The sequence below is a fragment of the Rana temporaria genome, chromosome 1, assembly GCF_905171775.1.
Source record: "Rana temporaria chromosome 1, aRanTem1.1, whole genome shotgun sequence".
Lineage (NCBI taxonomy): Eukaryota > Metazoa > Chordata > Amphibia > Anura > Ranidae > Rana > Rana temporaria.
In genome coordinates, this window is record NC_053489.1 from 234,571,945 (window position 1) to 234,632,892 (window position 60,948).

Genomic DNA, 60,948 nt, shown 5'->3' on the forward strand with positions numbered 1-60,948 from the left:
TGAATGAATTCTCTCCCCTTAAGACTCCATAAGTTGACACACACCTTCAACCCCAAATATCGCACTAGTTTTATTTTGTCCTCTTTTACTTTTGTAAAAAAATATTACAAAAAAAATAAGTTTTATTACTCTAATAGGTACATTGGGCCAAATCCTCAAAAGTGATACGCAGGCGGAACGGTTCAGCCTGCGTATCCCTGTGCCTATCTTTGGAACTGATCCTCAGAAGCAGTTTTCCAAAGATAGGCAGAAGATCTGACATCTGTAAGACACTTACACTGTCAGATCTTAGGATGCAGTACTGCATCCGCCGCTGGGGGCATTTCGCATTGAAATGCCGCTTTGCGTATGCAAATGAGGACTTACGGAGATCCACAAAGCTTTTCAGCTTTGTTTTTTCTGCGTAAGTTTACGTTTGCATACGTAAAATTAGGGCTGCTTTTACAAGGTGTAAACTGTTTACGCCTTGTAAAAACAGACCTTTTTTTCGATCGCCGCGATTTTTTTTAAATTTTGAATTTTATTTTTTGGCGCGTAACTTTTTTTTTACCCGACGCAACTTTATTGTCCCGTCGCAATCCACAAAGCCCGGCGTAATGTAATTTCGCGCGCTGCCCGTCGGGAAAATGAGGTCACGAGCATGCGCAGTACGGCCGGCGCGGGAGCGCGCCTCATTTAAATTGTCATCGCCCCCTGGATAACAGGACCGCCTTGCGCCGGGAGAATTTAGGTTACACTGCGTGAAATTTCCAAGTGCTTTGTGGATCGGGCACTTAGGTAGAAATTTCCCGCCAGTGTAACTTAAATGGGAAAAATTAAGTTAGGCTACGATTTTGAGGATTTGGCCCATTATCTTTATTAGTGATTGTTAACCAATGATCTGCCTGACTTTTTCTGCTCATCAGCTATCCTTATTGTTAGGCCTCGTACACACGGGCAAGAATCTCGTCAGTAAAAAAACGTTGTTTTTCCTGACAAGATTCTTGGTAAGAATCTCTTGCCACTCGAGTGTACACACTGACCTTTTCAAAAGAACCACGGTTCTCTTGAAAGGCAAGAACGCGTTGACGTCATTGCGTACGACGGGCATGCGCTCATCACATTCGATGCCGTTGCGGCCATCTTGCTTCACCCTACCTATGCCGTGGAAGCTACCACGCATGCGTCAAAGTAATTTCGAGCATGTGCGGGTTTCCACCGCGACAGGTAAGTATACACACCCTCGGGTTTCTCGTCAGGAAACTCTCGTCGAGATTCTGGCCAGATTTCCAGGCGAGAAACCTGAAAGCCTCGTACACACGAACACAAGGTCTGCCAGCAGTTTTCTTGCTGGTTCTTGCCGAGAAAACTGGTCGTGTGTACGAGGCCTCAGTGTATTTTATGTGTGGCCCAAGAAAATTTTCCTCCAATGTGGCCCCTGGTATAAATTATCTGGTTCCTGGGCAGGCAGCTTCTACACCCCAGAGGATCTCTACCGTTTCCTTGACTAGTAATGTAATGGGAATTGATATTGAAGCACCACATCACTGCTAAGAGGTCCAGATACAACTTTATTCCATTAAACGTTAGTGGTGCAATTCAAAGAAGTTGTCAATGAGTTTTAAAGGTCCAAGCACTTCATCAGGGCTAGAAAGAAAATAAGACTATTTCCATGTCCATCTGATATTGATATAATACCCCATTTTTTGATGAGATACTCCCTAATGCCCCGTACACACGACCGGAAATTCAGACAGCAAAAGTCTGATGTGAGCTTTTGAAAGGAAATTCCGACCGTGTGTATGCTCCATCGGACTTTTGCTGTCGGAATTTCCGCCAACAAAAGTTTGAGAGCTAGTTCTCAAATTTTCAGACGAAAAAGATTCCTATTGAAAAATCCGATCGTGTGTACGCGGCATTAGGAAAAAACATAAACTCAATTTGGGAGATATCTTACATTCATGTAAAGTCTCTTTTTGAGGTTCCGCAAAGTACCAGTTTGGTTTTTATGATTTACACCCTACGATAGCTACGATAGCTCCCAACTTTGAGGGACTGTCCCTGATTTGGAACAAAGTCCCTATGCCCATGTTGGGAGGTACATGAATGCTTCATAAAATGTAGACTGTCTCTAATCAACAAAAAGTGGTAGCATAAACAATACAAGTATTATTCTTTTAAGAATAATATAAAACTTGTAAGCGATATTAAACCACAAACCATAAATAGAATATATTGTAGCTTACCAATCATTAGATGTTGTGGCAAACTCCAGCTTACACTTTATAAACAGTTACAGCAAAGTCCCTATGCCCATCTTGGGAGGTAAATGAATGCTTCATAAAATGTAGACTGTCTCTAATCAACAAAAAGTATTATTGCTATTATCCTTTTAAGAATAATATAAAGTCCCTGGCCCATATTCTGAGTAAATTTCCGCCAGCTGCGCTTAAGGCACTTACACTCCGCTGTCCCAACTTACAGGAGCAGGTGTTGTATTCCTCAAACACTTGCTCCATAAGTTGGGACAGCGGAGTGTAAGTGTCCCGGCGTAGCCTGGCGGATCTCCAAGGGGGCGGCTTCTATTCAAATGAAGCGCGCCCCCGATGCGAAAGAACTGGGCATGCGCCGGGCTTCAAAAAGCCCAGTGCGCATGCTCCAGTTCTCGGCGGAAAACGTCAATGACGCCGACGTGTGCGTCATTGACGTAAAGTCGTATTCAAGAACGACTTACGTAAACGACGTACCCGACGAAAAAACACGACGGGGACCCGACGCCATCCGTAACATGGCCTACGCGAGACTTGCGGAAACTTACCCCTCATATAGCAGAAGTAAGTTTCCGCTTACGCAAACGACGTTAGCGACGGTTACGCGACGCGAACTTGTTCGGGAATCGGCGTAGAAGGATCATTTGCATACGCAAATGACTCCTTCACTTAAATGCCATCTAGCGGCGGCCGGCGTCATTGCATTTAAGATCCACCAGTGTAAGTGACTTACAGATGGCGGATCTTAAGTGTATCTATGCAAAAATGATTCTAAGAATCAGGAGCATAGATACACGGGCCAAAAAAGTGAGTTACGATGGAGTATCCTGAGTTACTCCATCGTAACTTCACTGAGAATATGGGCCCCTATGCCCATCTTGGGAGGTAAATGAATGCTTCATAAAATGTAGACTGTCTCTAATCAACAAAAAGCATTATTGCTATTATCCTTTTAAGAATAATATAAAAAGTGTAAGCGATATTAAACCGCAAACCATAAATAGAATATATTGCAGCTTACCAATCATTAGATGTTGTGGCAAACTCCAGCTCACACTTTATAAACAGTTACAGCAAACAGTTTAAAGACGAGGTTCACCCTAAAACAATTGTATACCATCCCATCTAGCATACTTGCGTCAGCTACAGTATGCTGTTTTTTTTTTCGCTGTACTTACCGTTTAATCGTTCATTTTCTTTTCAGAATCCCGCAGGGAATAGGCGTTCCTATGAAGAGGCGTAGATGATTGACGTGCAGCTAAGGCTCGTCACGCGTTCCCGAAAATAGCCGGAATAGGACTCGGCTATATATGGCGCCTGCGCAGTCAGCTCCTAGTCTGTGCGCAGGCGCCGTATAGCGCCGTGAAAAGCCGAATCCTAGTCCGGCTATTTTCGGAACGTAAAAGAAAAGAAAAACCGCGCTAACACAGCAAGAGACTATAGCAGCAGCTAACATGTGATATACAAAAACAGATAAAAATATAAAAAAGCCGCGCCAAATAATTAATAAACAGATGGAGTGAGTCCAAATGATTGTCTATAGCACTCAACAGATAATACGGTTGGTTAGATCATATATGGCACTGTTCTTAGATTCGGATGGAGACTTCAAGTTGATTGGTACATTTAAGATAATGCTTGAAAAAATCCAAATCACCAGGTGACATGCATGCAGATAGTGCCAGCCCTCCACCGTAAATAGAAGCAGCTTACCAGATGGCAAGCCTTTAACACAATTGGCTATAGCCCAGCCACGGCCTTTAAATCCTCAGCACACTAGATTGGAACACTCCGTCACTCAAACAGGATCCCAGGCTCAGGTATTGTGATAAAGGATTGCAATTCAGCTCCAAATAAGCTCATCAGCGGAACAATCATCGCTCAAAACGATCCCCAATGCATGTATCAAAAGATAAAAGAGGGACGCAATAGCGTGATACCGCAAGGTAAAGAATTTAATAAAAGCAGTAATGTACTTACAGCATCGCAGTTAAAAACAGCATATAACAGACAAAGTTAGTAAAGCCGGCCGGCTTGAAGGAGCCCTCCTCCTTGGCGTGGTGACATCACCATCTTGTTCATGTGGGTGTGACAATAGAGAAGGGGCGGTGAAATCACGGAAAGCACGTCAGAAATTTGCGACGGGAAACTAGACTAGCGGCGACGTAGCGAACGGGAAAATCCGTTGTGAATCACCGTAACTCCTAAATTGCATACCCGACGCTGGTTTACGACGCAAACTTCCCCCAGCGGCGGCCGCGGTATTGCATCCTAAGATCCGACAGTGTAAAACAATTACACCTGTCGGATCTTCTGGCTATCTATGCGTAACTGATTCTATGAATCAGTCGCATAGATAGAAACAGAGATACGACGGCGTATCAGCAGATACACCGTCGTATCTCCACTGTGAATCTGGCCCAGTGTGCATACTTAGCACCACTGATAAATGTGGTATCTATGGCAAATGCAAGTAACAAAGCTGATATTGTTCTGCCTGCTGGCCACGCCTTCTAAAGTCAGCAAACGGCATTTAAGTTTTGACATTTGCATTACCACAACAAAGAAGTATCTTCTTTTGTAATATCTATAGATATGTGAGTCATTTAAACTCAGTGTGTAATGGAGACTACAAATTCTTAAAGAGAAAGTATATTGCGTTTTCAGGGAACATATATTTGAGTTATTTTTGCAGTATTAAAGTAGTATTAAACCCTCTATTAAACCCTCTACTTTTTTTTTTAGTTTAACACTTTGAGCACAATAAAATAACAACTTCTCAGTAAACTATTTGTTAAAATTCTTACCCAAGCACTTGCAGTGTACAATGTTCAATGCTGTTGGCTTCTGTGCTCTCAGTGCTGCTTCCTTGAACTTCCCATCATCGCAGGAAAGAGTTAACAGTGGACAGTGCAGTCTCCAGTCTGTCTGTTAGCTTAGGGCAGGGGTCTCCAAACTGCAGCCCAGGGGCCAGATGCGGCCCTTTGCTAGCTTTTATCCAGCCCTTGGGGCACTCTTCTTCCATATGATATGAGGTACTAGTTCTCCCACTGAAACCAACAATGGGGCATTATTTCTTCCACTGACACTAACAATGGGGCACTATTTATTTCACTGATACCAGGGATGGGGCACTATTCCTCCTCCTATTGATCACTAAGATTGAGGCCATGTTAACCCTTTATGATGTTGGGCCAAGGACATTTTCTTCCCCCAATAGTCACAATCCGGCCCCCTTAAAGTCTGAAGGACAGAACACTGTCCCTTTGTTTGAAAAGTTTGGAGACCCTTGGCTTACAGAATGGAGGAAGAAGGGGGAAGGGGAGGAGCAGAGAATGGCCTTGCCACCCTAGCCTATGGAGCTCTGTGTTTCGATTGCTGCACACAGTGCAATAAGATAAGGCTCTAGTCCCTGCTTGCTAGGGTGGATCCATAGGATGCTGCAAGAGAAAAGAGCCATCCTGAAACAGCAAACCTGAATGTGGGCAAGGATTAAATAATAAACTGACCTTTTGCCTTCAATACAAGTAAACTAATACAGGTCATCTGCATGCGTGTTCTAGGTCAGTGATTCAAAGCATGGGCGTCCGCTGAAATTTTTTCGGGGGGGGGGGGGTGCTTACGCAGCGGCAATACGCATTTAACCCTTTCTTCAAACGCTAGCAGGGGTTAAAAGCACAGTGGTATCGGCCAAATAGCACAGCTAAAATGATAGTAAAGTGGCGATTTACCAATAACGCAGCCAGCTGGCAGTGTGAAATAACTCTTTAGATAATTCATCTTCACTCCATGCCCATATAAATATAGCCTAGGGAATGTACAGGCCCCCCTTCAGCACAGATGGACCCCCCTTCAGCACAGACCCCCCCTTTAGCACAGACTCCCCCTTCAGTACAGTCCCCTCCATTCAGCACAGACCCCTCCATTCTGCACAGACCCCTCCATTCAGCACAGATGGACCCCCCTTCAGCACAGCCCCCCATTAAGCACAGATGCACCCCCATTCAGCACAAACCCCCCCCCTTCAGCAGAGATGGACCCCCCCCCCCCCCCATCCCATTCAGTACCTCAGATCAGCCATCAGCACGGCATGGGCACAGCAGGTTCCCTGTGTACACATAAACACTGGAGGGGGAGGTGGCTTCACTCTGCTCGCTGTGTCTGTGTGACATCCAGCCCGGGACTGCTCAGACAGCCCACAGCCGCGAGACTCTTCAACGCCTTCTTGATTTTCCAGAGGGGGGTCAATTGCCCACCCTTGCCCTATGGAGTGGACGCCCATGATTCAAAGTATTTTTTTCAGTAGTCAAATGTAATTTCAAAGTTGTCATCATTCTTTAATAAAACGTAATAAAACAGAATCTTAATAATAAAAAAAAGTTGTATAACAGTGCTTTTTTAACATTTACAAATAAATATGACTGATGTTAGGGTCCATTCACATGGACATCCAAGTTGCATGACAAGTCATCCCCCGTGTTTTACAATGATAACCATTCATATATGTGCAACTTTAAAGTAGTTCATGCACTACTTTGGTCCAACTTTCATGAAACTTAAGGGCCAAAGACTTCAATGATAACACACAAAAAATGCATTAAAGTCGTATCTGAATGTTATGCAATGCAACAGTTGTCCATTATTACTGGTCAAAGCCAAAGTGGTATCCAAGTTGCACCCATCCAAAGTTGGGTCAAAGTACCATCAAAGTTTCACTCCAAAGTCACAACTTTGGAGTCATACAAGTGTGAATAGAGCCTAATGGATGAAGTGAGGAAAGTATTTAGAGGTATGAGGGGGCTATACTGCTACCGGGAGAATTTTTCTACCTTAATGTAGGGAATGAATTACAGTATAGTAAAAAAAAATGTCTTGACTCCACAACCACTTTAAGATTTCCAACTCCTGACAAAAAAAAAAAAAAAAGACTATGAATAGTAGGTATAACACAGACAACAATGAATGAGTCTCCCACTTTGCCAAGGAAATGTCAGGGAAATGCAAACCAGATATTCCTTGCATACAGAACTGCTGCTGCCAATGTAAATAGTGTTATCAGTTATTCAGAATCTTTTCTGTTTTTTTTTTTTATTATTATTATTATTTTATAGGGCAGTGGGGAATAAATAGAAGTGCCAATGCAATGAATAGTTGAAAGGGTATTTAGTAGTATCTGAGAATACAATTGGAATACACTCATTTCTATAATCCCAAAACATTTAAAATATAATAGAAATGAAGGTCTGTGATAAAAAACAAACAAAAAAAACGGCTAATGTGTAAGGTAAAGTCTACAAGCTTGGAAATATCAGTTTGTAAATGGATAGAAAACTGGCTAAAAGACATGCCGCGTACAGACGGTCGTTTTTTATGATGAAAAAAAACATTGTTTTTAAAAAACGTCATTTAAAATGACCGTGTGGGGAAAACGTCTTCTGAAAAACGACAAAAAAAAAAAATTGAACATGCTTTTGTGTCATTTAAAACGATAGTGTGTGGGCAAAACGACGTTTAAAACTACGTTTTTAAACCCGCGCATGCTCAGAAGCAAGTTATGAAGCGAGCTTGAATGGAACAGAGTGCCGTCGTACGTGCTGAACGTAACCGCGCTTTGCTAGAGCATTTTGAAAAAACGATGGTGTGTATGCTACGTCGCTTTTAAAAATGAAGTTTCAAAAACGTCCTTTTTCTTTTCATCACATAAAACTTCGTTTTTTTCTATCACAAAAAACGACCGACTGTACGTGGCATCAGAATTCAGAGAGTCGTGGTTAATGATTCTTACTCTGAATGGTCTAAGGTTATCAGTGGTGTACCCCAAGGTTCAGTGTTGGGACCCTTACTTTTCAATATATTTATAAATGATATTGGGTCTGGGATCAAAAGTAACATTTCTGTCTTTGCAGATGACACCAAGCTATGCAATGGAATAACGTCCTTACAGGATGTCTCCAATTTACAAGCCAACCTCAATGCTCTGTCTAATTGGGCGACTATGTGGCAGATGATAAATGTAAAGTTATGCACTTGGGGGCTAAGAATATGCATGCATCATACATACTAGGAGGAGTAGAACTGGGGGGGATCCGTAGTGGAAAAGGATCTGGGGGTTTTGGTAGATCATAAGCTCAATAATGGCATGCAATGCCAAGCTGCGGTTTCCAAAGCGAGCAAAGTCCTTTCTTGTATTAAGAGAGGTATGGACTCCAGAGAGAGATATATAATTTTGCCCCTGTACAAATCATTAGTGAGACCTCATCTGGAATATGCAGTTCAGTTTTGGGCCCCAGTTCTCAAAAAGGATATCGGGGAACTGGAGAAAGTGCAGAAAAGGGCAACCAAACTGATAAGAGGCATGGAGGAGCTCAGCTATGAGGAAAGATTAGAGGAACTGAATTTATTCACTCTTGAGAAGAGGAGATTAAGGGGGGATATGATCAACATGTACAAATACATAAGGGGTCCATATAGTGAACTTGGTGTTGAGTTATTTACTTTACGGTCAACACTGAGGACAAGGGGGCACTCTTTGGGCCATATGCTCAAATAATTTACGCCGGCGTATAAGCAGATACGCCAACGTAAGTCCGATCCTATGTTTAAGTGTATTCTCAAACTGAGATACACTTAAACATGCCTAAGATACGACGGCCTGCGCTGTTGTACCTTAGGCTGCAATATTTACGCTGACCGCTAGGTGGCGGTCAGCGTAGAATATGCAAATGACTAGTCACGCCGATTCTCTAACGTACGCTTGCCCGCCGTAGTGTTTTAACGTTGTTTCCGTAAGCGATACGCGGCGTAAAGATAAACATGCCCCCTAGGTGGCGTACTCAATGTTAAGTATGGCCGTCGATCCCGCGTCGAAATTTGAAAATTTAACGTCGTTTGCGTAAGTCGTCCGTGAAAGGCGCTGGACGCCATTTACGTTACAGTCAAAACAAATGACGTCCGTGAGACGTCATTTAGCGCAATGCACGTCGGGTAATTTACCCGACGGAGCATGCGCATTACGATCGGCGCGGGAGCACGCCTAATTGAAATGATCCACGCCCCCTACCAGGATCATTAGGAGGGCTTGCGCGGGTGGACTTTACGCGACGCCGCCGCAAGTTTACAGGTAAGTGGTTTGGGAATCAGGCACTTGCCACTTAAACTTGCGGCGGCGTAACGTAAAGGACATACGTTCCGCCGCCTCAGATCTTTAAGAATATGCCCCAGTATGTCTAGAGGAAAAGAGATTTCATCTCCAAATACGGAAAGGTTTCTTCACAGTAAGGCCCTGTACACACGGCCGGGAATCCCGCCAGGAAAAAAACTTTGGTTTTCCTGACGTGATTCCTGGCAAGCTTGTCTTGCAAAGCCATGCATACAGACGACCATTCAAAAGAACCACCATTCTTTTGAATGGCAAGAACGCGGTGACATCATCAACTACGACGAGCCGGCGCTCGTCACATTGGATGTCGTCGCCGCCATCTTGCTACACACCACACTAAACTTGTATGCTACCACACATGTGTCAAACTCTTTTTTTGAGCATGCGCGGGTTTACCTGGGACAGGTAAGCATACAGACGACCAATTTTCTCATCAGGAAACACTCTGCCGGGAATCCCGACGGGAAAATAGAGAGCAGGGTTTTCTATTTTCCCGTCTGGATTCTCGGCTGTTTTCCTGATGGGAAAATTGCTAGGGAGCATACACATGGCTGGGATTCCCAGTCAAATGCTCTCCTGGCAGTTTTCCTGCCAGGAAAACCGGTCGTGTGTACAAGGCTTGAGAGCTGTGAAAATGCGGAATAGACTCCCTGCAGAGGTGGTTCTGGCCAGCTCAGTAGATTGCTCTAAGAAAAGCCTGGATTCTTTCCTAAATGTACATAATATAACTGGGTACTAAAATTTATAGGTACAGTTGATCCAGGGTAAATCCGATTGCCTCATGGGGGATCAGGAAATAATTTTTTCCCCTGCTGTAGCAAATTGGATCATGCTCTGCTGGGGTTTTTTGCCTTCCTCTGGATCAACTGTGGATATAGAATTGGGTTATATGGGATTGTATGATATTATATATATTTATTTGTATTTATTTTTTTATGGTTGAACTGGATGGACTTGTTTTTTTTTTTCCAACCTGACTAACTATGTAACTATATACAATACATTAACTAACTAACTAACTAATCCCAGTATTTGACTAGTCTCCATTCACTGGGACTACACAGTTATAGTAATTCTAATTATTTATTGACAAATTTAGTTTAACAGAGTGATGAAGAGTTCGAACTGATATTGTATTGCTCTCTGTACTGCCCAATTTCTTGCTTGGTGTCACAAAGACAGCAGGTGAGGGGAAATCACCAAAGTAGGGTCACAGTCAGAAATAAAAACTTGAAACAGGCTAAAAGAGAGAGGCCTAGAACACAAATATATGCAGAGCAATACAAAAACTAGGATAAAATTCAAAAACAGTTCTAGCTCTCACAAAGGTTAAAGTATACTTTATGACTTATACAATTAAAACACATTAACCACTTGATCACTGGACACGCAAACCCCCTTAATAACCAGACCAATTTTCAGCTTTCGGTGCTCTCACAATTTGAATGACAATTACTCAGTCATACAACACTGTACCCAAATGAAATTTCCGTCCTTTTTTTTTACACAAATAGAGCTTTCTTTTGGTGGAATTTAATCACTGTTGGTTTTTTTTTTTTTTTTGCGCTATAAGAGAAAAAAGACTGAAAATTCTGTAAAAAAAATGAATTTTTCTTTGTTTCTGTTATAAAATGTAGTATTTTTTCTTCATTATTTTGCATAAATGTGAAAGATGAAGTTACGCCGAGTAAATAGATACCCAACATGTCACCCTTCAAAATTGCACACGCTCGTGGAATGGCGCCAAACTTTGCTACTTAAAAATCCCCATAGGCGACGTTGCAGGGTATTGCAGAGTATTGTGGGGTATTGCAGAGTAGTGTGGGGTATTGCAGAGTAGTGTGGGGTATTGCAGAGTATTGCACAGTATAGGTGTGTAGTATTGCACAGTATGGGGCAGGGATGGCTGGCTGGATCTGTGACTGCATGTGTCACAAATCCAGCCCACAGCACTCGTGCTGCATCTGCTCTCTCCCCCCCTCTCCCCCCCCCCCCCTCTCCTCTCACACTTAAAATTCATTTTTTGCTGTGAAAATGACAATGGTCCCAAAAATGTGTCAAAATTGCTGCAGTCAAAATCGCTGATCGCCGCCATTAGTAGTAAAAAAAAAAAAAAATAATAAAACTATCCCCTATTTTGTAAACGCTATAAATTTTGCGCAAACCAATCGATAAACGCTTATTGCGATTTTTTTTTACCAAAAATAGGTAGAAGAATACGTATCGGCCTAAACTGAGGAAAAAAAATGTTTTATATATGTTTTTGGGGGATATTTATTACAGCAAAAATTAAAAAATATTGAATTTTTTTCAAAATTGTCGCTCTATTTTTATTTATAGCCCAAAAAATAAAAACCGCAGAGGTGATCAAATACCACCAAAAGAAAGCTCTATTTGTGGGGAAAAAAAGACGCCAATTTTGTTTGGGAGCCACGTCGCACGACCGCGCAATTGTCTGTTAAAGCGACGCAGTGCCGAATTGTAAAAACGCCTTTGGGCATTTAGCAGCATATTGGTCCGGGGCTTAGGTGGTTAAAGGGTCACTAAAGGAATTTTTTTTTTCTTTAAAATAACAAACATGTCATACTTACCTCCACTGTCCCTCGGCGGCTGTCTCTGGTCCTCCCCGCAAGAACTCATCACCTTCATGCGAGAGAGCTCGCATGGTGGTGAGTAATTGCGGGCACGCTCCCGTGATACAGCGCCCCGCCCCGCGGCGCGCTGCGTCACTGGATGTGATTGACAGCAGTGCCAGCCAATGGCTGCGCTGCTCTCAATCCATCCGCTCTAGCCAATCAGCGGCCAGGCTGAGCAGCGAAGAGGATCTCGGGACCGAGCATGGGACTTTCGTGGGGGTCAGGTAAGTAAAACGGGGGCTCTGGGGCAGCATCATCAGATGTTTTTTCACCTTAATGCATAGATTGCATTAAGGTGAAAAAATGTTTCCTTTACAACTCCTTTAATGCATTCTATGCATTAAGGTGAAAAAACGTCCAACTATACCGGCCCCCTGTTATACTTATCTGACCCCTCGAAAGTCCCGCGCTGGGCCCCGACATCCTCTTTGCCACTCAGCCTGGCCGTTGATTGGCTAGAGCAGGTGGATTGAAAGCAGCGCAGCCATTGGTTGGCGCTGCTGTCAATCACATCCAATGACGCGGCGCGCCGAGGGGCGGGGCTGAGTGATACAGCGAGTGGCTATGGCTGCTCGCTGTGTCACGGGAGCGTGCTAGCAAGGGCTCCACACAATGTGAGGGAGCTCGCATGAATGTGTGGAGTTCTTGCGGGGAGGACCAGAGACAGCCGCCGAGGGACCCCTGAAGATGTGGATCAGGGCCACTCTGTGCAAAACAAGCTGCACAGTGGAGGTAAGTATAACATGGTTGTTATTTAAAAAAATAAATGACATTTCTTTACAACCCCTTTAATAACAACAATCCCCCTTTACATCAGAGTCCACAGAGATTCCCTTTTACATCTGAACTCGCAGAATTCCCTTTCACTTTAAGGGGGGACTCTGCCGACTCTGATGTAAGGGAGAACTCTGGGGACTCTAACATAAGGGATGCTCTTGGAACCCGATTTAAGGAGGAACACTGAGAACTCTGATGTACGGAGAGGACTCTGATGCAAGGGGGAACACTGTGGCCTCTGGTGTAAAGGGGAAAACCCTGATGTAAGGGGTGCTCTGAAAACCCTGATTAACCTTAGTGTACTCGCTCAGAGTAAGGAGAGAGAAGGGGGGAGACTTCAGTCACAGACAGGGATGGATGGTGAGCTCACTCACCTCTTGGCAGTCAGCACCTCTCACCCAGATGTATCTGAAGCTGCTGGACTTCAAATTTCCAGCCCCAATTTGTGGACAGACACAGAGGGGTAGGAGTGGGAGGAAGAGGTACAGATCGAGCCCTCTCTCCTATCTGTGTGTTTGGGGGGGTTGTTAGTGTTGGCTTTGGGCAGCATGAGGGTAGCAGCCACTCTCAGCTTAGACAACTGCAGCATTCAACCCTTCTCGGAAGCCATAGTCCAGTCTGAATAATGTGTCTGGGTTTCAGGCAGTCTGAACCCCAGACACGTCATTCTAATCCCGAACTGTCCGGGTGAACCCCGGACAGGTGGCAACCCTACGCATAGGACAGTGCCTACGAGAGACATGCGATGTGGGAACCCGTACAGGAATGGCGCTGAGTCCCGCATTACGTATGTGTGAGCCCAGGCTAAATGAACGTTTCTCAGGAAATAATGTTATATGAAATGTAATGCATCTCTGTAAACGCACAGGCGTGAACCTAGAGGTAAAAATAACGCGCTTTTCTGTTCGCTGTGGAAACACACTAGCTTGCGTTCCTCTTAGCCTTGATACACTGTTATAAAAGATGGACTATGCCTTGAAGAAATGTGAACACAGACTGAGGTGAGAAGGAACCATCCAGCTGACTGAACTCGGGTCACTTCCAAGGACAAAGCCTTCCCAGTCCTCCTGTCACCTGCACACAGCTCAGTCTCTACCTTTCCAGTAATGAGCAGAAACCCCCGTGTACACAATAGCACTTTGTTTTCCCTCTGTGTAATGTGTGAGGCGCCTGCTGTCCCTCCCTTTCTCTATTCCCTGGTGCTGCCGCCATCTGAGCAGCCTTTTCCCGGGCTAGAACGCGGGTTGAGCGGCGGGCATGGACAGCGCGGGTCAGGCGGGCTCCCTGGCTGGCCAACGGCTGCTCACAGCTGCTGAGGAATCAGTGAGGAGTGAGCAGGACTCGGGGCTCACACCAGCACGGAGCTCCTCACCGCCACCGCCGGCCTGTACACCACACCGGCCCGTACATTACACCGGCCCGTCCGCTCAACTTTCAAACCTGCACCGGGCAACTACAGCTCAGCGAGGGGTGTTCTTCACCAGGGAAGCCAATGTATCCCCAGTGAGGGGCGCACAAGGGACAAGAAGACCGGCCTCTATGACACCCCGGTGATTCTTCTTCGCTCTGAGGCAGTGAGCAGCAGCAGGTGGCCTAATTCTGACGCCCGCCCGTGTGATTTTTATTTTTCTACTTCACAAAGTGCCGTGTCTCAGCAATTAGCCGTGTGAATAAAGTACAGACATTGAAATACAAGCGTCTCCGTGTACTTGTACGACACGGCGTCCCCTGGGACCGAGCCCCTGACACTGGGACACTAATGCAGCCCGGGAGCTCCGTGCTAGTAGGAACCGGCCACAGCAAGGAAGACATGAAGACAGCGCTGCCCTGCTACTGACCCAAAGAGGGGGGAGAGCACTGCGCATGCGCCGAGCTGGACAGCTCCTGAGAGGGAAATTTAAAAACGGTTTGGGAGCAGATAGACATCTCATTACAAAGAAGAGAGCAGTACCCAGGGAAGCTGATCAGCAGCTGCACATCCCCTGCCTCCTTCACCCAACGACACAGCAGCCTGCCTTACCAGTCTTAGGTATTCATATATCACCTCCATAGGAATAAAACACTGCAGTGTTCAATGCAACATGGAAATAGCCATACCACTGCTTATATGTCATTATGTTATGTCATCCATCCATCTATAGATCATCTACATCTATCTATCTATCTATCTATCTATCTGTCTGTCTGTCTGTCTGTCTGTCTGTCTTAGCTATCCATCTTTATCATAACATGATTTTATATCTAACCATCCTTTTTATGTCCCCATTGAAGGAAATGATAGACAGTGACATCTCAGGAATGATGTCTGGAATTATCAGGACAACGGAACATACCCACCCTACAAACCAGGATTACAGGTACGGCCCATTATTATTTGATTTATTTATGTTATTACAGCTACTATACATAGCGCTGTCAATTTACGTAGCACTTTACATATACTGGTATATTATACATTCACGTCAGTCCTCAAGGAGCTTACAATCTAAGGTCCCTAATGCCTGGTACACACAATGAGATTATCAGACAAATGAGTGTCCGTTTTTATTTTTTTGCATGCTAATTTTTAGATCGAACCTGAAGAGTTTACAAAGTCAAATTTTAAAGTCATGAAAATTCTCATACAACAGAATACAAATTTGGAAGTGATGTAATGTGTTGTATGTAATGTATTTGTATTGCATTTTCAACGACAACTGTACTGATGTGGCAACAGTGGCATCATACGTTTTTTGTTTCGTGTATGTCCGATCGGATGAACTGTCATGATCGGCTCTCGAAAGCTCTGTACTAACGATCCGATTATCATACGATCGCTTTGAAATCGGTATTTTTCGTACGATTTTCTGATCATGTGTATGGGGCTTAACTCGCATTCATACATGCATACACATACTAGGGCCAATTTCTTTATTTACTGTAACCCAAGTATTACAGAGCCTGCCTGCTTACTCTAAAGAGCGTTAGCAAGGTATTATAGTATATTCACAAGAATGATTATTTTTTCCTCTTTGTCTAATTAAGATGTCCATATCAGTGATGTTTTGAGCACATTGGCTTTATGCTGACAGTTACCTAGTTATGTGTGTGATTTTTGCATGTACATTTTTTTTAGCATAAAAAAAAAAACATAATTTCAGAATAAACGGTACACTAATAATGCAGGGTAATATTCTTTAATTGTGTTTTTTTCTCCCTATTTTTAGAATTCAGAATTTTAAGTTGTTAATTGCAGATGCATTGTCAAAAATCTAAAATAAATTGATCTATTAATACAGTGCAGACAATTTAGGCAGCAGTTTGCATATATAGTACATTCGCACTAGGGCTTGCTCTCAAGGAGCTTACAATCTATGGCCCCTATCTCACATACTAGGGCCAATTTATACCTACAAAGCAGCATGTATGTAATATGATTTAGAGAGAAATTCATAAACAACACAAAACATCCATATCTGTCTATATTATAGGTGTATAAAATATTAGTTGGTTATTTGTATTGGTGTGTGTATATCTACCCTTATTGCATACAGCGGATTTGATTTCTTGTAGATGGCACAGACTGATTTTATTTTATAAAATATTAGTGTTGATGTAAAGCTTTTTCCCATGCCAGCAGAATCCAAATACAGATTGGCAGTACCAATAATTATCTTTCCAGTATGTGATCTTCACGCACTTTTTCAGTATGTCAAAAATGTCATCTTCTCTTCACAATCCTACAAATAAGCTGATTTCCGAATGTATAGGAAAACAGGGCATTGACTATAGGAACTAGTAAATTCTTACCTGTCATGCTACCTCATGTTTTGGCTAAATGAAACAAGAAATCTCATTTGTTTCTGTGTACAAGATGTTGTTACAGTTCAGCAAACACTATATCCAGTACATCAGAGCTGATTATAACTTTAGCATTGTCATATTAGGAGACAACTTGCATAGGAAAGCATATGTACAACAACAAAAAAAGAAAAGCATACAACAGGGCAAACAGTAGCTTCATTGAATTAAGTGTATACATTTAGCAGTGCTTCTAAAGTAGCATTTGTAACTGTGATTTTGTTGCAAAGTAAATAAATGGGTACATAAATGTCTATTTAGAATGATCTTAAATAAACAGATTTTATCAGGTCCAGGGTGGCAAAAATTCATAGAGAGAAAGCATAGAAACATAGAAGAGCGACGTCAGAAAAAAAGACTAAGTAGTCCATCGAGTAGTTGGCCTAATTTTTTTACACTTTGATATATATATATATATATATATATATATATATATATATATATATATATATATATATATATATATATAAATAGATAGATAGATATGTTATTCTTTTTTTTGTTTGTTTTCAACTTTTTTTAGCCTGAGTATAGTTTGTCCCAAGTATGATTGAATTCACTTACCGACTGACTTACTCACTGAGGGCCAGATCCACGAAGCAGTCACGCTGGCGTATCTATTGATACGCCGCGTAATTGCTAGTTTGCTCTGGCGTATCTTTGTTTTGTATCCACAAAACAAGATACGCCTGAAGCTGGGCTAGATCCGACTGGCGTACGTCCTAGTACGCCGTCGGATCTAGGGTGCATATTTACGCTGGCCGCTAGGTGGCGTTTCCGTCGATTTCCGCATTGAGTATGCAAATTAGCTAGATACGACGATCCATGAACATCCGTCCGGCGCATTTTTTTATGTCGTTTTCGTAAGGCTTTTTTCGGCGTATAGTTACCCCTGCTATATGAGGCGTACTCAATGTTAAGTATGGCCGTCGTTCCCGCGCCAAATTTTGAAAATTTTACGATGTTTGCGTAAGTCGTTCGCGAATAGGGCTTTGCGTGGAATGACATTCACGTCGTAAGCATTGGCTTGTTGCGGGTTAATTTCGAGCATGCGCACTGGGATACCCCCACGGACGGCGAATGCGCCGTTCAGAAAAAATGTAATTTGCGTCGGGTCAAGACGTATTAACATAAAACACGCCCCCATCTCACCCATTTGAATTGCATGCCCTTACGCCGACACAGATACACTACGCCGCCATAACTTACAGCGCAAATTCTTTGAGAATACGGGAAATACGCTGTAAGTTACGGCGGCGTAGTGTATCTGAGATACACTATACCGGACGTAAAGAAGCGCCGCGCTTCGTGGATCTGGCCCTGACTGTCTACCTCTACTACTTCAATAAATCAATACTTTCTCAGATTACTTTTGAACTTTCCAAGTGTTTGAGCAATACATTGTAAAATATATCCCAGAAAATATATTTATGTAGAATTTTTTATGTGGAATATGATGACTCTAACTTTGGGAAATTTCCCAGTGTGACTTTATAAATAGGCTGTAATATTCACTTCGCTTTTTATACATTGTTCGGTAATAGTGTCTTTCTTGCTTCGTTATTTTTTACAAAAAATTATACGGGTTCAATATCATTTGTAAGAACTCCCTCACTGCAATACAGTGTTTGTGGCACTCCCTGGTCACGATGCTTTACCAGTACAGTACAATTATACATTTAATGCGAAGTCATTTTAAGGATTTGTACTCAGCTATATTGTTGTCATTAACCTAAAGGCAATTGATGTGAAACATCAAACCTCTGGTCAAATTGAATTTATTCCACCATTTCTTATTTCTATAAAATTTGAACTTCCCTTGGTATTCCCATAGTAGTAAACAGTAGCACCGGTAGTAGGCCTCTCTCACATTTATATATGGCATGCTTTATAAGTAGAGGATGGGCAGATGCCAAATTAAGTACATTGTGATTTACATGTTTCTTTTGTCAGAAACTTTGTGGACATCAAGGTTTGCATTCATTTCATTTTTGCTAGTATTACTATTGCAGCTGTAAGCCATGTTTTTGATTAATTGTCTGCTTCCCAATAAAGGTTTTATAAATTAAAAATATTTTTTCTGACCAAAAATTTGACATAATTGTATTTCAGTGCCTAGTTATACTTGGCTTTGATTAACTGTATATTGTTTCTATGGCATGATTTCATCACGCAATAACATGTGTATGAGATGTAATTGTTTTTTTTTAATTGATTAAACGAATGTTATAATTCAATTTCCTTGTTGGCGCTCCCAACCAGCATCTGATTGGAGGAGAACCACTTGGCCTTCAGAAGAAAGATCAAAACCTATCTCTTCTGAGGGCCCAGGGAATGGTTACCAAGCACCCAGAGGCGATTCAGTTTGCATGTGTTGCGCTATATAAGTTTCTCACTCACTCACTCACTTGCTACCAATAAACTGGGGAAATGTAATGCCTAGTACACACAATTGTTTTTCCCATCTGGAAAACTGTTGTGTTTTCCTTTGGCCGGGAAAAACAGCCATGTGTATGCTCCTTAGCAGTTTTCCAGACAGGAAAACTGCGGTTTAAAAAATTAGAACATGTTCTCTTTTTTCCTGCCGCGAATCGTGGCAGTTTTTTTCCTGCAGTTTTCCTATGGGAAACACTGCAAGGGAGCATACACACGGCCGGTTTTCCCGACCAAAGTTCTCCTGGCAGTTTTCTTGTCGGGAAAACCGGCCGTGTGTACAGGGGAAAAGGGACCGAGCCGGTTCTCGGTTTTCCCGGTGGTCTTTTGACCGTCGGGAAAACCGATCGTGTGTACTAGGCATAAGGCTTACAAAGCTTAAGTAAACCTAAATGCTCACTATAACAAGTTCTAGTGTGTCAGATGATTATTGGCATCGGTGGAAGTTCAGTTTTAGTTTAGGGTATGATTTTTCTTTTTACAAAGTTCCGTTCTGAAGATGTTAGTATCATTACTAAGTCATCACATTCTGTTATTGGTTCAAGGCACAATATCTTTGTGGAATTCAGTGTCATTTAACTTTTGCTTTCAAAAGTTTTTATTGAAATTTTAACAGAATACAAAACCGACAGTAGGGGAAACGTAGAATTTTATATGAAAAAAAAAAAATGTTAGATAACATAAAGTCGTACAAGGATACATATCCCAGTCTGCAAAAGTTCAGGGGACAAAAACAGCATGAGGTCACACAGGGGTAGAATTTATACCTATAACCATACCATGCAATTAAATCACATTGCAAACAACCAACAAGATAACAAATGAACAGTCATTGGAAAGCTTAGTCTTGGCATTTAACTTTTATACAAAACAAATATAGTGGGTGGACACCAGAAAACTGGACCTGTTTTTAGTCTATTATAGGTCTTGGTGAACATACAATCAGTAGCTAGTGTCTCCTTCCCTTTAGTTTAAATCAGTCTTTATTAATATTTTCAACAAGTGAACAATAGATACATTTGTTGCAACACAACAGATGTTCCGACTGGAGCACACTGAACAGGAGAGATGAAACATAAGCAAGAGAGAGTCTCCTTCCCTTTGTACTGGCCATAGTTTGCTTGATATGATATTTTACGGCATTACAAAGAATGGTTTAAGAGAACATGATACCCAGTAGTTGGCCCTGTAGAACTTGGAATTGACTTTTTTGATATCTTGCCACTGCAGTTCCCAGGTAATATAAGAAGTCATCAACATATTGAACTTGCCATCAACCATGTTAAACTATGATAGTGGATTGAGGTGGGGTTGACTTTTAAAGTGAACATCATATCGTTTCATATGTTTGTTTTCATGCGTCTAATAAAAATATTAAAACGTGGCATATTTTAAACCTGCAATTAACTTTGGTTATATTGGTACTTTTGTCTGGCACGGCCCATTAGTATTTAGCGCTTAGTTTCTGGGTGGTTTGCATTGTATGCATGATATGGAAGAAACTGCATAGTATGGTGTTTTCTTCTCTGTAAACCTGTACCCACATTGTATTTCTTCTGCAGTAGTTGTGATTGTTCCTGAGAGAGTGGCGTAAATAATGGCAAGTTTTTTTCATGGGGCCTGACAGAGAAAAGAATAGAGCTGTCACTTTGTATGAGTGCTGTTTACACTTGCCCTGTCACCATAGCACATAACGGGGCCCGAACATCGCTGCGGGGTTGCCGTGCAGTCCCACATTACATGGCCAAGAGAATGGCTCCCAATTAAAAGAGAAGGACTGTGTGAATTTGCCACTGTGTGGAGATCTCTGGGAGAACATCTCTTGCAGCAGTCAAAGCATATTTAGGGAATGGTTACTCAAGCTTTAAATGATGTCACGGCAGTTTCTGTTAATAACTGCTGTAACAAGCACAACATATCTTATGCTCCATGAAAAGGGATCTGGTCTTTGTCCAGCTTCATAAACTTCAGTGGAAGAATGCACTGTGATGAAATGCTCGTTCATTCTTATTTACTGATTTAGTCAGAAGCCAGTTAATTACAATAGGTCTGAATGATAATTACGTTTGCATGTGTGTGCTAGTGTATAAGCAAATAGAAACAGACCCTTTAGCTGAGCATTTGAATTACTAATTATACAACTGTGAAAGAGCCTATTTGTAATCTCTGCAACGGGGTTCTCTGCTTTCATCTTTTGCTCATAATTTTTTCATTTCAAATTGACTTATCAGGTAAAGAATTTTACAAGATAGTTTTACTTGGGACTGAAACTTCAGCATGAATAGAATTAAAGCACTATTAAACCAAAACAAAAATGTATTAAATTGCATTTTACCAAAGAGGTGGCTGCAGTAGTTTCTTCTGTAACCGGTTAACTGGCATTTGTGTATAGGCCGGGTGGAACATTTCGTCTTTCAGGATGGACACAGCCAATGACTGATCACTGTACTGGGCCACTGCCAGTATCATGTGATCACTGTGACCAATCACAGCAGATCACATGACAATTGTAAACAATGGATGGCTTCCATTCATGGTGTACAGTTGTGTTGCTAGCTGTGATTGGTCACAATAATCACATGGTACAGACAGGACCAATCATAGGACATCTGTGCCATGTGATTATCTGTGGCCAATCACAGCTAATCACAACAATACACACTGAATAAATCAATTTCATTCAATAAAAATGGTTGCTGATAACAGTGATTTTTGCTGGTATAAGTAATCATAATGTGCTTAAAAAAATCCTGACCTCTTCCCCGGAGTGCTACAATGTTCCTATGGTAACATTGTATTGCTTTGGTCACAGTGTGTTAAAAAATGTGAAACAATGTAATAAAAAAACAAAGATTATTAATTATCACCACCACATCAGTTATATGATGACACTGTACTGCATTGGTGATCGTATTTAACATTTCTTCATGTTCCAAAATAAATGTAAAAAGAAGTTACAACTGCAAAACACCTTGGACTGTCTACTTTCCAAAAAGGGGTAATTTAGGGGATTTTTGTACTGTCCTGGCATTTTCAGGCCTCAAGAAATGATATAGACTGTCAGTACAAGATTGATCAATTTTCAGATATATACCATAGTTTATGGGCTCTATAACTTTGAACAGACTAAAAAAATAAACAACAATTTGTGTTATTTTCATCAAAGAAATGTAGCAGAATACAGTTTGGCCCAAATGTATGAAGAAAGATTATGTTATAACAGAAACAAAGAAAAACACCCTTTTTTTTACATTGTTATTCTTTCTTTCATTTATTTATTTAGCAAAAAATTTAAAACGCAGTGGTGATTAAATACAACCAAAGGATAGCTCAATATGTGTGAAAAAAATTAGTTTGGGTACAGTGTTGCATGACTGCGCAATTGTCATTCAAAGTGCAACAGCGCTGAAAGTTGAAATTGGCCTTGGCAGGAAGGGGGTAAAAGTGCTCAGTACTGAAGTGGTTAAGCTTTTTTTTCTTTATTTTCATCTGGTGATCTAGTCAGTAAGTCTTTTTTATTTTTCAACTCACTTTAAAGCAGAATTTCACCTACAAAGGGAAAACACGCAACAAGCAAAATCACATTAATTTAAATAGCATCTGTTCACGTCTGAGCGCTCTGTCACCTGAAGTGAAACACTTGAAGATCAAATAAGTACATGAGCTTCTTTTTAGGCTTACAGGCGTTTTACTGATTTTTAGATTGGTGACCGTTGGACCTCAAAATGCCTCTACAAAAATGCTGCAAAAACGCCCTACAAAATGCCTAAAACCGATACACTGCAGTCCTCCTTCACTTACCTCATCCTTCGATTTTGCTTTTAAATGTCCTTATTTCTTCTGAGAAATCCTCACTTCCTGTTCTTCTGTCTGTAACTACACACTGTAATGCGCCTCTTTTTACCTGGTGTGGAGTGTCGTGCTCGCCCCCTCCCTTGGACTACAGGAGAGTCAGGACGCTCTCTACGTTGCAGATAAAGAAAGGAGCTGTGCGTTAGTGGGCGTCCTGACTCTCCGGTAGTCCAAGGGAGGGGGCGAGCACGACACTCCACACCAGGGAGAAATCATTGCATTACTGTGTGGAGTTACAGACAGAAGAACAGGAAGTGAGGATTTCTCAGAAGAAATTAGAACACTTAAAAGCAAAATCGAAGCATGAGGTAAGTGAAGGAGGACTGCACTAAGGTAAAGGAAGCTATTTAGGGAAAAAAAAGTGTACCTTTTCAACCCCTTTAAGTGGAACTTTAGTCAGAAAATTAAGTCCTAATAGCTCACTTCGGGCTGGCTCCTTTTTCAGGTATAGCTATGTAAAATGTTAAAAAAAAGGTGCCTATAATGTTTAAAATCCAGTATTACACTGTCTCACCCTGCTCTACATGTGCTCAGTTGCTCTCTATTTTTTGACACTGACAGCCTAAAGATTTACTGTTGCTCAGGGGTTCTGGGCTTCACCAAAATGACATCCTCCAGCAAGAAGAAACAGGAACAACGGTGGAGGCAATTTACAGCACACACTCATTTTGGTAGCAAAATTATTAATGTGGAATGTATGTTCCTTGCTAAAGAACATTCTTTTTTATTAAGTTGTTATGGGTAAAGTTTTTTTTTTAGCAGGTCACACTGGCATGCATATTAATAAAAAAAAAAAAAAAAAAAACATTACAGATTCAATTTAACATCTCCAGTTCTCTATTGTAATAATTACTTGAGATAGTAAAAAAAAGAGGGTAGTCACTTGTCTCTATCACATGCAGTATTGTTGGCAAAAGCAAAGAAGGCTATGAGCCTGCTTTATCAATTGTCTCATAAAGTGAATGTCAGCCTTTTTAAAGTTTTACTGCCTAAGCTATGCCAAAAACCTTTAAATGTAAAAAAAAAAAATTGAATGTTTGCTGTGACTAAGATCTATTATGTTTCCCCTGTAGGCAGGTTGCTTCTGAGTTAGCTAGCCAGCTCAGCTGCCCAAGTCAGAAGTCAGGGAGGAGGGGGTTAATGTTTTACCGCCTTCTCTGGGTTAGTTTGCAGGCTTTTTGAGGTCCGTCCTCCCATACTGTATATTATAAAAGGAAAGGGGTCCGGGTCTCTATGGCATGGAAACTATTGAAGAAGAGGGTTGCTGGGACCTGTTTTCCACTCCAGGAACGCCAACTTGTGGGGACACCGTAATTATGGACACTACCACTCTGGATCTCCCAATTATGGATTTTACCCAAAATCACTACACCTGTGCAGGTACACTGGGACACCCACAGTTATGGTTAGTTAGGAGAAGGATGTTTCATTAAAGTTGTATCAGTAAAGTGCTTTGAGCCTAGTCTGAAGTCATTCAAAGGGTGCAGGTTGGGTTCTAGCATATTCCAAAGAACCTGGGACTGTAAAAGCACTATGGGGTATGTGTAGCATCACTACGGAAGGTTAACTCTGCAAAGGCAAGGACGAGGAGGTGGTTGCCATGGATAACTGAAGAGTGCTACAGAAACCGTTGTTTTGTGCGGTACCTGGTTAGGTGATAGATCCTCTGGTAATGAGAGGGTCGGTGCTCTGGCTCCCTCCCTAGCTTTCTGTCTCTTCCGGTCATCGGGAGAAGACTAGCTGTTCAAGGCCTGATCACGAGGTAAGGAAGAAAAGATTTAATGAGCCCACATGGGGCCCTCTAGTTGCTCAGCAGGACTCCATTGTGTTACTGGGAGTGAGGTAACAGAGGGCGCTGGACTGGTGGAGTGGGCACAGGCTTTGCACATCCCTCCTAATGCAAACATCTCAGTTACCATTGTGTAGAGACATGGGACAAAACATCTCTCAGAAGAACTCTATTATTGCACAAAAGTGGCTCATCTCTGAGTCCGGGACTGCCTTAGGCTGGCCATACAATATACAATTTTCTTGTCCAATTTTCCTTTAGATTTAACAAAACCATATAATATGAGGTCAAACCTAAACACTTTTAATGTGTATGCAATCAGGCAGGCCCTTGCACTACATAGTTGAAGGTAAATCTAAAGGAAATTGAACAAGAAAATTGTATAATGTATGGCCAGCTTAAATGTTTGATTTCTCACATGACCGCAGCCTCCACCTGGTAACGGGCATTGGCGAGCACGCCTTTGGGCAAGGTGTTACCCTATGTACATGGGCGAGGTAAACCTGGACCACACCTCACAATCTTTTGATGGCCATAGGGGGTTCTCCAGTTTTTCCAGTATAAGGGCCACATTATATATGTTAGAACATTCAGCAAATAGGTCCATAACTGGACTAGAGACAAATGGATGTAACAGTGGTAGCTATGCAAAAACACAAATCCAGTATTTTCAAAGTTTTAAAAGTAAAAGTTCTGCCTAAGTTCAGGTGCCTGCTGTTACCTTTTATTAACCTGAAAGCCCTCACCCGTGCAGTCATTATCGCTCTGAAACAGGGGATTTCATGTCTCTGGCATCAGAGCAGTTTTCGTGTAAGAGCCCATTTACACCAAGGTGATTAACTGAGGTCCATTATGTGGCGCTTTAACGTGCGTTGCATTAAGCATTCATTTAAATAGGCTGCCAAATGCACCACAATGGATCGAAAATCCTACCTACCTCACTTTTGGTATGTTAGGATGCCATTTAGTATATTGCAAAGGCATGGTGTGAATGGGCCCTCTGTAAACGTAATAGAAGGCACCTTGTGGTACCTGATTCAATGCTGGCCAAGATTCAAATATTTGAAAATATCTTTCAATCAAAAAACATTGTTTGATACAAAAAAAAGATTGATTTTTCTCCGACTGGATTGGATTTTCAACCAGGGCCACTCATTACTTAAAAAAATAAATAATAAGCCCATCTTTTTGTGCAAGAACTTCTGAAAGAAACATGTCAGTTTTTTTCATGCATTCAAGTTCATCCCAATAGAAGGCATGTTTTGATGGAAAATCCTTTTCTGTGCACTCCTTTAGGCGGGTTGCTGTTTGCATTTTCCAAGTGCATTTTGCGTTTTTCAATATACATATTTTTGATCCATTGAAGTTCATGGAACCAAAACCAGAAAAAAGTCCATGGCCCTTTCCATAAAATGTACACATGTGAACTACATCCATAGGGAACCATGTTTAATAAACTGTAGTGTGTTTCTGCAAAACTGAAAATACCTAGGTGTGAACCAGACCTTAATCCTGCTTTCACTTTATTAACTAACTGACTAACAGTCACCGCTCTCTGCTCAGTGCTGACCAAGAACTGAACGATCAGTCATGTGATCACTCGGTTCTCAGGCTTAGAGCCGGCGGGATTATAGATGTTTGTTTTTTTGTGAACCCCAAACTTCTCTTTTAGGCAGGATTCACACCTATGCATTTTTAGTGCTTTTTGCATTTTGCAGATTTGCACTACAGAACGTGTTCCATAGGAAACCATGTTAAATGGACTGCAGTGCAAATCTGCAGAATGCAAAAAGCACTAAAAATGCATAGATGTGAATCAGGCCTTAATGTCAAACCTGGTCATGGTTGGCCTAATGCAAAAATCTAAATGCTCAGTAAAAATATTGTAATTGTTCAGGCTTACTTTTAAAATGTTTATTTGTCCCTGAAGAAGCTGTACCTACTCTCTTAGTCTAATAGTTCAGCTTGTGTCGGCGGTCAGAGCCCATCTAAAGTCTGGGGGCCCATTTAAATCTATGCACTGTGTTGTGGTGCATTAACAAACACATGTTTACATGTGCTGCATTAAGGCAGCCCATTCATTTTATTAGACTGCCAAAGCACTAAAACAAGACATGATTTGGACAGGCACTATTTTGTGTAATAATTATACAATGCATTGTGATGTGCTGCAGGGCAAGTGCATTGGGGTGCATTGTATTAGTGCGGTGACAAAAAATTAAAAATTTCAAAAAACTCGCAATGCCTCTTAATAAATATCTTTGTATTGTCCTGACATTTTAGGGCTGTAAGAATTGAGATATGCCAACAGTATATCAGGATTGATCAATTTATGACCAATAGTTTGTGGACTCTATAACTTTCACACAGACTAAATAATATACACTGATTTTTTTTTTTCACCAAAGAAATGTAGCAGAATACATTTTGGATTAAAATTTATGAAGGATTCTTTTTTGCACAATTTTATAACAGAAATGAAGAAAAAAGTTTTTATTTTCAAAATTTTCGGTATCTTTCCGTTTATATAGCAATAAATGAAAAAACCCACTGGTGATCTAATGCCATGAAAAGAAAGCTCTAGCTGTCTCAACAGATGATAAAACATTTTGTTTGGGCACAGTGTTGCATTACTGAGTAATTGTCATTCAAAGTGTGACAGCATTGAAGTGTCCAGTTTTGAAGTGGTTAATGTTGGGATCCACCTAGATGCCTGATTGGCAGCTGGCTCAGCCTCTCAGCGTGCTGCTGTGAGCCTAAGCCAACTGCTTCTGCACCCTGCACAACCCGGTGCTCCAGTGAGTGCTGAAGGGGCAGAGCAGAGAGCTGGGGACTGACAATCATTGTAAAGGCTGATAATGTAAGCTGCTTGCTTTCTGGATTTTTTACCTCTGACTATTCTAAATAAATAGACTTGAGTGAGTGAGTGAGTGAGTGAGTAACTTGTATAGCGCAACAAATGCGAACTTAATCGCCTCAAGGAGCTTGACATCCAGAGTCGTACCGGTCCTTCAGAAGAGGTGGGTCTTTAGTTTTTTCCTAGAGGCCTGATGGTTTTCTTCCAAGTGGATGGTAGTGGGTAGTGCATTCCAGAGCTGTGGTCCTTGGACCGAAAATCTGCGTTCTCCCTTGCTGTGAAGGATCCAGGTCACAGATTGCATCTGTTTCAAGTGCCTTCACCCAGAGTTCCCCCCTTTAACCCAGGTGTGTCTACCAGAGTCCCCTCCTTTTACCCAGGTGTGCCAATCAGAGTCCCCTTGTTTCATCCAGGTGTTCCCATAAGAGCCTCTTCTTTCAATTTGATGCCCATAAGAGCCCCCTCCCCCTTTAATCCAATGTGTGCCTATAAGAGCCCCCCCCTTTCATCCAATGTGTACCCTGCAGTGTCCCCACTATCACCCAGAGGGTAGGCTATTCTGTAGTTCAGCAAATTATTACTATGCAGCTGGGTAGGGCTGACAACATGCCTTTTAATTTCAGGTTAGCAAAAGTACTGTGTTGTCAGGACATAAGAGGAAATTAGGAGCTGGGTGCAGTACAGTTTCTGCCAGGATCAACACATGTTTTCATTACATGCAGCATGAGGAATAAAGCGTGGGGAAATTTTGGATGTATTACACTGGTGTACAACATATGTTTTTTTTTTCCTGTTACATACACTTTAAAAACTGTTCCCAGTAAAAAAGCTTACCTTACAATTGTGCCCCTTTTCAGCATTGACCAATCAAGGCTGTCAATCAGTGCTCCGTCCCCAGCCTTCATCACCTCGGCCACTACATCTGGGACCCCATCATCCTTTTTAATCATTGGGAGATCTCTGATGTAACTCCTGCATATGTGCACAGCATTTAGTTTGTCCCCCTACACCCGGCTCTACACTCCATCTTACAAATGCCAGAAAGAGCCAGAATGTACACTGCACAGCACATGCCTAATGCAGTGTACACAGAAAATGAAAACCCACTAGAAGAGAGAAGAAGCAGTTTTTATTTTTTAAGTTTAGTTCCACTTTAAAAATGGTGTTAGTCAGAGTAAAACTGGCCATAGGTGGTTCCAAATTAAGCCAGTTCAGCAGGGAACAGACTAATTTGAGACCACATGTGGGCATCCCTGTTTGATAGATTGTTCGATCGACTTTTGTTGAACATAGAATGTTGCAGAACTTTTGTTGATCAATGGCTGCAGCCACTGATTAGTGTATTCTGACAGCAGAGAGTCCCTGCTGTCAGAATACAATGTCCCGGTAGGGGTGATTTCTCCATCAATCTTATTTGTGTGGATTGAGGAATCTTTTCCTTTTTTTTTTTCTTGAGTCCTCTAGCTGATAAAAAATAAAAATCTATGGCCAGCTTTGGTCTCTATTTGTTCTGGTGACCCGTCACTAGGACTAAAAGTAATGTAAAATTTAATATTTTGAGTTGCTTATCAGAATAAGAATAGTAGAAAAATCTTCCAATGCGTACACTGATTCAAATAACAACCAAAAGATTTACCTTATGTTGGAAAGATTTCCCCTCACTTTGTGTTGTGTCTAGTTGTGTCTATGTGACAAGAAGTAAATGAAAATCTTTTGAATGGGACACTAGTGTGAAAAACAAACTGACAAGGGTTTTTAACCATTACATACTCTAACATAGAAATAGTTTGGGCTCTAAATACGTTAAAGTCCATAAGATGTCCACCTAAGGCTACCCTGTCCACGCAATAGTTGCTGCACAATTTCACTACAGAAGGAACAGTGTTGTTAGTGGAAAAATAATGGATCTGTTGGCAGGATCAATAAGTAATAAAACTATGTTACATGGAAGACTCAGAAGGACAAAAACTATAATGCTAGTGAGAGACGGCATCATACATGTAATTTTTTTTTCTTCATTTTGGATAGTGTAAGGGAGGAAAATTAACCCCTGTTAGTGCCTGGGTACTGTGGTTGAAAAAGGCTGTTTTAATACATTGATCTAAAGTACACAGAGGGTTTAATTTGAAATGGTTGTGCAGACCCATTTTGTGGATTATTCTCATCCTTATTGGACATGGTACTAATCTGCTGAGGCAATAAAAGAAGCAGTGTGTTGGTGCTGAAGTATTGCCAGCTCTGTGAAAGCTTTGTGGTGCTTCCTCTAAGCCAGACTTGCCAAGTGGCTCTGGAGCTGTGAGCAAAAATCTATTATTTGTTAGCTTTATTGGTAGCAAGTATCCTATTTTGTCCTTTCTTCTCAAATCTACTCTCTTTTCGGTTGAGACTGCATGCACCAATGTTGTATTACTTGACTGCTTTGCTTGTTGAAGTTCAGCTCAACTTGGTGCAACTCAGAAACGTGTAGCTCCCACTGCTGTCCATCAAATCCTGTGATGACGGGGCAGGCCCGAGCCATGCCAACTTTGGTTATGGATGAATGTCATCCCAAGGTGTGTCGCATGTGTTATTGCAATATGGAATCGTGGGCAGAACCGCATCGATTCTTCCGACGATTCCAAATTGCCAAGTGCGAACGGGCTTTAGCTGGCACTTATTTTTACACATATATTCTGTATTGTACAGGTCGAGCATATGGAGTGCTCTGCAGCAAGATCCCGATTCCAGGATCTGAACAATTTAGCAACTGGGTTAAGTATTGAACCACAGTTGTCACTGACAGGCCAACCAAAGCCACTGGAAATTTGTGCTGCCCAATGTGCTGGATCACAGTCACGTCCAAAGTAGGTTGAGGTATTGAGTACTCATGTTGGACACCATGGGTTAAACAGGGTACCTTTTTAGTGGCTATGCATTTTAAAGTATTTTCAGACCTGGAAAAATGCATTGACAAGAAAAAAATACACTGTTTTCAATTGAACTCATTCACTCCAATCTGTTGCATTTGCAAAAAGTCATGAATACTGCATTTCAATGCCCTACCTGCATTTTTTCCACTCAAAACAAATGAATTTAGTCTTTTAACACACATGTATACTATTGACAAAACAATAGGATACATGGATGCACTTCTGGTGTGAACCCAGCCTACAGGCATGTAGTAGAGCTTATTTACCTTGACAAGTGCTCAGGCGTACAATGGAACAAATTCACCTATTCACCAATGTTTGGATATAGCATGTGTTTTATAGTTTGAGATCAAGCTTATACAACATTCATTTCTCCTAATCATATTTTTCTGATATACTGTACCAATACCAGTGTGTGACAGAATAGTACAGAGTACCCACCAAAATCTCTTAGGGTGCCCAGAGACGTGAGATGAGCACTGCATGATAAGTTGGATCTGGTGGCAATATTATATCTTTGGGGACTGAGCAGACAACCCCTACAAGAGCTCTTGGTGTAGAAATGTAAGAGGTTAAAAAATCTTGATTAATCACTTGTGTCTCATGGCACGGAAGATTTTTGCTTCTTCCCTCTCACTTTAATAGTATAGATTAAACAATTTGTTGACCCAAGTGTTTGTTTTGTCTGCATCCACAGCTATCTGGATGTTAAATTATGCCTGCAGTAACTTGGAACACTCATGGGCCTCCCATCCTTGAAATCATGTGCGAGAGTCCTTTTAAAGATTTTTTTTTTTTACAGTTTTAAAAATTATTATATCCTCAGCCCCACTCCCCACAGTTGTGTCCTCTGGCCCTTCACATCACTCCCCCCCCCCCCCCGTGTCCCACCCCCAAAAAAGTTCCCTCTGTCCCCTATCCAGCCCTTAACACAGTGTCCTTTTCCCCCTTTACAAACACACAACAATGAGTGGAGAGCAGGATGCAGCACAGTACTAGATGGAGGGTGGGAGCTACTGTAGTTAACTTTTCATATTGACAAGCTTGTGATTGTTTGCTACGATGGCCCGGCGTCCTAGCAAACAATCACCTGCTGTTGAACCTGAAAGCTTAACTGAGATAGCTCCCGCTTCTGCCCTCCTTTCAGTGCTGTGCTGCCTCCCGCTCTCTGCTCTGCAGTTAAGATGAGAGTGGTGGAGGCAGTGGAGGGGAAGGATCGGCAAAGCAGGCAATGTTCGTGATCTACCCATCAGCTGCCTACAGTTCATGGGTAGATCGCGATCAACGGGTTGCCAAGCCCCTCTCTAGAGGATCATATTATTATTCCTGATGATACCTAATTACCATGGACACTGTCGGACTGTAGGCCTCCCAAAGAATCATTGCCTCTATTGGTCACGGCAACCATACAGACGTGGGACTCCTACATAAACAAAGGGCTATTATCCCCCAGCCCAAGCCCCTTGACACCGTTAATTGGCAACTATGTACTCCTCCCGACCTTAACCCAGCCACACTTTTTGACAGTGACCATATCAAACTGGACACTTCTTCAACATGCTCTAGTTCAGAGTAAACTACCATGTGTCCCAGCTAGATGCTATCAATAGGTCTCATACAGACTTTGATAATTACTTCAACATCCTAACATCGACTGTTACTTAGGGAGTCTTTCCAAAAGTCTTCTCATTTTCTTGCTAAATGGGAAAAGGAACTTAACGTCTTTTCAGATGACAATGACTGGGACAAAATTCTGATATCACAAAACCTCTTTTTCCTCCAGAGCCCAAGAATGCAACTATAAAATCCTATCTAAGGGGTATCATTGTTCTACAATTTTATATCACATGAACCCTTCTATCTCCAACTTGTATTGGAGATGCCATTCTGCTTTTGGAACAATGACTCACATTTGGGAGACATGCCTAAGAATGACCCCTTTTTGGTTCAAAATCCTGCAAATAATTCACAAACTGGCAAGTGATAAGATACATAATACCCCTCAACGTACTCTACTCTACTTGATCTCTGGTTCATACAAACAAATCAAACCGCCGCAAGAACTATTATCTCTGAAAACAGGTGACAACCCACTACTCCTTTGTTAACAGATTTGGTGTGTGCACTAGATGCCAGCTGGAAAGAATGTGTGTGGCCTCATTTCATTCTATCTCTGAATTCATGACATAACTCATGAATGTCCTACAGATAGTGAGGTTCACTCATCTTAAGCAAGCCAGTATGGGTGGGTTGCAGGTGGTGTTTGGCTCTGATCTAGTTGCTAATCTTTGTCTTAAAAATTACATTTTTATTTTTTTCTTTCCCTCCCCCCCCTCTATTTTCCACATTGATCTTCTTCCCTTCTTCATTCCTCCTTCTTCCATGTTATATAACAATGGTGTTTTTTCCTTTCGACTTTCATCCTACTATTTTCTGCGTCTTGAGTTGTAACCCTCCCCACCTAATATAAATATGATTATAACCACATAGGGCAGGGGTAGGCAACCTCGGCCCTCCAGCTGTGGTAAAACTACAAGTCCCATGAGACATTCCAAGACCCTGACAAACACAGGCATGACTCCTAGAGGCAGAGGCATGATGGGACTTGTAGTTCCACCACAGCTGGAGAGTGCCAAGGTTGCCTACCCCTGACAAAGGGGATACCTGCTTCACTAGCAAACAAATACACAATTGTTTTTCTGCCCTCTCACAGCTGAGTAGGCCTAGCCTGTTGTTTATATACAGGTTACAGTTTGATTTCTGTGCTAGATACATGTAACTCTATGTAACATCTAGGATGCATACATTGTTATCCCCTCTTTTATGAGAAAATTATGCCCTGTGTTCATTGTTTCCTTTCATGTGTAGTTTACATTACTTTTATGTGAATAATTCATCGATGTCATTAATTTGTCTGATGAAAAACGTAATAAATTGAGTTGAAAACTAGATGATATTTGAATAACAAGAACGGGAGCCTTAATTATATGTATTAGTACCCACATTCCCTGTGTGTGTGTATATATTATTTATATTATTATTATACAGGATTTTTATAGCGCCAACAGTTTGCATGACACTTTACAATATTAGGGGGGGACAATACGATACAAGATGGTTAGGATATATATCCCATATTGAATCTATGTGGAAATAATAAATGTGATTGTTAGCTTACTGGACTTCATTTTAGTAGTACAGTGAAAGTAATGTGGCACATTTCAGAAGCTGTAGAATATGACTATTTAGTTCATACAGGGATAAGAAACATAATAGATCAAACTAGGGGCAAAAATTACACATGTTTGGTAATTAGTGCTTCTGACAGCCCAAAGAACTTGTTCTTGCCCCATAGGGTAGCCCTAAAGGATCTCTTAAGCCCTTGTGACTTCTCCCAGTTAGATTACTGACTCATGCACAGTAACCCTCGGTTCACACTGCATGCGGCTTTGAAATCGCACTACTCAGCGCAATTTCAAAGCCTGCCAGGCAATGCAATTTCATGTGCGGCTTGCCTACATCTGTGCAATTTCATGCACAGATGTGAATGCAATTCGCACATGGAATAGTGCAGGAACCTTTTCAAAGTTGATGCAAGACAGAGTCGCACCTTTTTAAATGGTTCCATAGCCAGAAATAGGGTGCGACTTGTCATGCAACTTGTCAAATTTGATCTGTCAAACCACATGACAAGTCGCCCCCGGTGTGAACGGGGGCTAAAATAATTATTCCAATTTCTTTAGGAAAAGATAATCACAAGATTGTTGGCAGCAGCACCTTGGGAAAATTCCTGGAACCAACTGCAAGGCCTCCGGGTCTCCTAAATGGCCTGATGCTTAAATTCGGTTGTTGTTTAACTGGGTTAAATGTTAACTGGTTGTTTAGCTACAAAAACTGCTAGTAACAGACCCCTACTTGTATTTAACTGATGAGTTTCCAGCTGACAGAAAAAAATAATATAACTCTGGGAATTGCCTCGGTACCCTTATTGTACCCTAGCAAGTTAGATCTCAGTGAGGGAAGCCAGTACATTGCTATATTTGATTTGCACATGTATTTATCACAGGTATGTTCTATAGCACTGAAAATTTACACTGTGCTTTACATACTGTACATTCACATCAGTCCCTGCTCTCAAGGGTCCTACAATCTAAGGTCCCTATATCACATACATACGGTACTTACATACACACACATACTAGAGCCAATTTAAATGGGAATCAAATAACCTAGCAGCATGGTCTATGTTACCAGCAATGAAATATAGCCCAGATTGTATTTCATGAACTCAGATTAGTAAAATTGTAAGTCTAATTGGTTACTGATGGTTACTTCAATTTGTACATTTATTTATTAATCCAAATGTTGAGTTGAATTAGTATACATATATGCCCGAGCATAGAAAATCTGTAGAATCTATTGAACAATACACTGTCCCCTGGCTTCTCCTGATATACGCGTCACTTTTCCCTATAGAGAGTATGTAACAAATGCAAACAATAAAATTCTTATCGTCATTTGAGCATTACAGAATGACTGAATGGTTAACCAAACCTGCAACCCAGCTGATATGAGCAGCATATTGGTATAATGAGATTATAGCAGCGGTAGTGAAAAAAGCTGCTTTATTAAGTAACATTTTGTGATCCTGTGAGCTCTATAGTGAGCATTGCCCTGTTATATGTTAGTGCTTTACAGGACTGGAAGGAGGTTTGCCACATGACAGGAGGTATTCGCACAGGGTTTTGACTCTTCACACCACTCATCCGACCTTTCGATTCAAAATAAGAAAAATCACGAGCTCCCTCTTTCAGGCCAGTAGGCACCAGGCGGGTGGCAGATGGCACGTTTTTGTGCGTTACTTGTCTGCTGTCATTCAGCTAGATTAATGCAGGGTCTGTAGAGAGGGGTAAAGAAGAGGGGGAGGATGATGAAAAAGAGAAACAATTAACCTAAAAAGAAAACAATAGAGACACGTGTCAGTCGGCTCTAGCCGTTTGTGGACACAATGGGCAATCATTCAATAACAGAACCAACTGTTGCAAAGCAGCCAGGCCTGCCCAGCTTTCAAATGATGTTGTTTGATCTAGTTTGTTTATGATTCAGCCAATGAGAGAGCAGGAATAAAGGTCAGCCGTGTCCTCTCACTCGCACTACAGCCTTTTTATACTGCAAAATTGCAAAGAGATATTATGTCCTGGAACAGAGAACACTCATGCTACAAAACCACTTTCTCTGATGACTGATCACAATCCAATCTAAAATGTTCAGGCTGGCACTACATGACCTGGAGGAGGCAGGGAGAGGTTAGAAGATGCTCAATACATTACTATTGTCATTGAATAAAGAGTTATATGCTCTTTTTAACAATGTAATTCTGTATGTTTTATTAACTTACATTTTAATTAAAGGCAGATATAGACCAGAATTCAATACTTCATAGCAAATACCTGTAAAATTGATAATGTAAAAATGCTTAGGTGTGTTTTGTTGATTTATGATGAATCAGTATACTATACAATTTGTTCAGTCATGTTCTATAACCCATAATAGCATCTGCTTATCAATCATTTGTATTGGAAGTGTAATACTAAATGAACAAAAAAATAGAAACTATAGAAATGAGGATTGTGTTCCATGTTTCCTTATACTGTATGAAACAATATACTGTTTATGCATTCTCAATACAATTATTATTAACAGAGATCAACAGTATATTGAACCTTTTTATGATGCAATTATACAGCAACAACCATTCTGGTAGTAGAAAAGAGGCTAATTAATACAGAATTACAGAAATGTTTTAAATATGCATAGCACGGTTATATAGCAAAAAGAAGAAAAAAAGGGACAGAGAACCCTGCCTTGTGTAAAGTTACATAATGTAAAATGGAGCTGAGAGAATAGGAAGCCACAGCAGCAGGGATCTTGATCTTTAGTTTCGAGATCAGGTTGAAGCACTTTCCAAGGGACGGTGAACAAAACAACCTACCAGTATTGTGAAATATTAATAAAAATATGCTTGTGATATATGACAAGCATCTCTCATATATATATATATATATATATATATATATATATATATATATATATATATATATATATACACACACATACACAGTGCCTTGAAAAAGTATTCATACCCCTTGAAATGTTCCACATTTTGTAATGTTGCAACCAAAAACTTAAATGTATTTTATTGGGATTTTATGTGATAGACCAACACAAAGTGGCACTTAATTGTGAAGTGGAAGTAAAATAATAAATGTGTGTTCAATTTTTTTACAAATAAAATGTGAAAAGTGTGGTGTGCATTTGAATTCATCCCCCTTTACTCTGATACCCCTAACTAAGATCTAGTGGAACCAATTGCCTTCAGAGTTCACCTAATTAGTAAATAGAGTCCACCTGTGTGTAATTTACCGTATTTATCGGCGTATAACACGCACCCTAACTTTAAGAGGGAAGTTTCAGGAAAAAAACGTTGCACGGCCCACTGCGTATAACACGCAGGCAAAGTTTACCCTCTATTTTCAGGGTAAAAAAGTGAGTGTTATACGCCAATAAATACAGTAATCTCAGTATAAACACAGCTGTTCTGTGAAGCCCTCAGAGGTTTGTTAGAGAACCTTAGTAAACAAACAGCATCATTAAGGCCAAGGAATACACCAGACAGGTCAGGGATAATGTTTAAAGCAGGGTTAGGTTATAAAAAAAATATACAAAGCTTTAAACGTCTCATGGAGCACTGTTGAATCCATCATCCAAAATGGAAAGAATATGGCACAACTGCAAACCTACAAAGACATAGCCGTCCACCTAAACTGACAGGCCGGGCAAGAAGAGAATTAATCAGAGAAGCAGCCAAGAGGCCCATGGTAACTCTGGAGGAGCTGCAGAGATCCACAGCTCAGGTGTGAGAATCTGTCCACAGGACAATTATTAGTTGTGCACTCCAAAAATCTGGTCTTTAGGGAAGAGTGGCAAGAAGAAAGCCATTGTTGAAAGAAAGCCATAAGAAGTCCCATTTGTAGTTTGTGGGAAGCCATGTGGGGGACACATCAAACATGTGGAAGAAGGTGCTCTGGTCAGATGAGACAAAATTTGATTTTTTTGGCCTAAAAGCAAAATGCTATGTGTGGCGGAAAACTAAGACTGAACATCACCCTGAACACACCATCCCAGGGTGATGTCTTCAGCAGGGAACGGGAAGCTGGTCAGAGCTGATGGGAAGATAGATGGAGCCAAATACAGGGCAACCTTAGAAGAAAACCTGTGAGGCCGCGTACACACGGTCGGTCCAAACCGATGAGAATGGTCCGACGGACCGTTTTCATCGGTTCACCGCTGGAGTGGCCTGACGGTCTGATGTGCGTACACACCATCAGTTCAAAATCCGATCGGGTCAGAACACGGTGACGTAAAACACACGACGTGCTGAAAAAAAACGAAGTTCAATGCTTCCAAGCATGTGTCGACTTGATTCTAAGCATGCGCAGGTTTTGAACCGATGCTTTTGTGTACTAACCATCGGTTTGGACCTATCGGTCAGCGGTCCATCGGTTCGATTTTAAAGCAAGTTCGAAGGACAACAGACCGATGGGCCGTACACACGGACGGTTTGGACCGATGAAACTGGACTTCGGGCCGTTTTCATCGGTTTGGACCGACCGTGTGTACGCAGCCTTAGAGTCTGCAAAAGACTTGGGACTGGGGCAAAGGTTCACCTTCCAACAGGACAACGACCCTAAGCATACAGCCAGAGCCACAATAGAATGATTTAGATCAAAGCATATTCATGTGTTAGAATGGCCCAGTCAAAATCCAGACCTAAATCCAACTGAGAATCTGTGGCAAGACTTGAAAATTGCTGTTCACAGACGCTCTCCATCCAATCTATTTTGCAAAGAAGAATGGGCAAAAATGTCACTCTCTAGATGTACAAAACTGGTAGAGACATACCCAGAAAGACTTGCAGCTGTAATTGCAGCGAAAGGTGGTTCTACAAAATATTGACTCAGGGGGGCTGAATACAAATGCACGCCACACTTTTCACAGATTTAGTTGTAAAAAAAAATTGAAAACCATTTATCATTTTTCCTTCACCTCACAATTATGTGCCACTTTTTTTTTCAAGGCACTGTATATATACATACATACATATATATAAATATTTATTTTTATAAACATGATTGGTTTATTTTCAATATTTTTATTTCCCTTTTATTCTCAATGCTTGCAGACTTACAGCTTCAGATGCTTCACAAATGCGAAATGATGACCTTCCTAACGACTTACAGTCTTTGTCTTGGCTGACTTCTGTGGATGTACCCAGGTTACAGCAGATGACCGGTAACAGGATGGAGTACAGTCTTCCTTCACAGAACTCGGTCATACAACAACCAGGTATATGGAGTGTCACACTAGTAAAATCAAATCCAGCTGTGTTAAATGATGCCTGTTATGTGACCTGTTCCTTTTTTTATATACGCAGGTCAGCTGGCCAGCACGGTGCCTGGACAAATGATTCATATACCTGTCAGCTTGCAGCAAAGCATTCTTGGTCTTAATACCATGAGTTCACATGGATCCAGTGTAAGTGGTAATATGTTGCAACTACATCATAGCAAATTTCATTTGTATGTACACAGTTATTTATATTTTATTCTTCATTAGATGAACCAGTTCAGTTTGAGTGGACATCTGTCTCCTGGTATTCAATCCCAGCAGTCTCTGTATCAACCCCATTCTCAACAAATCTATGCACTGTCTCAGGCTCCTCAGCAGGTGAGTTGTTTTACTTGTAATAATTTATGATAGCCCTTTTAAACAGAATCTGTCTGGACTGTAAGGTGGAAGCTTTTTTTTAAGGTGTATAGCAGTGGTCTCCAAACTGTGGCCCGGGTGCCAGATGCGGCCCTTTGCTTGCCTATATTCGGCCCTATAGGTACTATTCCTGCCTCTGATACAAGACACTTTTCCCCCCACTGACACCAGCAATGGGGCACCATTCCTCCTACTAATGCCAATGGCATTTATTCCCAGAGCATTTTCTACTCACACTGGCCACAGCCCGGTTCCTAAAAAGACAGGAAACTGGCCCATTGTTTGAAAGTTTGGAGACCCCTGGTGTATAGTTTTGTACTGTCATCTTTTTTGTGCTTCATTACACTTAAGGATTTACTGACCCAGAATTAGCATATGTTTATCAGGTGTCCCAACACCTGATATGCATCTTTGATCTAGGTCAGTGTCTAACAAAGAAGTGATGCATGAATCAGGATGACAGCCCTAAGGTTTGCACACCCAAAAATAAAGCAAAACGGCAATGGCAGCCCCAATATTCCAGTCCCAACAGCCACCATTCAATGAACTTTCAGACCCTTTGAAAGACCCCACTACTCCTATACACATTACACCTATACACATTGCAGTCTTGACTTATTAGCACTGGTTAATTATTTCCTGTCTGCCCAGCTGGAATGTAGTAAATACCTTTTCTAAAAGGGCCCGTTCACATCTATGCGTTTTAATACAAGTAAAAGCATGTAAACGCTTTTTGTATTCTATTATTTTTAATAGTGCTAGTTCACATCCATGCAGTGTGTTGACATGCTTTTGGGTAAAAAGGGTTCAAGTTTGTTGTCTAATGCATCATTAAGCATTAAAGGAAATATTTAAAGGGAATGACAGCACATTGTCAATCCTAGCAGATTTATAGGTGGCTTTGCTCAACAAGTTTCATTAATTCGCTATATTATTTAGGTTTTAACTACATACCTTTATAAAATTAAAGGACTTTAATATATCAGTAGAATAAAATGTATATTGGTCAAAGCTAACTTATTGTATAACATTTTTGTCCTAGTGTTCTCCTGGGACAATGTTTAATAGCTCCTACAGGCCACAGCCGTATGCTCAGGCACGCCTGACAACTCATGCTACACAGGATCTGCACCCTAAAAACTACCCAAAGCCTATCTATTCATACAGGTAAGTGAACTTCTTATTGAAGGTTATTATGCATTGTCATAAGTTTGTATGTCATTGATGTGTTTTCTTATTGCTTCTTATTGCTTTTACTTAACAGTTGCCTTATTGCAATGGCCTTAAAAAACAGCAAAACTGGCAGCCTGCCTGTGAGTGAAATCTACAGTTTCATGAAGGAACACTTTCCATATTTTAAGGTATGGCGGTCTAACTGTGCAACAGTGGTTTCAGAAGTTTGTTAATTTTTTTAAATCAGTGTCTATTTCTGACATTTGTTGCTTACAAGTTAAAATCTGTATTTATTGCTAGAAAATTACTTGGAACCCCCAAACATTATATATATTTTTTTAGCTTTATTTCTACTGGTTACCAGTTTAGAGTTACAGAGGAGGTCTAGTGCTTATTATTGCTGTCACTCTAACGATTGCGGCAATACCTCACATGTGTGGTTTAAACACCGTTTACATTTTCAGGCGTGACTTACGTATGCGTTCACTTCTGCGCATGAGAACGGAGGGACGGGGCGCCTAAAAAGATTTTTTGTTATTAATTTATAAAAAAAATGTTTTACACTGCTTTAAAAAATATATAATTCTGATCATTTTTATTGCTGTCAAGCAATGTAAACATACCTTGTGATAGTAAAAGTCAGTGACAGGTATTTGCACTTAAAAGTATTCAAAACGCCAAAATCTGTGTTTTAGAATACTAGGGATTTTTTCAAAACGGCACCATTGGCAGCTGACTAAACCGGAAGTGATGTCATGACATCGCTTCAGGGTTACTAGATAGGAGACTCGATCGGAGCTGTTTCTGGCTTCATTCCGGTATTCGGCCAGCCTGCGAACGTGATGGCTGGCTGCTCGAGCCTCCCGGTGGGACGGAAGGCTAGAGCCGTGGGTCCCCTCCTGGTCCTTATGATAACAGCCTAGAGGCTTTTTAGCCACATCTAAAAAACGGTACTGGGGTGATGCCTGTAGATGCATAGCCCCAGTATAACCCCTTCAAGCCAAGAAAGTAAATTTGCATATGGTCGGTGTGAAGGGGTTATAGTGGGTGTAAACCCCATTCATGAAATCTGACCCGGCACATATATCTGTAGTGTTTGCTTATCTCTCTCCAAAGCTCTGAGTCCTGTGTCTTTCTTCTGCTTCATTCTTCTGTTATCAGCATAATAAGTTATGACAATTTGACACAGGAGATAAAAGCAGCTGGAAATTTGTGTCGGGGAGGGTGCTTAGAGACAGATAAGCAGAGAGCTGGTCTATTCACAGTACAGCTCTGCAAGCTTTTCATTAATCTGTGTGTGTGCGGGGGGGGGGTGCCTTTTCTACAATCATCTCACACACAGTGTAAGTACAGACTCCCCTCCCACTGCTAAATGAGGAAACACAATTTTCAACACAATGTGCACTTTATAAACATTATATAAAGCTAAAGACAGCAGCTATACATGTAACACTTATGTAGGAGGATTTGTTTCATCCCTGTGTATCATCTGAGGCTGTTCACTTCACTGGATATACAGTATGTGAGGGTTTACATCCACTTTAAGGCCTCCCTCCTGTCATTGTTAGAACCAAAGAGATTTATTTTCATGATTTTGTCAGGCAGTGTTTATTTATTAGCATAATATCCCATTTCTACAAAAAAAACTGTTTTATCAATTTAATTATTTTTAAAGTATTGTAAATACTTGTATTAAATTTAAAATTGTATAATGAAATTGTTGACAATTGTTGAAATAAGTATCTTTAATTTCAATATGTAAATCCAACACAAGTATGAATTACTTGTTCTCTGCATAACAACCAATCAGTTTTTAATTAGTATTTAATTTAAATAGGTTATTAGCAACACTAAGTATGTGGTAGAGTTTTTAGTTTATAGTCCTGTACTTGGGTAGTATAGGATTTTACTATTTTGAATGTTGCTATTTGCAAAGAATAAGTAAGTTACTGTTTTGATAACTATCTATTGTACCTCATTTCAGACAGCCCCAGATGGCTGGAAAAACTCAGTTCGGCACAATCTGTCCCTTAACAAATGCTTTGAAAAGGTGGAGAACAAGCTGAGTGGATCCTCCCGCAAGGGATGCCTCTGGGCATTAAATCCAGCGAAAATTGACAAAATGGAAGAGGAGATGCAGAAGTGGAAGAGGAAAGATCTGCCAGCAATTCGAAGGAGTATGGCTAACCCAGGTGAGAACTTACAAAGCAGGTCGGTTGGATAGAATTGGTTTACAGAATCCTTTTATTGTATTAGTGTAATGCAGTCAAGCTGTATATACAGTAATAAATATGCCTCTTTCCTTTTTTTACCAGCTAAGTTCTGCAGCAAGAGTTAAAAATCAAGTGCTCGCAGCACATAGCAGAGTAGGGTTGTAGATGTCACATACAGGCTCTCCTGTAGTCCAACACCCCCCCCCCCTGAACACTGCTCTAATCAACATGGCTCTGCTTCCTAAGGGCAGTGTTCAGGGGGGTGTCAAAGAGTTGGGCTTTTATGACATTCATAGTTCTGTAAGCACACTAGCACAGGTTTTAGCTCTACAACACTTAGCAGATACAATTAAAAAAGATATAAGAATGTTCAATTGGGCTTTAAATACAGTATACTAGTGCACAGCATTATAGTGTGAGGGCAAAGGATCTTTTTGCAAACATGCATGTTCGCTTTGGGCAAATGTACATGTTTGTTCCTATAAAGAGAGGGAGTATTCAGCATATATCCTCTGTGCCAGACTCTCTCAGTAGAAAACAAACGCTGTTTTCTTTTGCAATCAGACTACTAAAAAGTACAAATTAGTTTGTTTTCAAGATTGCCTACATACCCTGACAACATAGTTTTCCCTTATTTGTAGATGAACTGGATAAACTGATTATGGACAGACCTGAAAACTGCAAAGCTCCATCTAAGCTGACAGCCTCAGAAACGTCAACAATGACAAATGTTGGGAGCATTCATGGAAGAGTGCCTATTACTCAGCTACAGCCACAGTCAGTCATGACATTATCCTTACAGTCCATACCTTTACATCATCAAATTCAGACTCAGGCAAGAATAGCATCAAGTTCTCCTGCTCCAGCCCAAAGTCCTCCACTCCACATGCTACCACAGATGACACAGAGCCCACTGCACCAGCACATAATAGGCAGAGGTTCATCTGACTTCCTCGGCTTTACCTCAGACGTGAACACAGAGGTGGACTCACTTGATCCCAGCATCATGGATTTTGCTTTACAAGGTAGGATAAGATTGTAAAGATAGAGAGATGATATTACCAATAACTTTAATAATGTTTAAAGGAAATCTATATTTACAGCATACACTTCAGTTTTAGAACATCAGTATTGCAACAGCATTATAAACAATATTTATTTTTGACAATCCAATATAAGCAATTCCACCTCCTCTTAGCGCCACTGTAGTTCAGAAGGCAGGCTCTTTGAATTTTGTGATACCGCCATGCCAACTAATAGGGTATAATGAATACGGTAAGTGTCACAGAATTCATGGTAGTAAATGTGTGGGGATTTTCACAATGTAAATTCACAGATTTATAGGAGGAGGCTAGAAATAATTGGAAATAAATATGTGATTTTACGTTTTGACCATAGATGCGCCATAATAGTCTGCTCTAATCTCTGATAGTTTATACTGCTATTGTGAAGGGGGAAACCTAGTCACTCCACAGACTAATATGCTTTAAAGTGTGAGTTCACCTTTACAGAAAATCTGTAAGGTGACCTTACACTGGACCCTATACCCCACAGTCCCGCTGTACCAGAGTCCCATGATCCCCCACTGTCAGGCACCGTGACACTGCTTCGCCGGTCTGGTAATTTAAATCCCCACGGCTTCATCTCCTATCCATACATCTCAGCGTGTACGGACAAAGGGCATTCTAATTGGTCAGCACTGTCACTTGGACTGCACTGACCTATCAGAATCCGTCTAGCACGTCCTGTCAGCGATGCGAGGAGAGAAAGCCAGGAGAATTTCAAATCCCCAGACCAGTGAAACAGCGTCCAAGTACCAGGCAGCAGCAGGATGGGGTCCAGTGTAAAGTCACCTTACAGATTTTCTGTAAAGGTGAATATGCACTTTATGCGTTAATTTTTTTTTTATAATGTGCATTACTGGCAGGGCCGATCCGCCCCGTAGGCTCACTTTGCAAGCCGCTTAGGGCCCCGCAAAGTTGTGGAGGGCCTCCAAAATTACTAGAGGCCCCGCCTGGTGAGAAGTCATTTTCGGCCCCTCACCCCGCTTCTCAACTCGCTGGCTGCATGGGAGAAGAGGTAAGAAGTCAGCACCCCCCGCTTCTCACTTTAATGTAAGATGTCATTTCCGACAGCATAACACCCCCTCTTTAATGTGACATGTCACTGTCGGCCTCTTACTGCCAGCAGCTGTGCACAGTGTTGGCTGCTAGCCGTCAAAGTGGGAACATAGATTAAAGAGACACCATCACTGCTTCCTGATGTAGGGGAGTGTGCGACGTTCTCCAGTGTGACATTGCTCATGTTTCTTGGGCAATCGCTAGACCTATCACTTGATGAAGTGGGGGACGTCAACCTGCGTTTAAGTTGCAGCACCAGCTGAATCTGGGTATTTTGGTGCCTACTGTCAAAGAGGAATCAATGACGAGTGTATTGCTGAAAAGGTGTGTATTAATGGGTGGGAGGGGAATACCTGTCACAGCCACTGCCACTTTGCCCTGTGTCCTTTTAACATCCCCTGTGCACAGAGCTTTGTGCTGGGTGCACTAATCTAAATTTTGTGGGTGGAACTAAACAGAGGCGTATCTAGTGAAAATATCGCCTATGGCAAGCACTGAAACTGCGCCCCTATCGAAACATTTGAAACTCATTTTTCAGATAACCTTAACAAAAAAAACAGCTAGCAAAACTAGTGATATTTATCATCCCTTGCGATACTTTTGGTAGTGACATATCCTCTTTATGGAGAAATCTGGGGTTTATTAAACCCCTGATCCCTCCTCTGCACTCCAAGACCAGGTAAATGCAGAACCAATACTGGAAGTGATGTAATCTGCATCACTTAAGGCCTCAGTTTTCACAGAGGAGAGGGAGAAACTGATGTTCCTCCTTCTTTGTGCACTGCCAATCCGACCAGATGGAATGGGAGAGCCTGCGTGAACAGAGAAGGGCTGTGGCTGAACGCAGCAGGGATAGTGCTGCCATTGTCCATTAGCAAAGGTTCTGAAAAGGAGGTCCTGCCTATGCTCGGGAGGAGCGAAGAAGAGACCCTCAGACCCTGGTAAGTGCCTTGCTGCCCAGCCACTCATCGGCGCCCCCGTCATATGGCGCCCATGGCACTTGCCATGGCTGCCATACCCTAGATACGCCACTGGAACTAAACCCTCCTATCCTTTTCAGCAAAAAATGCTGCCATCTTAGACTCTGTTTGCAACTGCCATAGTGATGCACATGTGATCAGTTATGACACCAACAGTTTGATAGTTTGGTTGCAAGCACAAACAAATGTCAGAGTTGGCAATCCCGACATGCCTCGAATGTAACTGTTTTTTGAAACGGTAAAATTTACAAATTTAGTACAGCTTTAAGTAGAGCTGCACGATTAATCGCGGGGAGAATCGCGATCTCGATTCTCCCCGCCTGCGATCTCCCCGCGGGATGACCCGCGATTCTTATGTGTCACCGCCATTCCACGTAACCAGCGTGGAACGCAAATGCAGCCGATTTCGGAACAGACGTCAGCAGCCTGGGCTTCTCTCACAGTTCAATACAACTCTAGTGTGTATCCATGCGCCACCCAGTGGTTGCCGGCGGTACTGCTTCTGATGTATAAAAAACAGACCAGTGATACTGTATGTCTATATTGTGAAAGACCATATAACTCATATGAAAAAAGCAGAATCAAAGTTTGATTCTGCTTTTTTCAAAGGAGTTATATGGTCTTTAACATTATAGACATATCACTGGTCTGTTTTTTATATATTCGTGTTTTCAAATAAATCACAGGTTTATTTATTTGGGGGGGGTTATGGCAATCAATATTGAGAATCGTGAGAGAATCGTGATCTTTAGTCTAAGCAAAAGAATCGCGACTCTCATTTTGACCAGAATCGTGCAGCCCAGCTTTAAGCATTCATTTCCAGCTGTCTGTTTTCAAGGATTATTTAAAGCGCAATTTTACTCATAACAATTTCTTGCTGGGGGCTGCCATTTTGCTGAATGTCAGAGCCCCCAAACAGCAGTAAATCATAAAACGGAACTAAAACCATTGATTTAACGGTTTTAAAAAACAGTTACATTCCTGGAATGCTGGGATTGTTAACTGTCACATTTGCTTGTGTCCTCAACTAAATTGTCAAACCATCAAATGGCTGATGTCCTTACTGATCACTTGTGCATCACCTTGGCAGTTGCAGTTTAAACAGAAGAAGCTTCCTTGGCTGTAAACCCTATTATTGTTTTCAGCCAAGGAAGCTGCCATATTGGCCTCTGTTTAATCTGCAACTGCCATAATGCTGCACATGTGATCCATTATGACACCAGTCATTGGATGGTTTGACAGTTTGGTTGAGAGCACAACCAATGTGACAGCTAGCATTTCCGGCATGCCGGGAATGTTAACTGTTTTTTGAAACTATAAAATAGAAGGGTTTACTTCCACTTTAAGGATAGGAGGGTTTAATTCTGCTATAAGGCTGTCAGCAGATCAGCCTCTACAAACTCAGCAGTGCCTAAAATGGGAGAGCAACTTGTACATAGCTATTACTGCAAAAGGGGCCAGCCTGAAGTGATCTAGCAGGGCTTTATTTTCTGACTAAAGTACTACTAATTGCTTTGAGGCAACAAAGACAGTTGTTACTGAAGACACTTAGGGCTCGTTCACATCATACGTGCATGAAAATTGTGTAGATTTAATTTGCAGAGACATCGGTTTCACACCAGTTTACATGCACGTCTGTTATGCAAAGACTGACATCACGTCCTGTGTCATCATTCTGTCCCCACCATCACTGTCTGCTATCCATGTCCCCACCATCAATGTCCACCGGCCATGTCCCCACCATCACTGTCCGCCACCCATGTCCTCACCATCACTGTCCGCCGGCCATGTCCCCACCATCACTGTCCACCGGCCATGTCCCCACCATCACTATCACTGTCCGCCGGCCATGTCCCCACCGTCACTGTCCGCCGGCCATGTCCCCACCGTCACTGTCCGCCGGCCATGTCCCCACCGTCACTGTCCGCCGGCCATGTCCCCACCGTCACTGTCCGCCGGCCATGTCCCCACCTTCACTGTCCGCCGGCCATGTCCCCACCATCACTGTCCGCCGGCCATGTCCCCACCATCACTGTCCGCCGGCCATGTCCCCACCATCACTGTCCGCCGGCCATGTCCCCACCATCACTGTCCGCCAGCCATGTCCCCACCATCACTGTCTGCCGGCCATGTCCCTACCATCACTGTCCACCACCCATGTCCCTACCATCACTGTCCGCCACCCATGTCCCCACCATCACTGTCCGCCATCCATGTCCCCACAATTACTGTCTGCCACCCATGTCCCCACCATCACTGTCTGCCACCCATGTCCCCACAATTACTGTCTGCCACCCATGTCCCCACCATCACTGTCCGCTGCTCTGTTCTGCTCTTCACATTGGGTTAGCTGCATCTGTGCCCAGCATCTTTGTCCCCCTCTGAGCAGACCTAAGTTCTGTTCCCCGCTGGTGCCCTTCCAGAAACGTACATGAGCAGCAGCATCCCAGCCACTGGGGGAGAAGGCGGGCTGTACACTCACAGAGCACTGCTCTGCATTCCCTCCCACTTCCTGTAATATGAGAGGCATGCAGACCAATGCAGTCTGTTTTATCTCCATTCCAGTGCGGAGCGGTGAGGGAAACTGCAGACATGCTGCATAATCATGCACAGTTCTGCACCGGACTTTACACCTCCGTTTTGGTGTGAACGAGCCCATAGGAAACCAATGTTTCCTGCAGATGGTGTGAACAAGCCCTTAAAATGGTTTTATACCCTTCCATATACCCAGTGAGGTGACTGACCCAGGTGATACACAGAGATGAAACAAATCCTCCCACATAAGCTGTACTTGTCTGCAGTCTCACCTTCTCCATTCAAAGTTCTGAATTTATAAAGCTTGCCTGAGAGTTCAGAAAAGAGGGGTGGAGAGTTGAAATTACACTCTGCAGAGTCCAGTGAGAAAAGCTCTGAGAACTGATTGGAGGGAAGAGACACCCCCCCCTTCCACACAGCTCACAGGAACAGAGCTGAGGCTGTCAATCTGCTGGAGGTCCCTCCTCTTTTACCATTTTTTTCTTGGTGTCAGGAAAATTTGTCAAAAGTGATTCATGCTGATAGTAGAAGAACGAAGCAGCAGACAGAAATTACACTTAGTGCTCTTAATTGAGACAAGTGCATACTATAGAGGGATGTGCATTGTTCATATTTAATGTTTGAGGTTTACAACCACCTTAAAATACAAACTTTAGTCAGAAAATTAAAGTGGTTGTAAAGGCAGAAGTTTTTTTTTATCTTACTGCATTCTATGTGATGTCCACGAGTGCCTCGGCCATCCGGGACTCTTCCTCCTGATTGGCTGAGACACAGCAGCGGGGTCATTGGCTCCCACTGCTGTCAAAGTCAGTTAGCCGATGAGGAGAGAGAGGAGGCGGAGGCCAAACCTTGGCTTTGTGTCTGAATGAATACAGGGATCTGTGGGTCGGCTCAGGTTCCCCCATAGGAAGCTGCCTGCTGTGGGGGTGCTCAACAGGAGGGAGGGGCCAGGAGAGCCGAAGAAGGAACCGAGAAGAGGAGGATCTGGGCTGCCCTGTGCAAAACCACTGCACAGAGCAGGTAAGTATAACATGTTTGGGAAAGGGATATCACCACTCTAGGTGGGTCAAACAAAGGTGAAAACCTCTCCTCCGGTTTAGAAGCCCAGGTGCTGGCGTGGTAGCAATAAAACAGGAAGAAGTTCTGGACAGCCGCACTCCAAAAATGTTTTTGCCTTTTATTCAAAAAATGAAATAAAAAATATATGCCACAGCAGAACGGACAGAAGAACTGACGCGTTTCACACTAACAGTCAGTGCTTAGGCCCCTTTCACAGTCACACTGGGGCGGGAGCAGGGGCGGCTGTAAAGCGCCGTTTTTTTTAGCGCCAATTTTCGTGCACACTAGTGACTCTTAATATTGTTATTAGTAATATATCAATACTTATATTGTTTTTTCTTTTCAAGGTAACATATGGGAAGACATGAAGGATGAAAGCTTTAATCTGGACACACTAGCTGCATTTAGCAACTCCCCAATCCAGCTATCAGACTGTGACTTGGGGACCATTGGTCTGACACCAGTCTCTAGCAGCAGTGACCACTCCTTCACAGACTTTCATCTCACCAGCCTGTACACCACATATGCAAATATGGACAATGTGACACCTTCCCAGTGTGTGGCGGGACAGGGTAATAAACCCATTGCATTGCTATAGGTCTATCCGTCTACTGCAGATTCCACAGGCACCAGAAACAACGTCACGGAAGCAGAATGTGAGGAACCAATATGTGCATTCACTTCGCACGTTGCAAGCGCTGCCTTTATTATCTGGCCATCAATGTACATTTTATATGTATCTGTCTATACCATTATTAAGCCATTCAGAATCAAAATGGGCAAGCAAGTACAGGATTTCTGAAGCAGTTTATTTTCCTGGGATGTGTGCTACAATAGAACATTTCTGGTGATCTGTGAAAATCCCAATGACTCTGGATATCCAGTCTTCTGGTATGAAAATGCAAGCTGCACTGAACTCAGTATGGTTATTTGTTGCCAATAGAATAGAGATCAATGTGACTTCAATAGCACTCAAAATGATATGATTTTTAAAATGTAGTTTTCTGTCAAAGAGCCAATAGAACACGTTGCAGAGCAGTTGTGATTCTTGTCTGACAATGTACAATTTGATACATTGTAACTCCATCTCACCCGATACAATAATAATAATTACTGTGTATTTGTCCACTTTTACTATTTAGGGGTGTTTTGTCCAAGTAAGGTTGTCATTTCTACTGGAAAGAACTTGATTTGTTTCCACCAAGCAGAAATTCCTAGGAAACGCATGGAGCAAATTATGGGACATGCACCACTGTAATAATGTATTCTTAGTCCATGTCTGTAGGAAGTGAAAATCAGTTGCCAGAATTGGAGAAGAAAAACTTTTATTCCCAAATTCAGGGGTATGTAATAGAAGTTTGTTTTGCTGTTTGTGCTCCCATTGGGTAAATTCACCCTCTCCATTGGATTATCACCAGAACAACAATCAAGGGAAAAACTTCCAATAGGGGCAATAGTTCTGGTCACCCTGGTGATAACAAGGGATTCCCTCATTTGGAAGAATTTCCTCTCATTTCCTGTTTTGGCTATGATACAGAAAGAGAAAATGTTCCCAGTGGGACACAGATGCCATAAAAACCGACATGGTTTATAACCCTTTTGCCTTTAGTTCTACTTTAAAAAGAAAAAATGTAAGTGGTTGTAAACCTTTACATACAGTGCCTTGAAAAAGTATTCATACCCCTTGAAATGATTTATTTATGTGATAGACCAACATAAAGTGGCACATAATTGTGAAGTGGAAGGAAAATGATAAATGGTTAAAAAAAAAAAATATGTGAAAAGTTTGGCATGCATTTGTATTCAGTTCCCTTTACTCTGATACCCCTAACTAAAATCGAGTGGAACCAATTGCTTTCAGAAGTTATCTAATTAATAGATAGAGTAAATAGAGTCCACCTGTGTGTAATTTTAATCTCAGTATAAATATAGCTGTTCTGTAAAGCCCTCATAGGTTTGTTAGAGAACCTTAGTGAACAAACAGCATCATAAAGGCAAAGGAACACACCAGACAGGTCAGGGATAAAGTTGTGGAAAAGTTTAAAGCAGGGTTAGGTTATAACAAATATCCCAAGCTTTGAACTTCTCACAGAGCACTGTCCAATCCATCATCTGAAAATGGAAAGAGTATGGCACAACTTCAAACCTACCAAGACATGGATGTCCGCCTAAACTGACAGGCTGGGCAAGGAGAGTATTAATCAGAAGCAGCCAAGAGACCCATGGTAACTCTGGAGGAGCTGCAGAGATCCACAGCTCAGGTGGGAGAATCTGTCCACAGGACAACTATTAGTTGTGGACTCCACAAACTTGGCCTTTATGGAAGAGTGGCAAAAAAGCCATTGTTAAAAGAAAGTCATAAGAAGTCCAATTTGCAGTTTGCAAGAAGCCATGTGGGGGACACAACAAACGTGGAAGAAGGTGCTCTGGTCAGATGAGACCAAAATTGAACTTTTTGGTCTAAAAGCAAAACACTATGTATGGCAGAAAACTAACACTGCACATCACCCTGAACACACCATCCCCACTGTGAAAAATGGTGGTGGCAGCATCATGTTGTGGGGGATGGTTTTCTTCAGAAGGGACAGGGAAGTTGGTCAGAGTTGATGGGAAGTTGGATGGAGTCAAATACATAATAAATAAATCTTCTAAGAAAACCTGTTAGACTCTGCAAAAGACTTGATACTAGGGAGGAGGTTCACCTTCCAACAGGACAACAACCCTAAACATACAGCCAGAGCTACAATGGAATGGTTTACATCAAAGCATATTCATGTGTTAGAATGGCCCAGTCAAAGTGCAGACCTAAATCCAATTGAGAATCTGTGGCAAGACTTGAAAATGACTGTTCACAGATGCTCTCCATCCAATCTGACAGAGCTTGAGCTATTTTGCAAAGAAGAATGGGAAAAATGTCACTCTCTAGATGTGCAAAGCTGGTGGAGACATCCCCAAAAGATTTGCAGATGTAATTGCAGTGAAAGGTGGTTCTACAAAGTATTGATCCGGGGGCCGAATACAAATGCACGCCACACTTTTCACATATTTATTTGTAAAAAAAATTGAAAACCATTTATTATTTTCATTCCACTTCACAATTATGTGCCACTTTGTGTTGGTCTATCACATAAAATCCCAATAAAATATATATATTTTTTTGTTATAACATGACAAACTGTGCAAAATGTCAAGGAGTATGGATAATTTTTCAAGGGACTGTATACCCAGTGAAGTGGCTGGCCCCAAGTGATACACAGAGATTAAACAAATCCTCCTAAATAGGTTGTACCTGTTTATCTGCAGTCTTCTCTTCTCCAGATCCATTCATGTACACAGATCAAATGTTATTTATCAGCAGTAGAAGGCAGGGGTCAGGGAACAGACATCACACACTGCATAGCTAAAGCACAGAGCCTCAATTTAATCTGACAACTAAGTGGATGGAATGGACACACTATAGAATGCCATGCTTTGTTCATTTTCAGGTCAGAGGTTTACAGCCACTTAAAGCGTAACTAAACTCATCGTTTTAACAGTTTAAAAAAACAGTTACATTCCGATAGGTGGATTTAGTTTCACTTTAAGCCTTGAAATGCAAAAAGAGCACATCTTTCCTGCTTTTTTTTTAAATCTGAGCGTTAAACACATGCACACACAGTATGCATTATCATTAAATGTTACCTTCTACATTTTCTTTACATAATTCGTGGTCATTGGTAAAACACCAAAGCGTTGAGCCATAGATTAATAACAGCTATTTAAACTACAAACCATGCACAGGTTTCATGTTTACAGTCATGATCAGAATTACCTCACAATGTCCTCAGACAGTATTGTGGCGTATTTTACTACCTTGCTACACAGGTAATAAGTGAGAAAAGCAAAGAGCATTATAGAACAAGCATAGCTACTTTTAAAAGTATTTTTTTAAAATGAAATACAAACCTGGTGATTTTTATAAATACTTAGCACAGGAGCTAAATTAGTTTTACATTTAATATTAAGCAAATGAAGCATCCATATTTGAATATTTCAGCCAAGGAGTATATCTGTAATAAAGGCTAGCTATGTCTGTTTAAACATGAACTCCAGGTAAACAGCTAAATACACAGGTGAAAACCATATATGTGAATTATGCCACGAGATTTGCCATTCATCCAGTCTTGTGAATCACGTGCCACTGCTAAGATGTTGGCACAGGAAGGGGAAGTGAAAACCCTATTTCCTGGCGCCCCCCTTCCCAGATCAGCATTATCATCTCTGACCAGTGAGTAGGCAGCTGAAACAAGAAGCAGAATCAGGAATTTACACGTGGCAAAAGGTTTTCGGCCCATAGGAATACCTAAAAATAATATGCATATATGTAAATCAGATGTGTATCAATCAGTTTGCTTAGAGTTGTGCTTTAATGTTCTTTATAAGGCTGGGTTCACATATATGTAAATTGGATGTGTGTTTCCCCGCATCCAATTCGCATGACGGGCGAGTGTGATCAGCTCTCAGTGGAGCCGGTTCACACAGGTCTGGGGTGGCCGTGGACCGCATTCATAAAGGATCCTGTGCGTGTTTGGATCAGATTCAGGTGCCAATTCAGGCAAAAATTCAGACTTGAATCGCATAGGGTGATGAACAGACACATACTGGACCCCAGGCATGAACCAATGACCGCACATATGTGAACCCGGCCTTATACTGTGACTTGTTCTGTATCATTGTTCAAATCACTATATATTGCTTAATTACCAACTGTTCCTCAGCCTCATTTGTAGGTTTAGTGTAGGATGCATTTTTTTTTACATTATGTTTTTTATATGTAATAATATTGTATTAGGCAGTATTATCTGTAAATTTATTTATATTTATTACTTTAAACAGACGTCTGTAAATTAAGCGGTTAATTATTTTTGTTACTTGTCTCTTCAGTCCTTTGTTTAGTAAAGACCTCATTTAAAACTGGAAACGAGTCATGTTTTTTTTTTTTTTATTCACTTTTTGACTAATAACATATTTTACGCAGGGGTAGGTCTTATAAATTCTATTTGGCTGGCAACAATTTAAAAACAAAGGCCCGGATTCACGTAGAAGAGCGCATCTTTGTGCGGGCATAACGTATCCTATTTACGTTACGCCTCCGCAACTTTAACAGGCAAGTGCAGTATTCACAAACCAAAGTTGCGGCGGTGTAGCGTAAATAGGCCGGCGTAAGCCCGCCTAATTCAAATGTGGAAGATGTGGGCGTGTGTTATGTAAATTTATTGTGACCCCACGTAAATGGCGCCAAGATGCGACGCCTCAGACTCAGAGATACGACGGCGTATCTGGAGATACACCATTGTATCTCCTACGTAAATCCATGCCACAGAGCTTGGCTGTGTAGCTAGGTAAAATAAAGCATGGACAGGCCTACAGAATTGCTGCCTCCATCAGAATATGGGAGCTTAAGACTATTTTTTAGTGGTACAGCAAAAAAGAAGGCGACAGGAACATCCCCTATATAACCCTTCCCAGTCAACCTCTATTTTTTGCTAGTGTCCTCAGGTGGTGGACCTCCTCTTTACTGAGATAAGGTTACCTACTTCATATGGAAGTTTTTATTTTGATGAGGATGATTCTTCTACCAACCTGATTCCTCGATCAAGATTCCTGCTGGACCATAACCATTGCGACTTCTACTGCAGTTTCCAAATCAGTTGACCGCAGCTTCTGGTCAGAGCCTTGGGGGACCATCCTCAGATCCCACTGAATTGAAGAAGCAGGGCTAGCCTGCTGGTAGTGCAACATGTGAAGTTTACCGTAGGGTGCTTTACAGGTCCAGGGCCTGCCAGCGGCAGAGCTGTGTGTTTGAAGACCCCTGCAGGGTTATGCCCATCGTGAAGGGCAAAGAAAGGATAGGGAATATCCCTGTTAACCTTGCCTGCAGAAGCTTTAGCATTGAATACAGGGCTGAAGCTCTATTTAAATGATCATGTCCAGGGTGGCCTTTTATCTCCTAAACCCCCTTCAGATGTGTGAGAGTGAGGGCTAGCAACCACCTTTTCTGGTGGTCGTGGCTGGCATTTTACATTTTGACACCATTTCTTTGCAGGGCTATAACTTCTGCATGGAGGGTCTCTGAGTTAGAGGCCCTAATGTACAAGAACAAAATGTGCAGCAAGTTTACAGATTTACAATTCATTTCAACATTGCCACAAATTTTTTTAAAGGACCAATTGGGCTTTCATTTGGTGGTAAATGGTAATGGATATCTGCTGATTTTTTTTTTATCATTAAAGGAAAACTGGCACAAAATAGTAAAAAAAAACGAAGTTACTTACCGGTAACGTTCTTTCCCGTAGTCTTTCAGGACAGCCACCTGAGAGACCTTGGCTCCTCCCCTCTGTAGGAAACACCGCGCCAGCTTTCTATAAATTTCCTCCTCCCCTGCTGGCTCCTCAGTTCTTTAAAGAGCACCTCCAGTTTCTGGGGAGACACAAGAATATATGATACAAATAGTTAACTATATCACATTTCCTGCAAGGAAATTCTTTACTTACTTTTGGGTGGGTTACCCGGCTGTCCTGAAAGACTACGGGAAAGAACGTTACCGGTAAGTAACTTCGTTTTTCCCCTAATCGTCTTTCAGGACAGCCACCTGAGAGGATAACCGAGCACTTACCCTTAGGGCGGGACCACAGCTTGTAAGACCTTACGTCCAAAGGTCTGATCTTTCGCTGATAAGAGATCCACCCTGTAGTGTCTCACAAAGGTGTCGAAGCTGGACCATGTTGCCGCTTTACAAATTTGTTCCGGCGTTGCTCCAGCTCTTTCTGCCTGTGAGGCTGCCATTGATCTTGTGGAGTGCGCTCTGATGCCCTCTGGGATCTGTATGCCTCCTAACTTATAAGCCTGTTCAATGACTTCCTTTAGCCATCTGGCTATGGTGCGTCTAGTGGCATTGTGCCCTTTCCTAGCACCAGTGTGTAAAATAAATAAGGAATCTGTCTTCCTGAGTGTTTTTGTTACTTCTAAATAATGTAAAACGCATCTTCTGACGTCTAAATTATGATATTTAACCTCTTGTTCCTTAGTAGGATTCTGACAAAATGAGGGTAACACAATTTCCTGTTCTCTGTGGAATCTCGAGACTACTTTCGGTAGAAAGCCCGGATCCATCCTGAAAATAATGCGGTCTGCAAAAACCTGAAAAAAGGGGGGTCTGATAGATAACGCCTCTATCTCACTGACCCTTTTAGCTGTCGTAATTGCTACCAAAAAGACTGTTTTTAACGTCAATGTCTTTAGGCTACAATTTTTTAATGGTTCAAAGGGGTCTCCTGTCAATGTTTGTAATACTAGTGACAGGTCCCATTTTGGAAAAATTGTACATCGTATGGGTGTTTGTCTGCTCAGGGATTTGAAGAATCTGACTATCCATGGGTCAGTAGCCAGACGTTTTTCTTGAAAAACTGATAGAGCTGAGACTTGGCTTTTCAGGGTACTGATGCTTAGTCCTTTCTCTACACCCTTTTGTAGGAACTCTAAGACTGCTACTGAGCTCTGAGTGTTGAAAGTATTTTCTGTGCACCAGTTATTAAAGCACTTCCATACTCTTTGATATATGTTGCGTGTCTCCACTTTTCTGCTTTTTAGCAGTGTTGCTATTAAGTGGTTTGAGAAACCTTTAGCTTTCAGTAGCTGCTCCTCAGACACCAGGCGGCCAAGTCCCACCTTTTGACCTGGGGGCAGTATACTGGTCCCTGGGAGAGCAGATCTTCCTGTACTGGAAGCAGCCAGGGGGGTTCTATAGCTAGTTCTTTTAGCATAGAGAACCATGGTCTCCTGGGCCAATGGGGTGCTATGAGGATTAGGGTTGTCTTCTCTATGCGCAATTTCCTTATTACTGCTGGTATCAGTACTGGAGGAGGAAAGGCATAGCACATCTTGAATGCCCAGCTCTGTGTCAACGCATCCACCCCTAGGGCCCCGTCCTCTCTTTTTAGAGAATAGAATCGCTTGACTTTTCTGTTTTCTTTCGAGGCAAATAAGTCTACTTGAGGTGTTCCCCATTTCTGTGTGATCTGGTTGAACACCTCTTGATTTAGCGCCCAGTCGCCCTCCTTCACTTGCCTCCTGCTGAGGAAGTCTGCCACTCTGTTTAGGTCCCCTTTTAGGTGGACTGCTGATATCGAGAGTGTGTTCTTCTCTGCCCATGTCAGGATTTCTTGTGCAAGTGCCCACAGGGTTCCACTCCTTGTTCCTCCCTGTTTGTTTATATAGGCTATTACTGAGGCATTGTCGGATCTGATTTGTAGGTGATGAGCCTTTAGATCTTTTTGGAAGGATTGAAGTGCTGACCCTACTGCCTTTAATTCCTTCCAATTGGATGATCTCATCTGTTCCTCTTTTTTCCATGTCCCTTGTGTTATTTGGGAGCCTAGATGCGCTCCCCAACCTGTGCCACTTGCATCTGTGGTCAGGATTTTGGAAATGGGCAATGTCCAAAGTCGACCTTGGTTTACATTTTCCTTTGTCCTCCACCACCACAGGGTTCTCTTTACTTTGGTTGGTATAAGAACCTTGACGTCCAAGGACTCTTGCTTGTGGTCCCATGTTTTTAGTAAAAACATCTGTAGTGGACGGAAATGTAAGGATGCCCATTGTACTGCTGGGATTGCAGATGTTAATAGCCCCAGGGTTGACATTAGTTTTCTGATGGTACATGTTGAGTTTGTTTGTAGTATACCTATCTCCTTTTGTATTTTTGCTATTTTTTCTTCGGGCAGGAATACTTTTTGTTGGACTGTGTCCAGTACATATCCCAGATAGATTAATTGTTGTGTTGGTTGTAGATTGGATTTTTCCAAATTCACTGACCAACCTAGATTTTTCAGAAACATTTGTGTGATCTCGAGATTTCTCCGTAATTTTTCTGGAGTTTCTGCGAATAGTAGTAAATCGTCTAAGTATGCAATAATCGATATGCCTTGGACTCGTAAGGGTGCCAAGGCTTCTGCCAGAATCTTCGTAAATATTCTGGGTGAAGAAGAAAGGCCGAAGGGCAGGGCTCGGAACTGTAGGTGTCTGATTTTGTTTTTGGTTTCTATTGCCAATCTGAGAAATTTTTGGCAGTTTTGGTGTATTGGGACGTGTAAATAAGCATCCTTTAAATCTAGGGAAGCCAGAAAACAATTTGGTGGTAGTAGGGCCTTGACGGAATAAATTGAGTCCATTCTGAACCGTTTGTATGTTATGGACACATTCAGGGGTTTGAGGTTTAAGATTGGTCTGACCTTCCCGGTGGGTTTCACTACTCCGAACATATGGGAGTAGAACCCTGTTCCCCTTTCCTCTTTTGGCACCTCTATCACTACTTCCTGCCTTTTGAGATCCTCTATGGCCCTCATTAAGCCGTCGGCTTTCTTTTTGTTTTTTTGGAAGCTTGGTTACGTAAAATCTGCTTGGGGGTGGTTTTGAGAACTCTAGGTAGTATCCGTCCTTTATCGTTCTCAAAATGTAGTGATTGGGAGTTGTTTTTTCCCATTGTGGTAGGAAGGCCCCCAGTCTTCCTCCTACCTTGATCACTTCGTCATTTTTTGTCATAGGTTGGTTCAGGAGGACGAAAAAACGCTCCTCCTCTACCTTTCCCTTTTGGGACCCAAGGCCTTTTTTGGTTGTCTACCTTGGGAGTAGTGTAACGAGGACCTCTGGGGGTCCAGGTTGCATTTTTCTGTCTCTTCTTGTTTTGTTGAGGCAGATTCCAGGGTGCTTTGCGTTTCAGCGGAAATGCCTTTTTCTTATCCGCTGTCCGATCTAGCACCTTTTCCAACCCTGGGCCGAAAAGCAATTCCCCTGTGAATGGGATGCCACATAGTTTGGTTTTAGACGCGCAGTCCCCCTGCCATGTCTTTAACCATAAGGCCCGTCTTGTGGAGTTGGCTAGTGCGGATGATCTGGCCGCCATGCGCACTAGTTCTGCTGAGGCATCTGCAATATAGGCTATACCTTGCAGTAATGTGGGAAAAGAGGATAGTATATGCTCTTGCGCAGTTCCTTCCTCGATATGGGTCTGTAATTGATTTAGCCAGAACTCCATATTTCTCGCCACGACTGTGACTGCCATTGCTGGCTTTAAACTTCCCAGCGTGGAGTCCCATGATTTTTTAAGTAATGAGTCCATCCTCTTATCCATAGATTCGGATAGGATGCCCATGTCTTCGAATGCCAAATCTGTGTGCCTTGAAACTTGTGAAAAGGCGGCATCTAGTTTGGGTACTTTGTTCCATATTGATGCTGGATCCTCTGAAAATGGAAAGCGTCTTTTAAGGGTATTAGAAAAGAATGGCTTTCTTTCAGGGTCCTGCCACTCTTTTTTAATTGCTTCGATTAATACATCGTGCACCGGAAAATACTTATTTTCCTGTTCCCCTAATCCCTCATACATTTGATCATGGAAGGATAGGGTCTTTTTCTCCGTTGATATACCTAATGTGGTATAAATGGCTCCCAGGAGATGATCTACATCCTCCAGTGAGAGCTTGTACCGGGAAGGCTTTCTAGAATCTCCTTCCTGAGCCTCCTCGTCTGACTCCTGGGAACCAGACACTGCGTTATCAGGTTCTTCGTCCGCCTCCTCTGTAGGAGTGTTTGACGGGCCTGCACGGTTGGAAGGTATTTGAACTGCTGTTGTGATTGAAGGAGAAGCTGACTGAAGCTGCTGGAATCCCTCAAAGAAGGTTTTAAAGGAATCAAAGGTATTGGCTAGTTCTTTAACTGATGATGCTAGTTCCGTGTGCTCACTATTATGTTCCTGTACTAATTGACTGATACAGTCACTACAAATTGCCTTTTTCCACGAATCTCTAAGTGTCGCTTTACATTGTGGACACTTCCTTTTTGAGCTGTGGGTGTTTTTACTTTTGTCTGTTTTCTGGAATGACATAAAAAACACAAACCTCCCCAGTTAAATTATCAACAACCTGTACGTGCTTTGCAGATGCGCAGTGCCTACATGTGGGATTACCTCACTAGGGGCCCCATGCATTACCCTCTGACACTGAGGGAATTGGCTACCCCCCCTTTCTTTTTTGGGACCCAGGAGGGGGAGGAGGGGTGGTGGGTTCAGGTTTGGGGAGATCCACCCTAGGTTCCCCTTACCTTTTCATGGCTGGAGCTGGTCTCTGCTGGAGCAGGCCCTCTTCCGTCCGCTTCCGACATTCCTTGTGTCACCAGGGTGCGTTGTGCTGTCTCTACAGCGTGCGCAGCTCCTCCAGCCTTTGCCTGGCTCCATTTCTTAGTACACGGCCAGAACCGGAAGTTGTGACCCCGGAAGTGCACGCCCCCGGTCGCCGTGATGACGTCACCCATCCTCGGCGACGCGCGTTCTCGATACCCGGCATGGCTGCGCATTGAGATCCCCATCTCGCGCTGTCCTGCTATGGAACGCCGGCTGCACACTTCCCTCACCGCACTCGGTGAAGAAATGGAGCCCCCTCGATCAGCGCCTGCACTCAGGGATGCGAGGGTGGCCAACTTCTAACAGGTTAGTAACCTGTTTGTCCCTGG

General features: G+C 42.0%; 1 protein-coding gene across 1 annotated transcript; it reads left to right on the forward strand.

Annotated features, from left to right (window-relative positions):
• Positions 1-14,045: 14,045 nt before the first annotated feature.
• Positions 14,046-51,080, forward strand: FOXN4 (forkhead box N4). Its single transcript, XM_040351852.1, has 10 exons — positions 14,046-14,850; positions 15,093-15,178; positions 38,744-38,907; positions 38,996-39,096; positions 39,178-39,288; positions 40,370-40,494; positions 40,592-40,688; positions 42,485-42,692; positions 43,355-43,738; positions 49,755-51,080. The coding sequence occupies exons 2-10, from the start codon at positions 15,096-15,098 to the stop codon at positions 50,003-50,005; spliced, it is 1,524 nt and encodes a 507-aa protein (XP_040207786.1). The 5' UTR covers positions 14,046-14,850; positions 15,093-15,095; the 3' UTR covers positions 50,006-51,080.
• Positions 51,081-60,948: the final 9,868 nt, after the last annotated feature.

Bases quoted from the DNA above. Each gene is read 5' to 3' on its own strand.
- FOXN4 (XM_040351852.1), top strand. From the start codon at position 15,096: ATGATAGACAGTGACATCTCAGGAATGATGTCTGGAATTATCAGGACA. The intron at 15,179-38,743 runs GTACGGCCCATT...CAATGCTTGCAG, and splicing joins CCTACAAACCAGGATTACAG to ACTTACAGCTTCAGATGCTT. The intron at 38,908-38,995 runs GTATATGGAGTG...TTATATACGCAG, and splicing joins CTCGGTCATACAACAACCAG to GTCAGCTGGCCAGCACGGTG.